The sequence below is a fragment of the Rhamphochromis longiceps genome, linkage group LG3 (assembly GCF_057381845.1).
Source record: "Rhamphochromis longiceps isolate RC_006_pf linkage group LG3, R_longiceps_female_GT1.1, whole genome shotgun sequence".
Classification (NCBI taxonomy): Eukaryota; Metazoa; Chordata; class Actinopteri; order Cichliformes; family Cichlidae; genus Rhamphochromis; species Rhamphochromis longiceps.
In genome coordinates, this window is record NC_140559.1 from 20,595,005 (window position 1) to 20,667,093 (window position 72,089).

Genomic DNA, 72,089 nt, shown 5'->3' on the forward strand with positions numbered 1-72,089 from the left:
CCGTAACACTGCTCTTTTATTGAGGTTACATGAATATGCATGGATTCATTAACATACGACGTCTACATACACACAAAGAGTACCTTGCCTGTGTGTGTGTGTGTGTGTGTGTGTGTGTGTGTGTGTGTGTGTGTGTGTGTGTGGTGTGATTTGTGTGAGGTCAAGATGTGACCCTGTGAAGACTCCCCAAAGCTGGTTCCAGGAGTCTAGCGGGTCCATCTGAATAAAAGGCTCTTATACTTAAAGAGATATACGTGTGTTTGCTATACCATATTTCAATAAAGAGAAGATAGGATCTCTCTTATATTCCTAGGCTGTGGGTGTGCATTCTAGTGTGGAATACACACCAAGCCTTTGTGTCCTGCTAAAGATCACAGTCCTATCACTACACAATTAATTATACACCTCTAAGCATATATGGTTAAATATTTCTAAGCATAAATGACAATCAACAATACAAAACCTAACATTAACACTGCTGGAATACACTTTAATTTAGCCTGGAAAAGATTCCCTTTTAAGGTTCAATGACAGGACTCAATGTCCAGAACAGCTTTGAAACACCATCATAAAGCTTGCAGAGCACTTAAGAAAAGAAAGACAGGGTGAAAGTCTGACCTCTCTTATGCAAAATAATGAGAAATTATGGGTTGATCAAAACTGTTCCACAATACAAGAGTTTAGAGAATTCAAAAGCATAAATCCAAATAAGTTGCAACCAAACAGATCAAAAGGAAGGACATGCTCATAATTCAAGCAGAGGTCTGAAGAAGTAACACCCAGCAAACAACAGTCTAAATGAAAAATTTAGTTCTACCAGTCTCAGAAATAAACTCTACATGTGGTTTTGGATCTATAAGGAAGCTTGTGTGCACTAACATTATTTTTCTGTATTTGTTTTTCTTTTAAATTGCATCTAGTTGTTAGATTAGATTGAAATGGATGAATGAAGAACTTTTCACTGGAAAGTTTTGGTGATTTGTATTGTAAAATGGCTGAATGATCAAGCTGACTGTAAAATTTCATTTTATTTATTTTCAATTTGAGTGGCTGTAACTGTAACCTATTAAAGTTAAATTAAAAAGTGTGTGATTATTACTGGAAAACAACTGTGATAGTTTCTACATAATACGCAAGAAAAAGTCATGCAAAACACAAAACTGCCTGTTTCTATTTAACAGCATGTCAATAACCATGTTAAAAACCTTTTAAAACAAATGTAAATAATAGTGATGACTACCAGGAAACACCCGTGTGTGGGGCCCAAAACATCAGCCCTGTGCCACCTTCATCACTGATTGACCTCTAACCATCCAAAGATCCAGCCTCTCCCTCATCAAGTATCACCAGGCCATCTGCTTACATACAGAATAAATTAGAAGCAAGCATGATGTGTGGCAGGTCCTTGAGCTACAATTTCACCAATGTGGCATGTCCTATTAAAAGAAAAAAAGCACCATTATTGTATTAAAATTATTATTATGTACCATTGTGTATAGAGTAAAATAATTAGTTAATCTTTTTTCCTTTTCTGCCCAGAATAATATATTGTAACACAGTAGAATACTTGATGTTTATCATTAGATATAAACCAATACAAACTTCACGGGGGGTGGATAGCTATATTCTTAGTACACCAAAATCTTCAATGTTATGACAACACAATCCTTGGAACAGTTCAGGGATGTCCCAGGGACATTCCTGGTGCAAACACTTTTATTCTGGGGTAATGTGAAAAAAAAAGAAAACACAGATTTATGAGGTTGTATTTTATCCACTATAGCACAACACAATCCTTGGGAAAAAGGGTCATGCAGGTGCTGTGCTCTTTCCAACTTCCCACACGCATGCAAAAAGACAGCAAGGACTGCATGATAATTCGATATGCAGGCCCAATCAGGTAAAGATTTATTTATTTGAATCAATTTATATGAATCTTTTCCAAATATTCAATTGCGCTATATTGCCAAAAGTATTCACTTTTATGCATAGGATCTTAAGTGACATTACATTCCTAATCTACAGAGTTTATGGGATGTTTTTGTTGATTCTTCCAAAAGCACATTTGTGAGATCAGATATTGATCTCAGATGAGATGGGCTGGCTTACAACCTCCACAGTTAATCCCAAAGGTGTTCTATCAGATTGAGGTCAAGACTATGTGCAGGCCACTCAGTTCTTCCATGCCAAACTCACCCATCCATGTGTTTATGAACCATGCTTTATGCACCGGAGTGTAATCATGTTTGAACAGGAAGGGGCCATGTTCTTAAGAAATTGGGGCCCTTAAAATGTTCAAAATTGTCCAGTATGCTGAAGCATTAGGAGTTCCTGTGAAGAATCAAGAAAATCAATCTTCCTTTTATTGTTGGAAAATTTAGTAGTGAGGAAATTTCATGAATTTTTGCACAGGTGGCATCCTATCATGGTGCCATCCTGGAATTCACTAAGCTACCTGAGAACAGCCAATTCAATTGTTTATAGAAGCAGTCTGCATGCATAGATGATTGTTTTATACACCTGTGTTCATGGAGGTGATTGGAAGGGTGATGGGTGAGTGAATACTTTTGGCAGTATAGTATATTTCTTCTGTACAAATATTTAATATAATCATTTGGGGGGAAAAAAAGGAAAATTACAAATGTTATTCTTTTCTAAATGTTTGTTTTTCTTTTTCCATGGGATCTTGTAGACCATCAAATGAACTGGACAAAGAAGACAAAAACTATGAAGAAAGGTTAGTTTTACCAGCATTTTAGAATTATCGTTGAAAAATGATGTTTCATTACTGATGAAAATCTCACAGTTTAAGAAGGCTAACCTGCCACTTTTCATATCCTCCCTGGTGAATTTGATGTGTTGGTCCACCGAGTTAATGTGATCCGTGAATTGTACTGAGATTTGATTTTTACGCATGTGTCATCCACATACCTCAACCAATGACTTGGTGGTGTTCCAGGGTAGGATAACAAAGCACTCTTTTCCACTTCTTCCATGTACAAATTGGCCAAAGTGGGAGAAACTTGGGAACCCATGTCTGATGGACTGGATGCCTTGCCAGATCCTCCATCAGTTGGCATTAGTACTGAAGTCCTGCTTAGTTCTCACTTTAGTAATTTTTTGCATGTTTGACTTGTTTCTTTTTCAATGCAAAGGGCCAACACAGTGTAGAGCAGCTACCTGAAAGCTACTTCCATAGACGTTGATTATCTTGTTAATGATTTTGCTTTAACAAGACTCCCTGGTATAACTCCCAAATGCACACTTTAAAGAAGATAAACTGGATAGGAAATGTCTTGCTAATTTGGACAATCATTTAGCCTGGAAAAATTGTTTGTTGCTCTATAACAAAGCCCTCTGTAAAGCTAGAGCATCTTACTATTCATCACTGATTGAAGAAAATAAGAACTACCCTAGGTTTCTCTTCAGCACTGCCAGGCTGACAAAAATCAGAGCTCAGTTAAGCCAAGCATTCCTTTAAACTTAATGGCTTAATAGTAATGACTTCATTAAATTTAATCATTAAAGAAAAAAATCTACTTTTAACACCATTGATATTTATTTAGACTATTTTTTTCCAATTGATCTTTTTTTTAATTGTTTTTTTTTTTTGGTTCTTTAGCCATCAGAATTGTTGTCTGTAGTCTAAGAAAGATGCCCACGAATTTACTTTACCAAGTGGACCATCACGGCCTTACCGTGTTGGTCCATTTGATTGACCTTTGTTATTATTATTTTTTTCTTTTAAATTATTTCTTTTTTATTTTCAGTTGTTACAGACGAGACAGACATGACCCGGGGATAGGAAAGGGAGAAAGAAAGAAAAAGAGGAAGTGAAAGAAAAACAGCGGGGTAGAAATAAAAAAAATAATTAAAAAAATCACCTGGTGAGAGAAGAGAGAAAAAAAGAAAACAAGCAGAAAAGACAGCAACATAATAAGCACCGCATCATCAAAAATAATCTAGCTAAGTGTAAACAACAGTAAATACTAAATATTGAATGCTATTGCAGGACCGACAGCACACAATGTGCTTTGAAGTGGCAGCCAAGAAAGGTGAATTTTGTGTCTGTGAACACCCATGTGTAACGCAGAAGACTTTGATCTTTCTGCGTTAACTTCATTAATTACTTCCTCCAAACCATCAAATTCAAATTCAAATTCAAATTTTATTTGTCACGTACACAGTCATACACAGTACGATATGTAGTGAAATGCTTGGACAACTGCTCGTGACCTAAAGAAAACAAAAAAGGAAAGGCTATGAATAAGATAGGAAATAAATATGAAAAATTAAAAAGGGTAAATTTAACTAGGAAGGAATAAAATATAAATTAAGGTTAAAAATGAAATAACTGTACAACACAAATTAGAATGAAGGGTAAATTTAACTGGGAAGAATAAGATAAAATATATAAATTAAAGTTGAAAATAAAATAACTGTACAACAAAATACACAATATAGAACTATATAAGAATGTATGAAGAAATCTAAATATAAATAAATATATACACAATAACAGCAGCTGTACAAGTATTAACTGGAAATGAAGAATATAGTGACCAGTGTTGTGCAAAAACAATGTCCAGAAAGTCCAGTGTGTGTGTAAGAACCATATGTGTGGGTCAGTACTGTGTGGTGGTGTGATTGAGAGACCGTATCGCCTGCGGGAAGAAGCTCCTCCTCAGTCTCTCTGTGTTGGTCTTCAGGGAGCGGAATCGCTTTCCTGACCTCAACAGAGAGAACAGTCTGTTGTTGGGATGGCTGAGGTCCTTCACGATCTTCCTGGCCTTGGTCCAGCACCGCCTGCTGTAGATTGAGTGCAGGTCAGGGAGCTCGGAGCGGATGGTGCGCTCAGCTGACCGCACAACCCTCTGTAGAGCTCGTCTGTCCTGCATGGTGCTGTTCCCGAACCAGGTTAAGATGTTTCCCGCCAGGATGCTCTCTATGGTGCACGAGTAAAAGTTCCTGAGCACCTTATAGGCCCCCTTCTTATAAGACTTGCCAAAGAAGTCCTACAATTAATTAACTCTTCAGTCTTCAATACCATCAACCTGTCTCTAATAATGTTTTGTACCACAGGCCTTCAAGCTGGTAGTAGTAAACTTTTACTTAAAAAGCCATCTCTTGATGACCCTAACCCTACCCTTCTTCAAAAGAGTAGTTGTAAAAAAAAAGCTAACTGATTATCTGCAGAGAAATGGCTTATTTGAAGAGCTATAGAGCTCATCACAGAACAGAAATGGCCCTAGTAATGGTTGCAAATCTTCGTGTGGCGTATGACAGTGGACTCGCTGTGTTTGTCTTGCTAGAACTCAGTGCAGCATGCACACCCCCACTCCCCTCCAGAATTCCCAGGTAACAACCTAATTTACATATGAATGACTAGCCAATTTAGCTTCCACTTGGCTGAAGCTAAAGCCTAGCTAAAAGCCTACCAGCCATTTGGCTGGAAGGCGGGTTTTTAAAGGTAGAAAGGTAGAAGCCTGGCCGGTTGGTGTTAAATACATTTCTGGTGGTTGATTTGACGCTGTTGAGAGAGATTGTCTGATTGCTCAAGGTGGGTTATGACCTGTAAGCATCCCTGATGTTGGTGTAAACATGACCTAAGGCAGAGACCTAAGGCACTTTACAAGAAAGTCCCCCCCCCCCCCCTCCCCCCGCGCGCACAAACACAAACACACACACCCATTTTTTTTGTTTTTGCATTGCAGTTTATTTCACACCTTTTTGGGAACCTCTGACCTAAGGTATTTTTCCCTCTGGTTTTCATCACCAGATGAAACAGTCGACAAGTACAAGTGCCAAATACTCCAACTCCGATGAGCCATTTTTCAATCAGTAGTGGTTGTATTAATGTACCATGCTTTCTTTATCTAAACACAGAAAGCCTCAGTTGTTGGTCCAGTGTAGCGTGCAGCCTGCTATCTGATAAGCATAAACTTAGCCAGAATTTGTGAATAACAAAACAGAGCAGTCACTTAACTCTTCATGTCACAGTGTACAGTCTGACCTCATGTATTTTGTTAGTGAGTGACCTTGTATTTGTGAGAAAAGCACTTGGGCGAGATGTCTTGTGAGGTGGTACCTTTAGCTGAGTTAGCGTGCCTGCTTGTACTGCTTAATGCTAAAGTTATATTAGCGGTATAATTTGGTTATTTCTGTCCTGTGTCACGGTCGGTGTGTGGAGAGAGAGAAGAGTGGACCAGAGTGCAAAAATGAATCAGTCCTGGTGGGTGGCTGCATGGCCAGTGGCTAAGACTGGTTGCTGGTTGCCCGGTTCGGCACAGCCCTCTGGCGGAGATGAGGCAGGGCCAGGAGGTACAGAAACCTCTGGCTTAGGCAAGGCAAGGCAGGGCCAGTAGGTGCAGAACCCTCTGGCTGAAGCAAAGCAGAACATGGCTCTGGATGCTGTGGCTCAGGTTGAGAACTGGGCCGCCTGTGCCTTGGCACCAAAATGGTTGGAGGAATTGGTCAGATCCTAGCCGACCCTACACAAGGAACAGGTACAGGTGCAGGGACGGGTTGGGTCCTGGCCGCCCTTACCCTAGGCGCAGGGACAGGTGCAGGAGCTAGCTGGACACCAGTAACCCCGATTCATTCCAGAGTGGAATGGGTCACAGCTGTCTTTACCCTTGGAGCAGGCACAGGAACGGGTGACTGCTGTACATCACCTGCCCTGACCCAAGTAACTGGCAAGACTGTGGGGACATGCTGAGCCCTAGCCACCTGAGAAACTGATACAGGGACCAGCTGGTGTCCAAACCACCATGGGGGCAGGAACCGGAGCCGGGACCAGCTGTGCCCTAGACACCCTCACCCAGGAAACTGGAACAGATGTAGGGAAGGCAGGATCCAAGCTCGGAGCAGAAGTAGGCTGACATACAGGTGTTGAGATAAATTTAGGAGGAGAGAAATGATCAGTTTTAGAAACAGAATAGTCTGTGATGAGAGTCTCAAAGGGCAAAACTTTTTTTTACAGAGGCAGGTTGATAATAACAAGCCATTGTCTCTTTAGCAGAGTAAACAGACGTGTTATAGCTCATGAAAAAGAGGGGGAAAAGTCAGTATCACTCACCACCGGGCACTGCTCTGAATGAGAAGAACGGCGGTGATGGTGGAGGCCTGGCCTCCTCTTGGCAGAAGCAGCAAAAAAACTGACCAACGGAGCCTCCGTCAAGCCGCGATGGGAGGCAGAGGCGCTGTGCCACAGCGAGGTGTGAATGTGGGTGAGTGAGGTGGCAAGCAGACGAGTTAGGAGTGAAGAGGCGAGAGAGTGAGCAGCCGAAGATGCCCACTCTCCGCTATGAAGGCTTGCATGCAGGCGACGCAGCAGGTGGAGGTGATAGCGGGATGAACAGAACATGAGATGACTGACTGGCTGGCAGAACTGAAAACAGACGCGGGACTGATGATAAAAAGACAAGAAACACCCTGGCGGACCGATCCCCGGCTACCAAGACTGGCAATTGGGACAATGAAAGTCACCTCTCTGGTGGGGAAGGAGCCTGAGTTAGTGCATGAGGTTGAGAGGTAACGGTTAGATATAGTCGGGCTCAACTAAACGCATGGCTCTTGCTCTGGAACCACTCTCCTGGAGAGGGACTGGACTCTGTCTCAGTCTGGAGTTGCCCATGTTGAGAGGCGGGGGGCTTGGGTGGGTATTCTAATATCCCCTCGGCTTGCTGCCGGTGCTCCACCTGTAGACTCTGTTGTCCTACTGGGAGACATCAACGCTCAGGTGGGTGACAACAGTGAGACCTGGAGGGGCGTGAGCGTGAGTTGGTCGATGATCGATTTTGTAATCCTATCACCAGACTTGCGGCCATTTGTTCTGGACACTCGGGTAAAGAGAGGGGCTGAGCTGTCAACTGATCACCACCTGGTGGTGAGTTGTATCAGGTGGCGGGGGAGGACACTGGACAGACCCGGTGCACCTAAACGTATAGTGAGGGTGCACTGGAAATGCCTAGCAGAGACCCCAGTCTGCGAGATCTTCAACGCACACCTCCGGCAGAGCTTCAACAGTATTCCAAGGGAGACTGGGGACATTGAGTCAAAATGGACCATGTTCAGCATCTCCATTGCCGAAGCTGCTGCACTGAGCTGCGGCTGCAAGGTAGTTGGTGCCTGTCGTGGTGGTAACCCCCAAACCAAATGGTGGACACCAGAGGTGAAGGGAGCCACCAGGCTGAAGGAGTCTTATGAGACTTGGTCAGCCTGTGGGACTTCGGAATCAGCTGCAAGGTACCGACAGTCCAAGCGGAATGCGGCTCGGGCAGTGGCCGAAGCAAAAACTTGGGTGTGGGAGGAGTTCGGAGAGGCTGTGGAAAAAGACTTTCAGACTTCCTTGAAGAAATTCTGGCAAACCATCAGGTAACTCAGGAGGGGAAAGCAGTGCTCTACCTGTACTGTGTATAGTGCTTGTGGAGCGTTGCTGACTTCGGCTGAGAAAATTGTCAGGCTGCGGAAGGAATACATTGAGGATCTCCTTTAATCCCACTCACACGTCTTCCGAGGAGGAAGCAGAGTCTGGGGATGAGGGGGATGACCCTCCAATTTCCTGGGGTGAGGTCACTGAGGCAGTTAAACAACTCCTTGGTGGCAGAGCCCCTTGGTGTGGATGAGGTCCGCCCCGAGTTCCTGAAGGCTCTGGATGTTGTAGGGCTTTCCTGGCTGACACACCTCTGTAATGTCACATGGAGATCAGGGGCGGTACCCCTGGACTGGCAGACCGGGGTGGTGGTTCCCATTTTTAAGAAGGGGGACCGGAGGGTGGATTCCAACTACAGGGGGATCACACTCCTCAGCCTCCCCAGGAAAGTCTTTGCCAGGGTGCTGGAAAGGAGAGTCCGTCCATTAGTCGAACCTCAGATACAGAAGGCACAATGCGGTTTTTGTCCTGGTTGCAGAACACGAGACCAGCTCTTTATCCTCCAGAGGATACTTGAGGCACCAGACACCAGTCTACGTGTGTTTTGTGGACTTGGAGAAGGCATTTGACTGTATCCCTCGGGGTGTCTTGTGGGAGGTGCTGCGGGAGTATGGGGTGTCTGGCCCATTGCTCAGGGCCATTTGATCCCTATACAACTGTTGCAAGTGGCGGAGGGCTTTCACTTAGGTGGCCTCAGAATCTCATCTCTGTTTTTTGCAGATAATGTGGTTCTGTTGGCTTCATCGGGTGATGGCCTCCAGCTCGCTCTGGAATGACTCGCAGCTGAGTGTGAAGCAGCGGGAATGAGGATCAGCACTTCCAAATCTGAGGCCATGGTTCTCAGCCGGAAAAGGCTGGAGTGCCCACTCCGGGTCGGGGATGAGTTCCTGCCCTAAGTGGAGGAGTTTAAGTATCTTGGGATCTTGTTCATGAGTGATGGGAGAAGGGAGCTGGAGATCGACAGATGAATTGGTGCTGCAGCTGCAGTGATGCGGTCACTGTACCGGTCCGTTGTGCTGAAGAGAGAGCTGAGCATAAAAGCAAAGCTCTCAATTTACTGGTCGATCTACGTCCCTACCCTCACCTATGGTCACGAGCTTTGGGTAGTGACCGAAAAGAACGAGATCGCGGATATAACCGCCGGAAATGACTCTCCAAAGGGTGGCTGGCCTCTCCCTTAAAGATAGGGTGAGATGTTTAGCCATCCGGGAGGGGCTCAGGGTAGAGTCGCTGCTCCTCCACATCGAAAGGAGCCAGTTGAGGTGGTTCGGGCATCTGACAATGATGCCTCCTGGGCGAGGTGTTCCGGGCATGTCCCATCGGGAGAAGGCCCCGGGGCAGACCCAGGACACGCTGGAGAGATTATATCTCTCGGCTGGCCAGGGAACGCCTTGGTGTTCCCCCAGACAAGAAAGAGGAGGTGGCTGGGGAGAGTGAGGTCTGGGCTTCTCTGCTTAGGCTGCTGTCCCCGCGACCTGGCCCCAGTTAATCCTTTAAAGCCGGTCGGAGCGGGCACGCTCTGTTTTGTGTAACTATTTTTAAATCCCGGTAGAACTGCAACCACGTAAGCTAGCGCAATAATTTTTTTTGCATATGAAACTGGAGGAGTTGTACTTACATCTTATGCCATCAGCTTGTCCTAGGTCACAGTTTCCTTCCACATATAGCTTTGCAAAAACTGCATAAAAAGCGCTTGCAGCAACAAAAACATAATATTCCAGAAACATGCTTTGCTGATCCGATCAGCTGTTCGTAACACTTCCTACGTCCATCAGTGTGAACTATCGCATGTCCTCCATGTCCTGCCCGAAACCGGAAGTGACGTCATTTTGCGGAAATGTAGTTTTTTTTACCATCAAGGCCTTTTGAGCCTATACTGGTGTTTTAAGTTATGTTTGACTTTATGACATTCTGTGTCGTTTCTGGGATGCTTATGACTCATATTGCACTGCTGGAAATAGTTTATTTTGATGCATATGCTGTTTTTTTGCAAATTTGCATTACAATATTTATTTTCGCTTTTCCTGCAGTATATAAAAATTGGTGTATTTCAAAAATAAAACTATGAAGACACTTGTTGGGAAACTTTTTTGTATTTACAGTTTTGAGGGATAAGCCTCTTAAATTTCTCTAACTAGAAATATATGTTAAAAAAACAAAAACGATTTTAATTTATTTTTAGTTTATTGCACTTTTTTGCAATTTATGTAATTACTATGCACTTAATGCAGACATATTATTAAAATTTGGGCTATAATGGTTGTATTGATGTATATCAACTTGAAATGCTCCCAAAAATGGAACTACAACATCCATCCATCCATTTGCTTCCGTTTATCCTTTTTCAGGGTCGCGGGGGGCGCTGGAGCCTATCCCAGCTGTCATAGGGCGAGAGGCGGGGTACACTCTGGACAGGTCGCCAGTCTGTCGCAGGGCCAACATGTAAAAATATAATATAAGCTCTTGCGGACTTGGTTCTATGGTAGGTCTTAAAGGGTTAAGTGGAAGAAGATGGATGGATGTTTTTCTCTATCCACCTGGTTTGGAGGTAACTGAAGAACTTGTGTATGACAACAAAATATTTGGGATTTGTAATGTAGTAACTGAATTTAGTACAGTAATGTGTAACATTACTGCATAACGCCCAACACTTCTTCATAGTGACAACTATTGGCCCATTTTGGCTATTGTCCTATATTGTTAATGCTGCTGTGTAAGCCTTGGGAAACAAAACTCCAAACAAAACTCATTTTGGATGTGTTTAGTTAACTTTTAAGCTACTGGAAGTAAGTGTAAGGTTTGTTCTACATACTATCAAACAACAGGTAGCTAGAAGCTGCTGTGCTGTTTGCATGGGCCTAAGGTGCCACAGCCCACCCCCTTCAAAAATAGTTGCATCCTGAGAAGTATTTCCTCATGTTTTATTTTCAGTTATTCAAAACAAATATTTAATTCAACAAGACTAAATGTGCTTTCCTTCTAAAAAAAAAAAAAAAAAAATACTTAGTTTTTGTAGGTGAATTGTGAGCAAATGCAACAGGGTTTTTTTCATTATTATTATTTTTTATGTACATGTGTACTCACTTGTAATAAACAGAAGCCACACTATTAAAAATACTGATTACAAGGCCCTGTCCAAATCATCCAAAGAGGAATCCTGGTATCTCACTTTCCTAGAAGCAGCACCTAAGCCACCTTTCAAAACCAAAAATCACTGAATCAGACTTTAATCATACCTGTCTTTTCATGTTTCTAACAGTATGTCTGCTAAAATCAACGATCTTGAAGAGGAACTTCAACAGGCAAAGTAATTTCTTTTTTTCTTTTTTTAAGTTTGTGTTTAAAAAAATAACAGACAGAAAACAGTTTTTCATTCTTCAATGAGTGGTCGTATATGTTCCCAGTTGAACATTTTTACATTCTGATACAGTCTTTATTACCATTGGCGTGCAAGGAACAATAGACATTTGTGTGGAATTAGAAGTATTTTTCTGTCTCTTTTTTTGTTGTTGTTTTTAGTTACAGATTACAAGTTACAGGTTTCTATTTTATTGTCATTTTCCCATCATTTTAATGTTTTACAGGGAACCAAGATTAATCCTTAAGTATTTCTGTACAAAATATTTGAAATGTTGCACATCTCCAAACCAAATGTTTCTTCATATTGAGGTTGAGACAGAAGTATGGAATTGGAAAATGATTTTAAAAAGTGACAGCATTGTGACAGAGTCACAAGTTAATTGATATTAAGATGATCCCAAAAGATGATTCCAGAATATTGCATATGCATTCTTCACCTAAATTTTAAATAATTCACATAATTACATGCTCGATTAACGCGTTATCACCGTACAGGCCACGTAACAGAGATATGCCGCGTTACCGCGGGTTTAGCGTTAACGTCCTTTCAACAAGATCAATATATATATATATATATATATCCATATATATATCCTTCTGACAAGAAGGATTGTCTAAATAATGGATAAAAGCATAAATAATTTAAAAAAGCAGAATTACTAACAATAGAAAATTTTAAAATATCTCTGAAAGATAAAGGAAACAATGCTACAAAATGTACAATGTATAAAATGGGAATGGTTGGTGATATTAAAGTCCTGGCAGGACTTCATATCACCAACCATTTCCATTTCATTACGCTGTATCCATATAAATGGCCCACCCTGTAGGTATAAAAACAGCCAATAGAGCCATTAAAATAAGTATTCGTGTGTAAAATAGTATTTCTTGGTGATTGTGTGGTGCTAATTCAACCATTTAGGTTTTAGAAAAAAAAAATTAATACACTTTAATATGTAACATATTTTCCCAAAATAGATCTGTATTTTTTTTTTATCCATGCAATCTTAGATTTGGATAAGGATATGTGAAAAAAATACTTTCATAAAGACATTATTTTCTGATTTAGTATCTATGTATATACTATAATAGTTGTTTTTTTCTGTTTAATATTCATGAGAAAATTAGTGCAAGGCAATATTTTACAGCAACATATTTTATTTCCACAGATTTGAACTAAAATCAAAAGAGAAAGAACTGAAATTATTCAAAGACAGGTACTGTAGATGAAGTTTGTTGAGTTGGGTTCAATTCTTATGTCAAATGAACAAAGATCTTAAAAAAAATGTTTTCACGTTTTTTTACAGGCTAGCAAATGATATTGCTCTTCCAATCAAGAAAACACAGAACATGAACAACACAGTTAACCAAACCAGACTAAAAGTGATGTATGAAGAGACGATCATACAGTGGCAAAAAATCAAAAAGCATCTTAAGTTAAATATTGAAGACGTTACCTTTGTTGAAAATGATATTAAGGTACAGTATTGTTAGTGTGGTAACTCCGTAGAACATTTGTACTTACAAGTACTTATTCCCCATGTTGGACTAAGTACTAAATGTCTCTTTTGCTTATTTGGATAAACTGTAAAATCATTATTATAGAAACATTTTAAAGATGCAACGGACCAAATGAAGCAAAAGAAGAAACAAATAGATGAACTGTTTGGACTGAGCGAGCAAAGCAGTGAAACAGTAACTAAAAAGGTAATGGACTTTGAAACAGTTTTCCAAGACTGGAGGATTACTTTGTTAAATTCTTGTAAAAGCAACATTTCTGTTTCAGGTGCAAGATTACAGACAGTCAACAATACAAAATCTTCAGTTGGCTCTCTTCCACAAAGCAGCTGGTTTGAAGGTTTGTTACACATTACACATATTTTAGGACAATCAATACACATGGAGAAACTGTATAAATGCAGTATAACATTACTAAAGATTTTAAATGTTTGAAAATGTAAAGTTGAATATTCTTTAAAAAAAACAGGATTGTTCCTCTGAAGATGAAAGTGAAAACCCTGAGAATGTGATGGGGGATTTCTTATCTCACTGCCACTGGTTGGGCTGCTTGATGGCACTAAACAATCCCCCTCTTGAGCCTGATTGGGACGATCAGAAGCCTAGGATGGACTGTTAGTTACATTTCTCATATTATGTGTCAAGTTCTTGTGTTGTGGGTATTATTAGTTAAGATTTGGTTGATTTTTATTCTAGTTTAGGTTTCCAACTATGTCCCCTTGTGTGAATCTGGTTTTGTCTTCTGTGTCAGAATGTCATGTGTTTCTTGTCTGCATGTTCCATGTTGTCAAGCCTGTGTTCAATTCAATTCAATTCAATTCAATTTCTTTATTGTCCCACAAGGGGAAATTAGTTTAGCAGCAGGATATAAATAAACAGAACAATACTATAAAATAATAAGGACAATGATAGTGATAGAAAGTCCAAGGACAGTTATTTGCCATTGAGGAGACAAGATGCAGTGGGGATAAAAGAGACCTGGAGTCTTAGTCTTCCTCACAGGTACTCTAAAATGGCGGCCGGAAGGCAACAACTCAAACTCACTGTGAAGTGGATGGTTCACACAATTAATAATAGAATGAGCCTTTCTAAGCACATTTCTATTGTAAATGGCCAAAAGTCCATCTTGCCAGCGCCCTGAAAATTTTCTAGCAGTTTTTACCAGGAGTCCCAACCGATTCTTATTCTTCACCGTCAGGTTACCAAACCAGGCAGCGATACAAAAAGACATCACAGATTCGATAAAACTTCTATAAAACAAAGACAACATCTCAGATGAGACATTAAAAGATCTCATTTTCCTTAAGAAGAACAGTCTTTGTTAAACTTTTTTAGTAGTGGCATCAGCATGAGATTCAAAACACAGTTTATGGTCAAGTACCACACCTAGATATTTATAATTTTCAACTATACCAATATCAGTGGTTTTAATGATAGTGGGTGATGAGCTATAAGAGGACTTCCTAAAATCAATAATAATGTCTTTAATTTTTGACACATTAAGTGAAAGGAAGGACTCATCACACCAATTCACAAAATCATCTACAACCTGTCCATGGCCTGACTCGTCCCCCACTAGAAGACTGACGATCACTGTGTCGTCAGCAAACTTCAGGATATGTCTGTTCATGAAATTGCTGCGACACTCATTTGTGTACAGAATGAACAGAAGGGGAGAGAGGCAACAACCCTGGGGTGATCCAGTAGAGGAGGAGAGCACATCAGAAAATACATGATTCACCCTCACACATTGTGACCTATTAGTCAGAAATTCTGTCACCCAGCCGACCAGACTAGTGTCAAGCTTGAAATGATTGTAAAGCCTGTCAGTAAGAGGGGTTGAATTTTATTGAATGCCGATGAAAAGTCAGCAAATAATAATCTTGCATGGTTGTGGGGGGCCTCAAGATGCTTATACAAGAGATGCAGGAGTGTGAAAACAGCATCCTCCACAAATGACTTCATCACTAAAGAAGTCAGAGCCACAGGCCTAAAATCATTCAGTACCTTAGGAGAACTGCCCTTAGCAACAGGAACAATAATAGCATGTTTCCAAATCTTAGGTATTGTCTGTAGCTCTAAAGAAAGTGAGAAGATATGGTGAAAAATCCCACTCAGCTGATCAGCACAAGTTCTCAGTACCTGTCCACAGATGTTTTCAGGTCCAGGACTCTTGCTTTTAGTGTGTCTAAAACGATTAGCTACCCCCCTCTCATCAATACAAATTGATGGGGGAGTGATAGTCTTTTCCCTCAGTGTGCTGGTCTGCCCAGAACAGTCAAAGTTCTAAAAACGAAGGTAAAAACTGTTAAGACTGTCTGCCAGATGTTTGTCAGAGGTAAACCCCTCTAAGGTAATGCTACTTTTACCTTTCGTCTGTAGCCCTGCCATTGTTTTCATACCAAGCCAAGCTCTTTTGAGGTTGTTACTGCTGAGTTCTGCCTCAATCTTATTTCTATACCTCATCTTGGTGATCTTTATTGCAGCCCTCACCTCCTTCCTCAATATTCTCATAGTGGGAACGTCTCCCTCGTTAAAAGCAATTTTCCTTTTAAGAATCAGATCCTTAATATCTTTAGAGAGCCACGGTTTGTTATTAGGGAAAGTCTTAAATTCTCTGACTGGAACCACAGAGTCTTTGCAAAAAGAGATGTAGCTACACACCACATCGGTGAGTTCATCCAAATCACAAGTGCTCTCTTGAAACAAGGACCAGTCAGTGCAATCAAAACACCCCTGAAGGGCAACACAACTGTCTTTTGTCCAGACATTAGTCTGCTTCACACAGGCCTTCTCCCTCCTAATCACAGATCTGTAAGCAGGGAGGAGGTGAATAACATTGTGATCCGAAGAACCTAGCGCAGGTCCGGCCACAGACTTATATGCCCCCTTAATTGGTCCATAACACAAATCCAGCGTTTTGTTATGCCTTGTAGGACAAGTGACATATTGAAAGAAATTGTTCAGTGATTTCTTAAGATTATAATTGTTAAAACCAAGAATAAAATTAGGAGCATCCGGTGAGAGAGTCTGCAGATTGTGTACCACTTTAAAAATGGCATCAGCAGCAACTTTAACGTCAGCCCTAGGATGAATGTAAACAACAGTGACAAAAATTTGAGGGAACTCCCTCGGTAAGTAAAAAGGCCCGACAGATACTGAAAGGAGCTCGATGTCAGGAAGACACAACTGCTCCCACACAGTAAAGTTATTACACCAGCCCTGGTTGATATACAAACATACCCCTCCTCCGTGGGATTTGCGTGTTACTCCACAGTTCCGATCCAATCTGACAGGGGTCCCAAAGCCGCTGATTTGCAGTGAAGTGTCACTGTCCATATCGGTCAGTCACATCTCGGTACGCGCCATCAGACAAGCCTCCCTGTATTCCCGTAGATGAAGCACATTTCCTTGTAATTCATCCGTTTTGTTCCTAAGAGATTGGACATTGGCCAGAATCATAGTAGGCAGAGGAATACGATTCTTCCTCCGAAGTTTTCTTACACGCTGACGCACGCCGCCTTTCTTTCCACGTTTTCTCAAGCGGCGGGGCTTTCCAAAATTAGTCTTTGACCGGGCAAATAAATCCTCACCAAGAATCACATCTGTCCGAGCATTAGAAGAGTCGTACATAGACAAACAGGACCACCGTAATCCAAGCAGTTCCTCGCGTGTATAAGTGATTGTCAGTGAGAATGAATGACTCCAGGTGAATATCGCCAACAACAATAAAACTAAGGTGTAGAAGATCTCCATCTCGGCAAAAAAAAAAATTTAATTAAAAGTTAAAACCACGGTTAAGAACAAGAGTTAAAACAAAGTTAAAAAGAAAAAGAAAAAGAAAACGCCAGTAAACACCTGCTGCAGGTCGCCATAAGAGCAGCGCCCCATGTGTTGTCATGTCACTTCCTGTTTTATTTAGAAAGTCTTGTGTTTCTTTGTTCAATTTGTTTAGTTTTACTCTTCCCCTGTGATTTCGTCATGTTCATTTGTGTCAGCTACTTCCCAAAGTGTTGTTTGTGGTACTTTCACGATGTTATATCAAGCCAAGGTATCTCATGATTTAGCTCAGGTCATGTTCACGTTTTTCCTTCATAGTTTCTCGCATGTGCCTATCCTGAATCATGTTCATGTTTTTTGTCATAGTTCAGTTTCTTCCAGTTTAGGTCTTAGTTTAGTTTTCATTCCTGTTCACTTTACCTGTTTTTTGTACTCTTGTGATCACCCATGATAAAAGGCTCACTTTTTGTTTAACCTTAGTTACGTCTCCTTCCCCGTTTGCAGTTGGGTCCTCCTTTTCACGCTACACACAGAACAACACTTTCCCACAAAATGTTATACCTGTCAGAAGATAAAATATTGTCATATTCCAGGGTCTATATTCCATTTTGATTTTTAGTTTATCCTATTGCTCTCCTTAGTCTTTAATTCTTGATAGCAGTTACTGTTCATTAAATAAGCTCATTAATTCTCTCAGTTTATCTTTCTGTTTTCCTTTAGTGTCTTTTCGTCATGTTAAGTTTAAGTTTGTGTCTGACATTTAGGTTGATGTTGATGAACACATCTACACAGCACTTAAATCCTACATCAGATTTTCTTGGAGTAAAAGATCTGTTTTCCCATATTGGACTAAAAAATAAACTGTATCCCTGAGTTACCTTTTCACTTGATTCCACACACTGATCATTTTTGAACCACAGGATTCCCTGTCTGTGGTTAAGAAGTCCCAGTCTTCTTAAGTTTGTTTTTTTATTTGTTCTTCTTTGTCTCATTATTCTCAAAAGTTTCACCTGTTTCTCCAACTGTTCCCTATTCCCCTAGCCCCAGCATGTCACTTAGTTTACATTTTTACCTCTGTATTTTTTTTTTTATTTTGTTCTTATAGCTAGATGAAAGATTGTAAAGTATAGTGTTTTGGTATTTATATAATTCTCCATTACAGGATATACTCATCAATAATTGAGGTATTCTTTGCAGGGTCTTTTTGATTGCATTCGATGAGCATGTCAATAAATAACTGGTTCCTATAAATGACTGTATGCTTATTATTCTGTGTCACAAACCATGCACACTGCTGCTGTACTCCTTTTTTAGCCCTTTGCAAAGACAAATAATAATTTTACAAAGACAACTTGTTTATTTAGATTGACATATTTCAGCTTTCCTTAACAAATTAGTAGCAGATAAGTGGAGTCCCTTCTGGATTTAAAATGATGGGTGGTGACACAGGTCCAAGGCAGTCTTCATCTTGTTTCGTTTGCTCTTAGCTTTTGCTGTCATCTATGTTGTTGTTGAACTGCATGTTAAAACATGGCATTGAACTCTGCCCTCTGTGATTTTTGTTTAAGTGTTTCGGATTTAATTTTGCTCCAAAGGCCTGAATCTACATCTTTCCAGCCTTTTGACCATATTAAAATCTTCTTCTGCCCCACACTGTGAAATGTAATTCTGGATGTTTGTTATTGTAACATATTATTCCATATCAGTATGACAATAGATTACTGAAGTTGTTGTTATAGCGACAACAAACAAGTTACAAACATCCCAATTACACCAAAAAAGCTAACTTGAAAACTCACGTCCAGCTAAATAAGCGACTCATGTGAATTTGAAAATGTATTGAAGTTGAGCACAGGAGGGTTCAAAACTGCTTGACGTGACTGCTATCAAGTTGTATCATGGGGAATTGGCAGTTAAAGAAATTTTCCCATTAGTTGGACGTATTCTAATCATCTTCACTGGAGTCTGCTTTCAAGGTGAGTAACATTGGTTATAACTATAACTAAAGAGGGCCACAAAAGTTGGAACAAGTTTTGAATTTATGGCATGATGTGTGTTTTTCTCTTTTACCAAAAAACTTTACTGAAAACTTTATATAATTTACTCCCCTTATCTTGGCCCAAATAATCTATGCATATTTTTTACAATCTGACAGCCTCTGAACTTAAGCTTTGAACGCTGAGATGAGACACACCATGGTGGTATCATCTGCAAACTTGATGACTGTGTTGTCTGGGTGGGAACTAACACAGTCATGTGTGTATTAGAAGTTGACCTTAGTATCTTGATCCCTTGTGGGTGTGTGTCTGTGTTCTTGTTAATTCACTTATGAACTGTGTTTGTTTCAAGAGTCAGAGCATAAGAGTATCTGTATATACTATAGACTACACAGTTCAGAGCTTGCATGGTAGAGTTTTACGAGATGACGTAGTGATAAACAGTCTCATAAGGGGCCACGTGTCTATAAGAAACTGGTGTATTTCTTGTAAGTCAAGCGACTCACTGGGTTGAAACAAAATAAAAGTAGTTTAGGATGTGCTATTCCACTTTCCTGTTAGACAATAAATGAACATTTCAGAGAAGGCAGCACTGGAAACTTAAATAAATATAAAAAGTTAAAAAGAATTATAAAAAAGGAAAGAAGTTTAACAAACCAATTAAGAATGAAGAACCCAATTTCAACCAGTTATTTAAAGTGATAGCTGAATGTAAGGTATTGATCCTTTGACTTCTGCAAGTAAAATGGATGAGGGTAAATGCTGGAACACAGGGAAAATCTGAGCAGACTGTTTGCGGCTCTAATCTGTGTTCTAATGACAGTTTGAAGCTCTGATAGAAACCAGAAGTAGTACATAAAATGTATTGAAAAGGGTGCTGCAGCAGCAAATCAGCAGCGTTTCAAAAATACTTTTTAGACTGCAACAGCATTTTGCTCCAGCTGTAGGCATGAGACTGAGGCCTGGCTAATTTCAATCAGCAAACAATTACTATAATCCAGACGAGAGGTGATAAATGCATGGATCAGAGTCTCTAGGTGGCATGTAGACAGGATGGGTTTAATTTTTGAAAGCCGCCTCAACTGAAAGAAGAACTCATCTCCAGTATTGATATGGGAGTTAAGTTTTAGGCTGGGATCCATTTTCACACCTAAATTAGTGATGCTAGATTTTTCATGCAGGGCCAAATAAGAAAAGTCAAATGCAGGGACTTTTTTTTTTTTCATTAAAATTAAGAAAGTTTAGTGCCATCTACCCCCTGATCTCATTGAGACAATCAAGGAGAGGCTGAACAGAACCGCTATGCTTTAAAGAGAAATAGACTTGACAGTCATCAGCATTTAAATGAAACAGAACGCCATGCTTTCTAAAAACAGTACCAAGTGGCAGCAAATACAGAGAGAACAGTAGAGGACCAAGAATGGAATCCTGAGCTAACCCCCAGGGGAGAGCATCAGAAGGTACACAAGGCCTTTGTGATCTGTCTACATGATAAAGGGGTGCTCTGTCTCTTCTAGCCACTGTCTCCACTCTTCGACGGCGAGTTTAATGGCCAGAAGCTTCCGAACGCCCACGTCATACTTCTGTTGTGCAGAGGAGAAACAATGAGGAAAAAATAGCACATGGGAGCAGTTTACCTTCAATCTGTTGTGACGAAACCACCCACGTGGAAACTTTCTACTTGACCATTTTACTTACAAACTGAAGTCTCCTTGCATCATTTAGCAAATTTATCAAATTGGATAACTAGTGGTGCCACGAGTGATTTTCAGCATGCATTTGCCTGACCACTGAAACTCCTGTGAGTTCATGAAATGAAATGTTCCAAGAACTTGTCTAGCAAGTTTCACAAGCAAACAAACAAGATTGCTCTGTGCACTGCATTCACCTGTCCTTTTGTCTCACGCTATAGATGCACAGAGCCTATTTTTCAGGAGATAAAATAGCTACTTTTGAATTCCTCAAATAACTTTAAGATGACTCTGTTGAAAAGATTGACATCTAACAGGCACTAAAAAGTCTTCAGTGTGATCACCATTCTTGTCTTAGACGGTTTTAGCTTGCAGAGAAAAGCCTGCCATGCAAAGTTATGTAGGGCGGAGGGTGGTATGCGTTAAAAAAAAAAAGAAAAAAACTAACAACAACAAGGTGCATTATACAGTACTTCTTCCTTCAATGACTGGATCTCTCTGTGTCTGTGTGGGTTCTTTGGGTACTCGGGCCTCCTCAAAAACATTCATGCTAGGTTAACTGGTGACTCTAAATTGCTTGTAAGTGTGAATTGTTGTTGTCTGTCTGTGTTAGCCCTGTGAAAGATTGGCAACCAGTCCAGGTGTGCCCTGCCCTCAACTCTATGACAGCAGCAATAGGTCCTAGATAAGATGCTGTCGGTCAAGATGACATGTGACCGACAGCTGTATTGATGGTAAACAGTTTACAGAACAAACAGTTCACCTCTATCAAGGCCTATGCTTAAAATGTATCACAGGAGCCACTTTGTCTGCACTTTCCACAGTTTAGTGCCTCATCCTCTTTTAATTAGTTTTCTTCTCAAACCAAGACAACATCAGTTCCAGGAGAAGGTAGGGACAGCCATGTATCAGGATTGGAAAGTCATCCCAAAGACTGCCATCTAATGCTGCCTAGCTACATTCTCATTGAACCATGTGTTGCATTTAGTTTCTGTGTAAATAGCATTTGTGGATCTGATGTCTGTTTAGGTGTGCTCAAAAAGGGTGCGAAAAAGCACCAGCATGGCTGCAGGTCCAGGCGGTCCACAGTAAGTCAGATAAGGACACTCGAACTTTCGTTGGCCTGGACCTACAATCTCACAAAACTGCACACTCGTGTACACAATTGGTTAGGCTCCCAAATACCGATGATTGGAAACATCTGGTTTCAAGTCTGGGAAAGTGTTGTTGTTTTGAGAAGATGAGTTCTTGGAATCGTCCTGACGTCATAATGGCTATAAAGCTTTCTGTAACGGGTAGAGAGACGAAGACCGGCTTCCCACACTGTAACTGTGTGTGTTTAATAAATTACATTTTTGGACACCTCCTAGGACTCTGTCTGCGCTTATTTTTCCTTCCAAATCAAAAGAACCTTACATTTTGGTGCCGAAACCCGGTTTGGAGGGAAAGAAGAACGCGCTGCGGTGAGCGGAGTTCCCGGGGGTGCCAAAAGGACGGGGGAATCCAGGAGAGCGACCAACTGAGTGACAAAAACCGCGACATAAAAGGTCAGTACCACCTGTTGAATAATTTTTATCCAAAGGTACTAAATTGGAAGTTAAAACTAAATTACAGTGGGGCAAAAAAGTATTTAGTCAGCCACCGATTGTGCAAGTTCCCCCACTTAAAATGATGACAGAGGTCAGTAATTTGCACCAGAGGTACACTTCAACTGTGAGAGACAGAATGTGAAAAAAAATCCATGAATCCACATGGTAGGATTTGTAAAGAATTTATTCGTAAATCAGGGTGGAAAATAAGTATTTGGTCAATAACAAAAATATAACTCAATACTTTGTAACATAACCTTTGTTGCCAATAACAGAGGTCAAACGTTTACTATAGGTCTTTACCAGGTTTGCACACACAGTAGCTGGTATTTTGGCCCATTCCTCCATGCAGATCTTCTCGAGAGCAGTGATGTTTTGGGGCAGTCGCCGAGCAACACGGACTTTCAACTCCCGCCACAGATTTTCTATGGGGTTGAGGTCTGGAGACTGGCTAGGCCACTCCAGGACTTTCAAATGCTTCTTACGAAGCCACTCCTTTGTTGCCCGGGCGGTGTGTTTTGGATCATTGTCATGTTGGAAGACCCAGCCTCGTTTCATTTTCAAAGTTCTCACTGATGGAAGGAGGTTTTGGCTCAAAATCTCACGATACATGGCCCCATTCATTCTGTCCTTAACACGGATCAGTCGTCCTGTCCCCTTGGCAGAAAAACAGCCCCATAGCATGATGTTTCCACCCCCATGCTTCACAGTAGGTATGGTGTTCTTGGGATGCAACTCAGTATTCTTCTTCCTCCAAACACGACGAGTTGAGTTTATACCAAAAAGTTCTACTTTGGTTTCATCTGACCACATGACATTCTCCCAATCCTCTGCTGTATCATCCATGTGCTCTCTGGCAAACTTCAGACGGGCCTGGACATGCACTGGCTTCAGCAGCGGAACACGTCTGGCACTGCGGGATTTGATTCCCTGCCGTTGTAGTGTGTTACTGATGGTGACCTTTGTTACTTTGGTCCCAGCTCTCTGCAGGTCATTCACCAGGTCCCCCCGTGTGGTTCTGGGATCTTTGCTCACCGTTCTCATGATCATTTTGACCCCACGGGATGAGATCTTGCGTGGAGCCCCAGATCGAGGGAGATTATCAGTGGTCTTGTATGTCTTCCATTTTCTGATGATTGCTCCCACAGTTGATTTTTTCACACCAAGCTGCTTGCCTATTGTAGATTCACTCTTCCCAGTCTGGTGCAGGTCTACAATACTTTTCCTGGTGTCCTTCAAAAGCTCTTTGGTCTTGGCCATGGCGGAGTTTGGAGTCTGACTGTTTGAGGCTGTGGACAGGTGTCTTTTATACAGATGATGAGTTCAAACAGGTGCCATTCATACAGGTAACGAGTGGGGGACAGAAAAGCTTCTTACAGAAGACGTTACAGGTCTGTGAGAGCCAGAGATTTTGCTTGTTTGAGGTGACCAAATACTTATTTTCCACCCTAATTTACGAATAAATTCTTTACAAATCCTACCATGTGAATTCATGGATTTTTTTTTTCACATTCTGTCTCTCACAGTTGAAGTGTACCTCTGGTGCAAATTACTGACCTCTGTCATCATTTTAAGTGGGGGAACTTGCACAATCGGTGGCTGACTAAATACTTTTTTGCCCCACTGTAAATGTTCGCTCTGTGGGGGCCTTCTGCTGGGTTCTGTCCGTAGAGATTTTATTTAATTAGGATAATTAGTGGTAAAAGTTTGATAAAATTCTCGCAAAAGTTATTGCTGTTTATTTTAGGGGGGTTTTCTGTGTTTTGTGTTGTGTTTTGTGGTGTTAACCAAGCCTCTTAGCTTGGTTTATGTGCCTTATGTGTCATGGTGAAATGGGATTAAAGGACTCAGGTGCGAGACTCCTTGCAGAATGACAGTGAATTTATTCACAGTGAAAAGGTGAGTCAATAGTTTGAGTCTGTAATCCAGAAAGAGCAGTGCAGTAATACGATGACCTCTCCCCGCAGTGACAGTGCTGTAATAATCCAAAACCGCTCCTTGTGCCGGCTCCTCCTCCGATCTCTGAATCCTGGGGGCAGATGAGAAAAGCACACGCACTGTAACACAACCGTTCTCTCTTTCACCAGCTAAGTATACTAGCCACGATTACGCTACCCGGTTTAGTTCAACGTTCCAGCGTTGGTTGTGACTCCACTGCACCGTTAAATAGGGCTGCTTCAGATTAGCTGTAGCCGGCGAAGTAATTACGCACAGGTGCGACACTTCCAGCTCCGGACCCTCCCCTCGGGTCAGCTGCCGTGCCGTGCCACGGCTTCCGGAGGTACATGTTTCCGCAGCAAAACACATGCACAAGATGGAAAGGAGAACACGACACAGTACACACAAACACCCCCAAAAAGTGGCAAGGTGATCGGTGAGGACCACCTAACCGTGACATTATGTGAGATTGTGGAGTTAGATGCCAAGCAGTCTTTAAGGTTAGGGGAATTCAGACTCATTGGGTGGTAGAAACGCGGTTTCGGGCGTCAGGTAATTAAAAACTGAGGGGCTGAAAGTCCCCAGGGACGCTTTTAAACATAAACTAAAGTTCCGGAGCGTGGCTCCTAAGAGCGTGTGGCAGCGACCGGTAATCTGTGGACGCACGGTTACCTCTGGAGGCATCCAGGTAGCTCGGGTGGTCCCCGCGGGAGGTCAGGCACCCGGAAAGACTAAGTGGTCAAGGATCACTTTTTACTGCGCTGTTTGGGCGAATGGGTGCGACCCAGGCTGCACTTACCTGCAGTTATAAATTACTTTAGTGTTTAGAAATCTGACCGCGGCCGGCAAGGGCGTTCCCGACGCGGGGTTATTGATCATCAAGGCTGGTTCTGTGAACCAAGGTGGAGCCTGGGCTTAGAGCTTTCCAAATTAGTCAAAAAACTCAGGAATACCGGTATAAAAATAAAAAGAGAAATAAACAAGATAATGTTAATGATACTGTTCTGGCATGCGGCGTGTTTATGTCTATACGGGCCCGTGTATGTAAATAGAGTGTAAATTACCGGTGTAGAGAGCGCTTATATTGCTTAAAGGTTGCATGTATAGGCTTGGTTTCGTGTGTGTGGTGGAGAAAAAAGAAAAGCGTGTCTCTCTCTCTGTCTCAAGCAGCTGCAAAGAGGGGGGCTTGGTTAACCCCGCAGTGTGTGTGTGAGGAGTAAGAGAGAGAGAGAGAGAGAGAGGGGGGGGGGGGAGGGGGCAGCGCATGTGCCCATTTAGTATTAAAGGAAAATAGGGGAAAACTGTTTTTTCTATTTGTTTAACTGTTCAGCCGGTTGGGTGCGTTTGAGCCTGAGAAGGGAAATACGCCGAGCCTACTTCCGACGGAGGGGCTTAGCAGCGGCCATTTTGGTGAGGGCAAGGTTTGGAGGTGGAGCTAAGTAGTGGCCATTTTGGTGAAGGTAAGTGAGGTCAACAACAAAATGGCTGAAAATAAAATGACTGAGATCGGGAAGGCGACCCCTAGTGGGGAGAAGAATTATAAGCCACTCAAGGACCAGATAGCCCAACTCAAGAAGGCCCTCAAGGTCACCTATGAAGGAGCTTCCAAGGAGGTTGCTCGGCAATGTCAAGACATGGAGAAGGAGGTGAAGAAATTATGTGAGGATCAACAGATAACGATGGAGGACAAAATACCTTTGTATTCGGTTTTCCAGGTAGGAGCTGAGAAATGTGAAAAGAGGATCAAAGATCTTGAGGAGGAACTTGAGGGGGGTTTTAAGGGGAGAAAAGTGAAGGCAGAAAAGAAACTGATGATGGAGAAACAGAGTAAGTACTGCAAGTATGTGATTGTCTGCCGAGGTGTCTCCCCCTGGATGAAAGACGAGGTCAATGACCCCACGCCAGGGCTGGCAGAGGAAGCCCAGGCCGAGGGGAGGTTATATCCCAGCTTGAAGGGACTCCCCAGTGCACCGCCCCCTCCCTACATCTGTCCAGTGTTGACCCTGGAGGGTGGCACTCTTTGGGGACCGGAAGGGAAAACAGGAACAGTCAAAGGGGGAGTTGTGGATTTTCAGGAGGATCCTGCACCATCGACGCCTGTACGGGTCACCGAGGGGGTCAACACAGGAGTGTTGCAACCCCTGTCGGCGGCAGCTACACTGAAAGGGACTCAGCTCGAGCCAGCTGCTGGAACATTAGGTGGGGGCATAACTATACCAGGTGTGACCTTGCTCCCTCCCTCTCACTTCAGCCCAGAAGGAGCTGAAGAAGCTCAACCTGTGGCTTCCACAAGCGCAGATCAGGTGACACCGCAACAGCCTAGGCAGGGAAATGCATCCCAGGAGGTCTGGACTTCAGAGGAAGATACGCCGGCGTCGCAGCTGCAGGGGCCATCAAAGGCGAGCCATAAAGCCTGTCAGAAGCCAAGGGTTGGCGACCTAGAAGAAGGCTGGTGGCAGGGACAAGTAATAGGGAAAATATCTACTAACTGAGAAGCCGTAGTAAACTTAGAACAGACCTTGAGAGACTTGGAGGAGGAAGGCGTGCCAGCACCACGCCTATTATCACAAATGCTCGAAGCATTGGAGAAGGACCTCAATAGGTAAGTCACGGAAATCCCGAGAAGTGTCGAACCTGGAAACCGGAGGGTTTGCCCCAAGGCTTCAGGGTGACCCGGAGAGGAGAACGCTCCGCTCTGGAAGGGCCTTGAAGGACCTGAAAGACAAAAGACAGTCGATCTTTGAGAAGAACCGGAAGCAGAGTGTCGCATTGCAAACTGAGGAGGGGCAGGGGGACACTGAGGAGGAGTTGTCCCTCTCAATGCCTTTACTGAAGGGTTTAAAGGGCGAGCCAGTATACCAGCCTTATAACATCAGAGATTTGGAGGCTCTGGTGAAGCAACTGCCCCCTATTACAGAGGGAGGAGCTGCGTGGCTGAGGAAACTGTGGAGTCTTACTGAAGGAGAAGAACTTGCCCTGGGAGATTTTCGTGCCGTTGGTGGAAGGGCCTTCAGGGGCGGAGGCCTGGCAGATGTGGAAGAGATAGCAGCAACCACATGTCAACCAAATGATGTCCCCTATGCAAGGGTGCGAAATGCTCTCTCTGACGCAGTGCGTGAGAAGTATCCGACCCCTAATTCTGGCACCATGCCTTGAATATTGTGGAGCCCAGAGCAAGCTCCTAGAGAGTTTATAGAGCATGCAAAGGAACAGTGGATTGTGCAGACGGGAGAACATCCGGGACAAGAAGGAGAATATCGGGCGTGGTTCCGATGCGCGGTGTTAGCCGGTTTGCCAGAACGAGTGAGAGCAGACCTACAGAGGAATCCAGATTTTGCGGTGGCAGATTCGGTAAAATGGGAAAGGCACGTCATACATCGGCTGGAGCTGGAAAGTAAAGAAGGTGCTAAGAAAATGCTGGTGGCAGAGCCTCAGGGCGAGCCGGGGCCTGATTGGCCGGATTTGGACCCAGTCTGGTATCCTGATGACCGATGGCCCGCCAATGGACCAAGGCAAGGAAGACCCGCGGGGAATTGGGGGGCTAATAGGTCGTTGAGGGGGCGTGGTGGATCTCAAAGAGGAGGCGGACTAAGGGGTCGTGGTCTGGGGGGACCTATGCTGGACCCTGATCTGTGTAGAAGGTGTGGAGGACGAGGACACTGGGCTCGTAACTGTCCTACGCCATGGCTACCAGAAACAAGTTATCAACCACCACCCCAGGCACAGAGAGCGCCGCGAGGCAGGACACTCCAGACAAGGGGACTTCAAGCTCCCAACCCTGGCATGGCGCCATCTACAGCGGATATATACTGGGGTCGGTTGGTGGATGAAGGCATTTTGAGACTGTATCAGCTGTGGAAACCTTGGATTATGGCCTTGGCTGTCTATTCTCCTCCGCGAGACCCATACCACGTCACCCTCTATTATGATAAGAACGAGGACGAAATTTATAGGGACCAGTTCCAGACTGAACTTGAGAGTCAGACTTGGAACATACGCTCTCAGAACATTTATGTTGGTCCTGAAGGCGTCGCTGCAGGAGTAAATTTAACCGAAGAACAACGGCCTTGGTTCAAAATGGGGCCTGATTCAGTGCCTCACATCACATTGGCGGTCCATGAGGGTCATCAGGCCAGGGAGCTGGGGACAATGGTCAGGAGAGCTCTCGACGAACCTTGTTGCAGACCCACTCAGATTCCAGATGTCTGGTATTCGCCAAAATGCAAAATTTATTGCATCACTGGTCTGTCAGATGACGCAGTGGTATTGGGAGCATAAGCAAATCTCAAGAATCCATGGAAGAGAAAGAGTAGATCATGCTGACGCAGTGGCCGCACTTGCGACTCTTCCTGATACTGTGTGGTCAGCTGGGTCTACGGATGTGGGCCTGGCAACTTGCTCGCCTGTCTTGTTCCAGCTGAAGTCTGAGGTACCAATTTGGAAACCGCAGTACAGACAGAAAAGAGAAGCGGAGGAGGGAATTGCAGAGACAATAGAAGGGCTATTGAAAACGGGAGTCCTTGAGCCCTCACAATCTTACTGGAACATTTTGCCAGTAGAGAAGCATGGGACAGGAAAGTACAGGATGGCACATGACTTAAGAGCCATAAATGCCATTCTACGTGCTGACACTGGTCCTGTTCCAAATCCGTACACAGCATTGACGGCATTAACACCAGAACAAAAGTGGTTTACATGTATTGATCTAGCCAACGCATTTTTCTGTCTCCCCTTGCATGAGTCTCTTAGGGACATTTTTTCATTCACATACAGGGGGCAACAGTATAGATACACACGGTTGCCACAAGGGTTTGCCCTCTCCCCGGGCATTTTCAACCAAGTGCTGAAAGAAGCTCTTTCACAGTGTCAACTCCCAGAGGGGTGTACACTGGTTCAGTACGTGGATGACTTGCTCATGGCGGCTCCGTCGGCTTCGGCGTGTACGGAGGCCTCGCTTACCGTACTGAAGAGACTCGCTGAGTGCGGGTTCAAAGTGAGTAAAAGTTGCAGTTGGTCCGACCAGAAGTAACATTTCTGGGCCGTGTGATCGCGCACCAGTCAGTGGATTTACTGAACACCCACCTACTACTGCACATTCACCCAGTGTATATACTATATATATATATATATATATATAATGTTCTTCCTCTACACCACCCCCCCCCCCCCCCCCCCCCAAATTTTTGCACATGTCGAGGAGCGTGTCAGGCTACATTTCACTGTGTGTTATACTTGTATAACTATGCATGTGACAAATAACCTTGAACCTTGAACCTTGAGATCAGATTCTGACACATCCGAAACCACGCACAGTCCAGGAGTTGCTCTCCTTCTTAGGTTTAACAGGATACAGCCGTCAGTACATACCAAACTATGCAGGCAAAACAGCCCCTCTGAGGGATTTGGTAAAAACGGTAGGTGTCCGTAACCTTAAGGCTGAACTGCCATGGACATGGGCCACGGAGTCGGCGTTCATTGCATTGAAACAAGATCTCTCGAGATCTGCTGATCTTGCCATCCCTAATTATGACGAACCCTTCTATCTGGATGTTTCAGAAACAAATGGGACAGTGAATGGGGTTTTGTTTCAGAAAAAGGGAGGAGGGAGAGATGTACTCATGTACGTCAGCATCCGCCTGAATCACTTGGAGACAAGACACCCGGTATGCACGCAGCATGCCCTTGGGATGTCAAAGATCATACAAAAAACAGCACACATAGTGAGGGACCATCCATTGAAGGTGTTGACCACCCACAGTGTGGTGGCATATGTTAACTCACAAGCCTTCACCATGACACCATTGACAACACCATTGACAACAGAGAGTGAGTAAAGTCTTAGACGCTCCCAATCTGACATTCACACATGAAGGAATCAATATGGCAGACTTGATGGGGTCGGGTGATCCGCACGACTGTGCTAAAAGAGCTGAAGTGGACGAGAAAATAAGAGAAGACTTGAAAGCAGAACCTCTGACTGGAGCTGAAGATTGGTTCACGGATGGATGTTGCTACAGAGATGAGGAAGGCAGGCTACACTGTAGTTTGCAGAAATGGGACTGAATTTGAGGTAAAGGAGGCTGGGAGACTTGAAGGGCAGCAGTCGGCCCAGAGAGCAGAAGTAATTGCTCTAAGCAGAGCCCTGAGACTCGCGAAAGGAAGGCGAGTCAACATTTACACGGATTCAGCTTATGCCTTTGGAGCAGTGCATGTGGAGCTAGCCCAATGGCGGAGAGCAGGTTTCAGGACAGCAGACAATGCACCAATCTGCCACAAGAAGGAAATGGAGGAACTCGAACAGGCGTTGGGAGACCCAGAGGAGGTGAGTATCATAAAGTGTAAAGGTCACTCCTCGGGGACTGGCATGGTGGCCAGAGGAAATCAGGAAGCCGATCGAGCTGCGAAAGAGGCAGCAGGCTATAAAGCACTACAGCAGATGGTGCAAATAAGTGTGGAGGAATAGTAGGAGTCAACATGTTGGAGGAGGCCAGGAAGGCCCAAGAGGAGGGGGTCTGGAAGAGTCGAGGAGCATGGGAAGAAGGAGGTCTCTGGCGAGGACCTGACGGATGACCGGTGTTGACTGCCAACCTAGCGGAACAGAAGATTGCAGAAGCACATGGGCTTGGCCATGTGGGTGTGGCCCAGATGGAGAGACATCTGTGCCATTGGTGGCATCCCTTTTTGAGGGATATGATTAAGGAAAAAGCTAGGATGTGCCTGATCTGTGGGAGGCACAATCCAAAGCCAGTGATTAAACCAGAGGCAGGTAAGTTCCCCATTCCAGAAAGACCAGGGGAAGAGATTGTCATTGATTTCACTGACATGATCGACGTGGGACCGGGAGGAGTCCGGTATTTGCTGGTAAGTGTGGATGCTCTGACGGGGTGGCCCGAAGCGTGGCTAACAAAGAGGGAGGATGCAAAAAGTGTGATTAAGTGTTTAATCAATCATTACATCCCCCGGCATGGTTTTCCCAAAAGAATTAGGTCAGACAATGGAACTCATTTTAAAAATAAAGATTTGGCAGAAGTAGAACAGAAGCTGGGGTTGCAGCACTGATTTGGGACGGTGTATCATCCTCAGTCCCAGGGGAAGGTGGAAAGAATGAATCAAACCTGAAAAACAAAATAGCTAAAATTTCTGCTCAGACGGGGCTAAATTGGGTTGCAGCCCTGCCAATTGCATTGACGATAATAAGATGTTGTGTTAATCAATCCACAGGTTTCACACCATATGAGCTGTTGACAGGACGACAGTTTCCAGGTCCTTGGACAACAGTCCCGGCGGAAGAAAGTATAAAAAGTAACAGAAAGCATGCTGAGTGTTGGAAAGAATTAAAAGCTCTTGTGTTGTTTCACACAACAGGTTGGAGTGGGGGTGAATGCGGGGGACAGGTCCGTCCCCGACGCCAAGGCGGTGTGGTGGAAGGTCATTAAGCGAAAGTGGAGAGATCCGAGGTGGACGGGGCCATTCGAGGTGACGGCTCGTACCACCAGCGCGGTTCGGCTGAAGGGAAAGGGTGGGACCTGGTTCCATTGGTCTCAATGTGCAGTCGAGAGCTTACTCGAGATAAGCTCCACCCAAAGTAACACGGGGGGGAACATAGAGGCAGAATAATCCTCTCCCCCTGTGCAGTGGTTCTCCCCAGCAGTCTACCTGGGGAGACGAAGAAAGAAGAGGAGCGTCACGCGCCAAGCATCAATTCATTCCAGGCTCCTAATAGGCTAGGGCTCTAGTCTAAAGTAATTGATAGTTTAAAGGAAGCGTAATAGTTTTGTACGTTAATCGTATACTTTTATACTCATAACCTTATACTCTTATCACGAAGTTTAAAGTAAAAGTAAAAAGAGCCTGGGAACAGTGATCATGAAACTGTGGGAAAATTGGAAAATAACGGGGGTGTTGGGGTTGATAAGTGTTATAACGTGTTTGTTTGTTCATTGGCAGACAGGTGAATTGCCCAGACTCAGAGGTCTAGCCGCGCGATTCAAACGGGAGGTTGGCTCAGGTGGGAACGATGGGTGTCTCAAAGCCAGTGGGGGAGTCGAGTTTGGGTATGTTAATGGGTCCACGACGGCATTCACATTCGATTTGTGTGAGGTAATTAGATGCCCAGGAGACGGTAGCAGCTGGAGAACATATGATGTGTGGATTTGTTATCACCCTATGGTATGCTACCCTAAGTCGGTGTGGGGCCCATCAAAGGAAGGAGACATTTACAGTTATATAACAGATCAGTGGTGTTCTTGGCAGGATGTGCAGGATGTGGTTGCTTGGACAGGAGTAGGATGGCAGCCAACAGTGCCACAGGCCCTTGAAGGGATAGCCATTCAAAAAGATTATTCTGTTACACATAACCCTGTCACTCTTTCCCTAGGACCATGGAGCGAACTCCCTGAAGCGGGGTATGAAGGGGATGCGTTCTATCTAGTAATAGGGGTAGATAAAGCAGGGACAGATCCAGCAGGGGTAATTCGGGTGAACTTATTCAATCAAAGATCTAAACCGATAGGGAACGACACTGCAATGAATTTCACAGAGCAAATGGATCCCTTAGAGACAGTTACTTACAAGGACTCAGAAGAGAAATGGCTTGTTGCCACAGATTACACTAGATTAAAACCTCAAGAGTTAATAGAGCGTGCCACAGGTTTCGGTGATAGGAATCTTTGGTTAGATTGGGTGGCTCAAAATGCTAAGGAGCAGGAAGTGGTTGATTGTGTTGCTTGTGCTACAGCTAGACCTCGTCTGTTCACTGAACCCGCTCCTCTGTATCCAGAGGATGAGTGGGGTTATGATTGTATGCTGAGATTAACTAGAGAGGCGGTGAACACAGGTAACTGCACCACGTTGTCAGGTTTATATCCGCCAATTGATAAACGTACACAACCAGGTTCATTCACACCTAAACGAGATAATTATACATGTTTTGAGTTCTCTACAGACAGCGTGAAATATACGTCAGGAAGGATTGATCCAAGCTGGTGTCAGAGGACGATCCCAGGCAGGACTACCAATAATGTAAGTGACTCAAACACAATTATAGGCACCTGGGCAAGGGGTGGGCTATATTATTATTGTGGGCAGTACACCCTTTTGGTGCAGGTTCCCCTGGGGAGTGTGGGGACATGTGCTCTGGTGCGCCTAGGTGCACCTTTGATGCTTATAGGAAATAGAGTAGAAACAGTTCCACAGCAGGACACTGGTGTGTTGACAGCCAGACGTAGGAGAAGTACAAGGGGTATGCACAAATATGACCCAAGATGGGACTCGCCAACCTGGATTGACTCAATAGGAGTTCCCAGGGGAGTTCCAGATGAGTATAAGTTAGTTAATCAGATAGCGGCCGGCTTTGAAAGTGTGTTTCTATGGATAACTCCAAATAAAAATGTGGATCGCATTAACTATGTCCATTATAATGTGCTGAGACTCTCTAATCTCACTAGGGACGCGGTAGAAGGCCTTGCGGAACAATTAGGCCCGACGTCGTTAATGGGAGTCCAAAATCGAATGGCCCTGGACATGTTGTTGGCTGAGAAAGGTGGTGTGTGTGCCATGTTTGGGGACATGTGCTGTACTTTCATACCCAACAATACTGCCCCACACGGTACGGTTACTAGAGCACTTGAGAGTCTGAAAATGTTATCTAAAACCATGCAATGGAAGAGTGTTGTTATATTTGCCATGTTTTCTTTTGTTGTTTTTCTTGGTATATTAATGATCGGATGTTGTCTCATCCCTCTGGCCCGGCGAGTTTTAGTAAAGATGCTGGAGAGAGCCCTGGGCTCAGGCTCAGCTGGTTCAGCTGCGCCTGAGTCGATGATGCCCTTGAGGGAGGTTGCAGGCTGAACGGAGGAGTGAGACAAATCCTGATGGAGGTTGGCCTCGCAAGCGAGCCCAAGAGGAGGAGTTGTCAGGTCAAGGAATGTTATTTTACTGTCACTGTGTTATCATTAACATGCACTGTCATTATTTCATCATTACTTCATTAGTCTGCATCAGTTTATCATCAATATTATCATGTATCATTAATAATTTAGTAAATCTGCTACAATACAATTCTAGATATAATACTCTATCATGCGAAAAAGCACCAGCATGGCTGCAGGTCCAGGCGGTCCGCAGTAAGTCAGATAAGGACACTCGAACTTTCGTTGGCCTGGACCTATAATCTCACAAAACTGCACACTCGTGTACACAATTGGTTAGGCTCCCAAATACCGATGATTGGAAACATCTGGTTTCAAGTCTGGGAAAGTGTTGTTGTTCTGAGAAGATGAGTTCTGGGAATTGTCCTGACGTCATAATGGCTATAAAGCTTTCTGTAACGGGCAGAGAGACGAAGACCGGCTTCCCACACTGTAACTGTGTGTGTTTAATAAATCACATTTTTCGACACCTCCTAAAACTCTGTCTGCGCTTATTTTACCTTCCAAATCAAAAGAACCTTACACAGTTCAGAGCTTGCATGGTAGAGTTTTACGAGATGACGTAGTGATAAACAGTCTCATAAGGGGCAACGTGTCTATAAGAAACTGGTGTATTTCTTGTAAGTCAAGCGACTCACTGGGTTGAAACAAAATAAAAGTAGTTTAGGATGTGCTATTCCACTTTCCTGTTAGACAATAAATGAACATTTCAGAGAAGGCAGCACTGGAAACTTAAATAAATATAAAAAGTTAAAAAGAATTATAAAAAAGGAAAGAAGTTTAACAAACCAATTAAGAATGAAGAACCCAATTTCAACCAGTTATTTAAAGTGATAGCTGAATGTAAGGTATTGATCCTTTGACTTCTGCAAGTAAAATGGATGAGGGTAAATGCTGGAACACAGGGAAAATCTGAGCAGACTGTTTGTGGCTCTAATCTGTGTTCTAATGACAGTTTGAAGCTCTGATAGAAACCAGAAGTAGTACGTAAAATGTATTGAAAAGGGTGCTGCAGCAGCAAATCAGCAGCGTTTCAAACATACTTTTTAGACTGCAACAGCATTTTGCTCCAGCTGTAGGCATGAGACTGAGGCCTGGCTAATTTCAATCAGCAAACAATTACTATAATCCAGACGAGAGGTGATAAATGCATGGATCAGAGTCTCTAGGTGGCATGTAGACAGGATGGGTTTAATTTTTGAAAGCCGCCTCAACTGAAAGAAGAACTCATCCCCAGTATTGATATGGGAGTAAAGTTTTAGGCTGGGATCCATTTTCACACCTAAATTAGTGATGCTAGATTTTTCATGCAGGGCCAAATAAGAAAAGTCAAATGCAGGGACTTTTTTTTTTCATTAAAATTAGGAAAGTTTAGTGCCATCTACCCCCTGATCTCATTGAGACAATCAAGGAGAGGCTAAACAGAACCGCTATGCTTTAAAGAGAAATAGACTTGACAGTCATCAGCATTTAAATGAAACAGAACGCCATGCTTTCTAAAAACAGTACCAAGTGGCAGCAAATACAGAGAGAACAGTAGAGGACCAAGAATGGAATCCTGAGCTAACCCCCAGGTGAGCATCAGAAGGTACACAAGGCCTTTGTGATCTGTCTACATGATAAAGGGGTGCTCTGTCTCTTCTAGCCACTGTCTCCACTCTTCGACGGCGAGTTTAATGGCCAGAAGCTTCCGAACGCCCACGTCGTACTTCTGTTGTGCAGAGGAGAAACAATGAGGAAAAAATAGCACATGGGAGCAGTTTACCATCAATCTGTTGTGACGAAACCACCCACGTGGAAACTTTCTACTTGACCATTTTACTTACAAACTGAAGTCTCCTTGCATCATTTAGCAAATTTATCAAACTGGATAACTAGTGGTCCCACGAGTGATTTTCAGCATGCATTTGCCTGACCACTGAAACTCCTGTGAGTTCATGAAATGAAATGTTCCAAGAACTTGTCTAGCAAGTTTCACAAGCAAACAAACAAGATTGCTCTGTGCACTGCATTCACCTGTCCTTTTGTCTCACGCTATAGATGCACAGAGCCTATTTTTCAGGAGATAAAATAGCTACTTTTGAATTCCTCAAATAACTTTGAGAGGACTCTGTTGAAAAGATTGACATCTAACAGGCACTAAAAAGTCTTCAGTGTGATCACCATTCTTGTCTTAGACGGTTTTAGCTTGCAGAGAAAAGCCTGCCATGCAAAGTTATGTAGGGCGGAGGGTGGTGTGCGTTAAAAAAAAAGAAAAAGAAAAAGACTAACAACAACAAGGTGCATTATACAGTACTTCTTCCTTCAATGACTGGATCTCTCTGTGTCTGTGTGGGTTCTTTGGGTACTCGGGCCTCCTCAAAAACATTCATGCTAGGTTAACTGGTGACTCTAAATTGCTTGTAAGTGTGAATTGTTGTTGTCTGTCTGTGTTAGCCCTGTGAAAGATTGGCCACCAGTCCAGGTGTGCCCTGCCCTCAACTCTATGACAGCAGCAATAGGTCCTACATAAGATGCTGTCGGTCAAGATGACATGTGACCGACAGCTGTATTGATGGTAAACAGTTTACAGAACAAACATTTCACCTCTATCAAGGCCTATGCTTAAAATGTATCACAGGAGCCACTTTGTCTGCACTTTCCACAGTTTCGTGCCTCATCCTCTTTTAATTAGTTTTCTTCTCAAACCAAGACAACATCAGTTCCAGGAGAAGGTAGGGACAGCCATGTATCAGGATTGGAAAGTCATCCCAAAGCCTGCCATCTAATGCTGCCTAGCTACATTCTCATTGAACCATGTGTTGCATTTAGTTTCTGTGTAAATAGCATTTGTGGATCTGATGTCTGACATTGACCTTCATAAACATACCTCCATATGACACAGCATCTTTGTTTGTTATGTTTAGGTTTGCTCAGTGACTGTTTCTCCTGTTCACAAGGTGCTTAGAAATTTTTTTTTGCTGACAAATGATGAATTATGTACTCTGTGTTATTGTGTAAATATTGTGTGTTGGTTTGATGTTAGAAGTTGACCTTAGTATCTTGATCCCTTGTGGGTGTGTGTCTGTGTTCTTGTTAATTCACTTATGAACTGTGTGTGTTTCAAGAGTCAGAGCATAAGAGTATCTGTATATACTATAGACTACACAGTTCAGAGCTTGCATGGTAGAGTTTTACGAGATGACGTAGTGATAAACAGTCTCATAAGGGGCAACGTGTCTATAAGAAACTGGTGTATTTCTTGTAAGTCAAGCGACTCACTGGGTTGAAACAAAATAAAAGTAGTTTAGGATGTGCTATTCCACTTTCCTGTTAGACAATAAATGAACATTTCAGAGAAGGCAGCACTGGAAACTTAAATAAATATAAAAAGTTAAAAAGAATTATAAAAAAGGAAAGAAGTTTAACAAACCAATTAAGAATGAAGAACCCAATTTCAACCAGTTATTTAAAGTGATAGCTGAATGTAAGGTATTGATCCTTTGACTTCTGCAAGTAAAATGGATGAGGGTAAATGCTGGAACACAGGGAAAATCTGAGCAGATTGTTTGTGGCTCTAATCTGTGTTCTAATGACAGTTTGAAGCTCTGATAGAAACCAGAAGTAGTACGTAAAATGTATTGAAAAGGGTGCTGCAGCAGCAAATCAGCAGCGTTTCAAACATACTTTTTAGACTGCAACAGCATTTTGCTCCAGCTGTAGGCATGAGACTGAGGCCTGGCTAATTTCAATCAGCAAACAATTACTATAATCCAGACGAGAGGTGATAAATGCATGGATCAGAGTCTCTAGGTGGCATGTAGACAGGATGGGTTTAATTTTTGAAAGCCGCCTCAACTGAAAGAAGAACTCATCCCCAGTATTGATATGGGAGTAAAGTTTTAGGCTGGGATCCATTTTCACACCTAAATTAGTGATGCTAGATTTTTCATGCAGGGCCAAATAAGAAAAGTCAAATGCAGGGACTTTTTTTTTTCATTAAAATTAGGAAAGTTTAGTGCCATCTACCCCCTGATCTCATTGAGACAATCAAGGAGAGGCTAAACAGAACCGCTATGCTTTAAAGAGAAATAGACTTGACAGTCATCAGCATTTAAATGAAACAGAACGCCATGCTTTCTAAAAACAGTACCAAGTGGCAGCAAATACAGAGAGAACAGTAGAGGACCAAGAATGGAATCCTGAGCTAACCCCCAGGGGAGAGCATCAGAAGGTACACAAGGCCTTTGTGATCTGTCTACATGATAAAGGGGTGCTCTGTCTCTTCTAGCCACTGTCTCCACTCTTCGACGGCGAGTTTAATGGCCAGAAGCTTCCGAACGCCCACGTCGTACTTCTGTTGTGCAGAGGAGAAACAATGAGGAAAAAATAGCACATGGGAGCAGTTTACCATCAATCTGTTGTGACGAAACCACCCACGTGGAAACTTTCTACTTGACCATTTTACTTACAAACTGAAGTCTCCTTGCATCATTTAGCAAATTTATCAAACTGGATAACTAGTGGTCCCACGAGTGATTTTCAGCATGCATTTGCCTGACCACTGAAACTCCTGTGAGTTCATGAAATGAAATGTTCCAAGAACTTGTCTAGCAAGTTTCACAAGCAAACAAACAAAGATTGCTCTGTGCACTGCATTCACCTGTCCTTTTGTCTCACGCTATAGATGCACAGAGCCTATTTTTCAGGAGATAAAATAGCTACTTTTGAATTCCTCAAATAACTTTGAGAGGACTCTGTTGAAAAGATTGACATCTAACAGGCACTAAAAAGTCTTCAGTGTGATCACCATTCTTGTCTTAGACGGTTTTAGCTTGCAGAGAAAAGCCTGCCATGCAAAGTTATGTAGGGCGGAGGGTGGTGTGCGTTAAAAAAAAAGAAAAAGACTAACAACAACAAGGTGCATTATACAGTACTTCTTCCTTCAATGACTGGATCTCTCTGTGTCTGTGTGGGTTCTTTGGGTACTCGGGCCTCCTCAAAAACATTCATGCTAGGTTAACTGGTGACTCTAAATTGCTTGTAAGTGTGAATTGTTGTTGTCTGTCTGTGTTAGCCCTGTGAAAGATTGGCCACCAGTCCAGGTGTGCCCTGCCCTCAACTCTATGACAGCAGCAATAGGTCCTACATAAGATGCTGTCGGTCAAGATGACATGTGACCGACAGCTGTATTGATGGTAAACAGTTTACAGAACAAACATTTCACCTCTATCAAGGCCTATGCTTAAAATGTATCACAGGAGCCACTTTGTCTGCACTTTCCACAGTTTCGTGCCTCATCCTCTTTTAATTAGTTTTCTTCTCAAACCAAGACAACATCAGTTCCAGGAGAAGGTAGGGACAGCCATGTATCAGGATTGGAAAGTCATCCCAAAGACTGCCATCTAATGCTGCCTAGCTACATTCTCATTGAACCATGTGTTGCATTTAGTTTCTGTGTAAATAGCATTTGTGGATCTGATGTCTGACATTGACCTTCATAAACATACCTCCATATGACACAGCATCTTTGTTTGTTATGTTTAGGTGTGCTCAGTGACTGTTTCTCCTGTTCACAAGGTGCTTAGAGTTTTATTTTTGCTGACAAATGATGAATTATGTACTCTGTGTTATTGTGTAAATATTGTGTGTTGGTTTGATGTTAGAAGTTGACCTTAGTATCTTGATCCCTTGTGGGTGTGTGTCTGTGTTCTTGTTAATTCACTTATGAACTGTGTGTGTTTCAAGAGTCAGAGCATAAGAGTATCTGTATATACTATAGACTACACAGTTCAGAGCTTGCATGGTAGAGTTTTACGAGATGACGTAGTGATAAACAGTCTCATAAGGGGCAACGTGTCTATAAGAAACTGGTGTATTTCTTGTAAGTCAAGCGACTCACTGGGTTGAAACAAAATAAAAGTAGTTTAGGATGTGCTATTCCACTTTCCTGTTAGACAATAAATGAACATTTCAGAGAAGGCAGCACTGGAAACTTAAATAAATATAAAAAGTTAAAAAGAATTATAAAAAAGGAAAGAAGTTTAACAAACCAATTAAGAATGAAGAACCCAATTTCAACCAGTTATTTAAAGTGATAGCTGAATGTAAGGTATTGATCCTTTGACTTCTGCAAGTAAAATGGATGAGGGTAAATGCTGGAACACAGGGAAAATCTGAGCAGATTGTTTGTGGCTCTAATCTGTGTTCTAATGACAGTTTGAAGCTCTGATAGAAACCAGAAGTAGTACGTAAAATGTATTGAAAAGGGTGCTGCAGCAGCAAATCAGCAGCGTTTCAAACATACTTTTTAGACTGCAACAGCATTTTGCTCCAGCTGTAGGCATGAGACTGAGGCCTGGCTAATTTCAATCAGCAAACAATTACTATAATCCAGACGAGAGGTGATAAATGCATGGATCAGAGTCTCTAGGTGGCATGTAGACAGGATGGGTTTAATTTTTGAAAGCCGCCTCAACTGAAAGAAGAACTCATCTCCAGTATTGATATGGGAGTAAAGTTTTAGGCTGGGATCCATTTTCACACCTAAATTAGTGATGCTAGATTTTTCATGCAGGGCCAAATAAGAAAAGTCAAATGCAGGGACTTTTTTTTTTCATTAAAATTAGGAAAGTTTAGTGCCATCTACCCCCTGATCTCATTGAGACAATCAAGGAGAGGCTAAACAGAACCGCTATGCTTTAAAGAGAAATAGACTTGACAGTCATCAGCATTTAAATGAAACAGAACGCCATGCTTTCTAAAAACAGTACCAAGTGGCAGCAAATACAGAGAGAACAGTAGAGGACCAAGAATGGAATCCTGAGCTAACCCCCAGGTGAGCATCAGAAGGTACACAAGGCCTTTGTGATCTGTCTACATGATAAAGGGGTGCTCTGTCTCTTCTAGCCACTGTCTCCACTCTTCGACGGCGAGTTTAATGGCCAGAAGCTTCCGAACGCCCACGTCGTACTTCTGTTGTGCAGAGGAGAAACAATGAGGAAAAAATAGCACATGGGAGCAGTTTACCATCAATCTGTTGTGACGAAACCACCCACGTGGAAACTTTCTACTTGACCATTTTACTTACAAACTGAAGTCTCCTTGCATCATTTAGCAAATTTATCAAACTGGATAACTAGTGGTCCCACGAGTGATTTTCAGCATGCATTTGCCTGACCACTGAAACTCCTGTGAGTTCATGAAATGAAATGTTCCAAGAACTTGTCTAGCAAGTTTCACAAGCAAACAAACAAGATTGCTCTGTGCACTGCATTCACCTGTCCTTTTGTCTCACGCTATAGATGCACAGAGCCTATTTTTCAGGAGATAAAATAGCTACTTTTGAATTCCTCAAATAACTTTGAGAGGACTCTGTTGAAAAGATTGACATCTAACAGGCACTAAAAAGTCTTCAGTGTGATCACCATTCTTGTCTTAGACGGTTTTAGCTTGCAGAGAAAAGCCTGCCATGCAAAGTTATGTAGGGCGGAGGGTGGTGTGCGTTAAAAAAAAAGAAAAAGAAAAAGACTAACAACAACAAGGTGCATTATACAGTACTTCTTCCTTCAATGACTGGATCTCTCTGTGTCTGTGTGGGTTCTTTGGGTACTCGGGCCTCCTCAAAAACATTCATGCTAGGTTAACTGGTGACTCTAAATTGCTTGTAAGTGTGAATTGTTGTTGTCTGTCTGTGTTAGCCCTGTGAAAGATTGGCCACCAGTCCAGGTGTGCCCTGCCCTCAACTCTATGACAGCAGCAATAGGTCCTACATAAGATGCTGTCGGTCAAGATGACATGTGACCGACAGCTGTATTGATGGTAAACAGTTTACAGAACAAACATTTCACCTCTATCAAGGCCTATGCTTAAAATGTATCACAGGAGCCACTTTGTCTGCACTTTCCACAGTTTCGTGCCTCATCCTCTTTTAATTAGTTTTCTTCTCAAACCAAGACAACATCAGTTCCAGGAGAAGGTAGGGACAGCCATGTATCAGGATTGGAAAGTCATCCCAAAGACTGCCATCTAATGCTGCCTAGCTACATTCTCATTGAACCATGTGTTGCATTTAGTTTCTGTGTAAATAGCATTTGTGGATCTGATGTCTGACATTGACCTTCATAAACATACCTCCATATGACACAGCATCTTTGTTTGTTATGTTTAGGTGTGCTCAGTGACTGTTTCTCCTGTTCACAAGGTGCTTAGAGTTTTATTTTTGCTGACAAATGATGAATTATGTACTCTGTGTTATTGTGTAAATATTGTGTGTTGGTTTGATGTTAGAAGTTGACCTTAGTATCTTGATCCCTTGTGGGTGTGTGTCTGTGTTCTTGTTAATTCACTTATGAACTGTGTGTGTTTCAAGAGTCAGAGCATAAGAGTATCTGTATATACTATAGACTACACAGTTCAGAGCTTGCATGGTAGAGTTTTACGAGATGACGTAGTGATAAACAGTCTCATAAGGGGCAACGTGTCTATAAGAAACTGGTGTATTTCTTGTAAGTCAAGCGACTCACTGGGTTGAAACAAAATAAAAGTAGTTTAGGATGTGCTATTCCACTTTCCTGTTAGACAATAAATGAACATTTCAGAGAAGGCAGCACTGGAAACTTAAATAAATATAAAAAGTTAAAAAGAATTATAAAAAAGGAAAGAAGTTTAACAAACCAATTAAGAATGAAGAACCCAATTTCAACCAGTTATTTAAAGTGATAGCTGAATGTAAGGTATTGATCCTTTGACTTCTGCAAGTAAAATGGATGAGGGTAAATGCTGGAACACAGGGAAAATCTGAGCAGACTGTTTGCGGCTCTAATCTGTGTTCTAATGACAGTTTGAAGCTCTGATAGAAACCAGAAGTAGTACATAAAATGTATTGAAAAGGGTGCTGCAGCAGCAAATCAGCAGCGTTTCTAAAATACTTTTTAGACTGTGTTACAGGAAGGACCAAGGAAATGTTGGGGGAAAGCTCTGCAAAAACCCAGGAGAAATAAAGACACAATGAGACAAAGTTACTTTCTTTATCAAACGTGCGCACGGGTGAGCTGCGAACAACTCACGTCGTGAACAGAGGCTTGGCACTTTTTATAGGAGAGACAGTGAGAACAGGATAAGAAAATAATAAACAGATAAAGTAAACAAAGGGAAAATTACAGTAGAAATTATCTTTAGAGTATTTGAAATTAATAATAGCAAGGATAACAACCTGTAAAGTGATATTATCAATGAAACACAGTTGGCATGATGACCATGCCCACAATGTATAAAATGAATATAAAGCAAATAATTCACACGAAAATATTTTAATAAAATAAATAAGGTATATTAAGACTGTGTCACTGTTCAGCCAAGGACAGTGTGTGAAAAGGTAACTGTCTCCACCTTGGGAAAAGGATGATACTGCAGGTCATCTGAAGCCCTTGATGGATACAAAATAAAATATAAATAATACATTATAATAGACCTGCCTGGTCCGCCATGCAACAGAGAGAACAAATGTGACCGCAGATTGGATGAATTCTAAATTATCTGTTTGCTGAATAAGATGATCCTAACTAACAAATTGGCTCAGTAGCAGTATAGTGGTACACACTAATAAAATTTTATAATATGCTATTGCTGTTATATAAGACAAAGAGGATAATATTAACAATGACATAATATTAATATAAAGAGCCACCTTAGTCGGTTATGATGTGAGGTGGATAATTGTTAAACAGTAGTCTGCATCAAGCTTAAGGTTTGCTGAAACTCAGTGTAATGACATGTGAGATGAAGACAATACAGAGAATAACTAAACTAATGAAGTGCATAGAGGCACTTGACCAGCTTGAAACCTATCATCCTAGAATGACACATTGCTGAGATATAGAGCACACCTATAATAACAACCAATAAGCAAAACCCTGTAGACAACAGCTAAAACTACAGGATTGAGAAGCTGAATTAAATATGTAGACACTGCTAAGCTGATGAGCATGTTACACATTTTCTTTTCTTTTTATTTACTTGTTTCTTTTAGAGCAGAAGCTGCATGCTATTAAAAGCCAACATATGCAGACTTCTGCCTTGTTCGGGTGGCAGCATTTTTTCTTTTACTTTTGTGTCCTGACACGTTTATGTTTTTTATTTTTTGTTTGATTATTTTGTTGGTTTTGGAAAGAAATTTAAACGAACTTGTGACAATACTTGAGAATCACAGTGACACATAGTGATTAGGCATATGATTGAAAAATGCCTAGGTTTAGAGCTGTGAGCTATGAGCTGTGAGCAATGCAAAGTTTAAATATATATATGTATAAATGGGAAACAACCCTAACTTCAAAGTTTGAAATGTGTGAGATGCATGAATTGTTTGAAAAACTAGAAATTATCTAAAAATGCCTTAAGTGAAAATGTAGTGTTGCATCTATTCTCCCAAACCAAGACAAAAAAAAGAAGAAGCATTCTGTAACTTAAAAATAAGGCTGACGTGTTGACAATAGACTAAAACACTCATTCGCAGGTGGCTATCAGGAACAGAGAGGCGAGCAAAGTCACAAACACCAAGGCTGCAGACAGCCACGCAGAAACAGCAGATAACATAGAGACAACGCCTGCTAGAACCGTGGAGAGGAAGGTCACTTCACACGAGATTGCAGGAGTAGGCCACAGAGAAATAATGCAAAACACTTTTGAGGCAGCCACTTAAGAACTTACAGTTTTCAAAGGACAAATTAGTTGTAAAGTCAGCTTCAGGCCACACAACTGTACAACAATTAACTGCCCCTTTAGAACTAGTACATACAGCAAGTGGCCGCAGGTGCTTTATTAAAATGCACATATGACCCGCCACATCCACTTTCCAGAAACCGACCGAGTATCACAACACTCTGAGATTTAAACAAACTCCAGGCCCAGATCAACCTTAAGATCAGCAAGTGTGGAAGCTGGGAGAACAGCATTTGACCTTACAGCACAGGCCGAAATTGTGTAGGTTACGCAGTAACCACAGATAGTAAAATAACAGAAGCAAAACCACTTTCTTCTTCATATTCTGCACAGAGCGCTGAGCTGATAGCTGTGATTCGTTTATTTGTTTCTTTTAGAGCAGAAGCTGCATGCTATTAAAAGCCAACATATGCAGACTTCTGCCTTGACATACATACAGACAGCCAGTATGTTTTCTCTGCTGTGCATCATTTTGCAAAAAAAAAAAAAATTGGCAAAACAGAGGAATGATTACATCAACCGGAAAACCGGTTCAGCATGCCAACCTCTTACAACGCCTACTGGCTCTTTCATTACAACAGGCAACAATTTTGCTGACAGAGCATCAAAACAGGCGGCACAAATGATTACATCACATTGATGGCAGTAAACACACATCAGATTGCACTGGATGTGTTGAAAAATGAACAAAAAGCAGCAAGCACAGCCGAGCAGGCAAAATGGCTAAAACACGGTGCAGTTCTGACAAACGACTTAATGGTGTTATGGCAAGCCAGTGTTGCCAAAATCCCTCCACAAAACAGCTGAAACCTCAGCAAAACAATTTGTCAGAACGTGCATGACGTGTCAAAAATATAATGCTCAGGAAAACCTGAGACCAAAAAGAGGCCGTTTTCCCACACCACCTTATCTTTTTCACACAATCCATATGGACTTTATTGAGCTAACTGAATGCCAAGGGTAGAAATACGCCCTAGTGGTTATAGATGTATTCTCAAAGTGGCCAGAAATCTACCCAGTGAAAAAGGCAGATGCAATTTCAGTAGCAAAATGTATGTCTAAGTTGTAGGAAAATAAAGAGATGATTGTAAATAACGAAGAATGTAATGATGTCTATCAAGTGTCTTGCAGATTACAGCCCGGTGACTGGGTTCTGATCAAAGTGCTCCAAAGGAAAAACTGGAGCGCACCCAGGTGGGAGGGACCACCTGTTGTCATGAGGTGGTGGCTCCTAATAACTGCAGCGGCCCTGACCCTGGCCGGGCTCCTCATCTTTGCTTCCGTGAGGGACAACAAGTCACACCATATGAAGAAAAGGCAGACACTGTATGACAAAGACGTCTGGCCTGTGGCCGTACAGCATACCTGAAGATCGCAGTTGGTGCCTGTTGGGCCTGGCAACACATCCAGGCTACGGTACTCTTTGGTCCAAGGCCAACTACAGCATCCCGGCAAAAGCAACCTGGAGGTCATCGTCACTCACGAATGTGCACTGTTCCGGACAGACCTACCTACTGACCTGGCCCCAAGTCTCAGACCCACTGCCTGATGTAATTCTACTGAACAAACTGAATGCAGCACAACTGCCAGTATGTGTGATGAACAACGGATCGCGGGCAGTGGGGGAGCTGCCTACTCACCTATGTAAATGCATATACACTTTCTGCCCACCGAGGAACGGGAGGAAGTGTATGGCCTGTTCAATCAACGAAACCTGTGCCAGTAACACGACGCTGATGAGCCTCAACTGTCGCTCCAACTACAGCTACCGAATGCCACTACAAACAAAGACTCAGTACCAGACAGGATGTGCACGGACGGCACCCAGCAGTAGAGGAACCAGAGTTTTGGCTGACTGGTACTTCCTATGTGGCAATAAGGCTTATCTGTAACTCCCTGAAGGTTGGGGGGGTCTGTGCGCCCTGGTGCAGTTATCAGATCACGTCTTCTTCATGCAAAGTGTTGCACATCATCCAAGCAGCCGACAGAGACGTGACGTGGACATCGCCTCACCCAATTCTTTCGGCATTACAGTGGACACTGGAGTGCCGGGAGAGTTTCGCATCTGGGGAGGAGGAGTGAAATTCTTACAGAGCTTGATCCCCGGCATTGGAGTTGCCGAGGTGCGGGATCACGTGGAAATCAACCGATATGCTCTGCTACGACATATCAACTTAACTACGACCCTGGGAACGGCCTTAGCAGGAGAACAGAAGGCCATCAGAACGATGGTGCTGCAGAACAGACTGACTCTAGACCTGCTAACAGCATCACAAGGAGGAGTTTGCAAGCTGATCGGGGAGACATGTTGCATGTTTATCCCTGATGGATACGAAGCTGGAGGAGACATTTATGAAGCTTTGCAGAATTTGACCGTTCTGCAAAAATATGTCACTGACCACACACCTGGAGCAGCTACAGCACAAGGCTGGTTGGACTGGCTGTTCGGCGGTTCGTGGCTGGCTGCTGTAGCAAAGCCGTTTGTCCTTCTAGGTCTCATCATGATAGCACTGCTCATATTAGTGTTGTGTGTGTTGCCATGTCTAAGAGTAATGATTTCAAAGATGATAACAACTACAATGACTGCTTATGTTGCCGTGCCTCAAGAAGAACAGCATCCCGTTGCAATTCTGTTAGAGGAGAACTTGTAATAGCTGCTAATAAATGACGTGGTGATTAAAAATGACTTGTCAAGTGATCATGCACTGATTAACACATTGGTAGTTTATGCAGGTACAATGTAAGGTTTTTATCCTTTTATTTTTTGTAGTTTTAGTTTTATTGTTTTCTCTTGATTATTCCTTTTGTTATTTCATTTACTATACTTTTCTTTGTTCTTTTATTATTATTTTTTATTATTTTTTTTATTCTTTAGACCACATGATTTACATTTCTGATATTTTGAAAATTAGAGAATTGCTAAGCGTAACTAATCAGTAACCTTTTCAGACAACTGTTTTTCACATTTAAAATAAGTTAAAACAGGAGGGAATGTTACAGGAAAAATGGTTCTATGTTTCTTTACCTTCTTTTAAATGTACAAAGATGCCTTTTGTCTGCCCTTTGTCTATGGTTAGATTAGTTTAGAATTATCCTTTTAGATTTTCTCAGCAAAGACATATTGTTTTGGGACATATTGTTTTTGATTGTTTTATCTCTCACAGCTTTCTCCCAGCTCTCTGCTGACGAGACTAGCGCCACATATGGAGTTGTTTACTTTATCTGTTTATTATTTTCTTATCCTATTCTCACTGTCTCTCCTATAAAAAGTGCCAAGCCTCTGTTCACGACGTGAGTTGTTCGCAGCTCACCCGTGCGCACGTTTTGATAAAGAAAGTAACTTTGTCTCATTGTGTCTTTATTTCTCCTGGGTCTTTTGCAGAGTTTTCCCCCAACAGACTGCAACAGCATTTTGCTCCAGCTGTAGGCATGAGACTGAGGCCTGGCTAATTTCAATCAGCAAACAATTACTATAATCCAGACGAGAGGTGATAAATGCATGGATCAGAGTCTCTAGGTGGCATGTAGACAGGATGGGTTTAATTTTTGAAAGCCGCCTCAACTGAAAGAAGAACTCATCCCCAGTATTGATATGGGAGTAAAGTTTTAGGCTGGGATCCATTTTCACACCTAAATTAGTGATGCTAGATTTTTCATGCAGGGCCAAATAAGAAAAGTCAAATGCAGGGACTTTTTTTTTTCATTAAAATTAAGAAAGTTTAGTGCCATCTACCCCCTGATCTCATTGAGACAATCAAGGAGAGGCTAAACAGAACCGCTATGCTTTAAAGAGAAATAGACTTGACAGTCATCAGCATTTAAATGAAACAGAACGCCATGCTTTCTAAAAACAGTACCAAGTGGCAGCAAATACAGAGAGAACAGTAGAGGACCAAGAATGGAATCCTGAGCTAACCCCCAGGTGAGCATCAGAAGGTACACAAGGCCTTTGTGATCTGTCTACATGATAAAGGGGTGCTCTGTCTCTTCTAGCCACTGTCTCCACTCTTCGACGGCGAGTTTAATGGCCAGAAGCTTCCGAACGCCCACGTCGTACTTCTGTTGTGCAGAGGAGAAACAATGAGGAAAAAATAGCACATGGGAGCAGTTTACCATCAATCTGTTGTGACGAAACCACCCACGTGGAAACTTTCTACTTGACCATTTTACTTACAAACTGAAGTCTCCTTGCATCATTTAGCAAATTTATCAAATTGGATAACTAGTGGTGCCACGAGTGATTTTCAGCATGCATTTGCCTGACCACTGAAACTCCTGTGAGTTCATGAAATGAAATGTTCCAAGAACTTGTCTAGCAAGTTTCACAAGCAAACAAACAAAGATTGCTCTGTGCACTGCATTCACCTGTCCTTTTGTCTCACGCTATAGATGCACAGAGCCTATTTTTCAGGAGATAAAATAGCTACTTTTGAATTCCTCAAATAACTTTGAGAGGACTCTGTTGAAAAGATTGACATCTAACAGGCACTAAAAAGTCTTCAGTGTGATCACCATTCTTGTCTTAGACGGTTTTAGCTTGCAGAGAAAAGCCTGCCATGCAAAGTTATGTAGGGCGGAGGGTGGTGTGCGTTAAAAAAAAAAAAAAGAAAAAAACTAACAACAACAAGGTGCATTATACAGTACTTCTTCCTTCAATGACTGGATCTCTCTGTGTCTGTGTGGGTTCTTTGGGTACTCGGGCCTCCTCAAAAACATTCATGCTAGGTTAACTGGTGACTCTAAATTGCTTGTAAGTGTGAATTGTTGTTGTCTGTCTGTGTTAGCCCTGTGAAAGATTGGCCACCAGTCCAGGTGTGCCCTGCCCTCAACTCTATGACAGCAGCAATAGGTCCTACATAAGATGCTGTCGGTCAAGATGACATGTGACCGACAGCTGTATTGATGGTAAACAGTTTACAGAACAAACATTTCACCTCTATCAAGGCCTATGCTTAAAATGTATCACAGGAGCCACTTTGTCTGCACTTTCCACAGTTTCGTGCCTCATCCTCTTTTAATTAGTTTTCTTCTCAAACCAAGACAACATCAGTTCCAGGAGAAGGTAGGGACAGCCATGTATCAGGATTGGAAAGTCATCCCAAAGACTGCCATCTAATGCTGCCTAGCTACATTCTCATTGAACCATGTGTTGCATTTAGTTTCTGTGTAAATAGCATTTGTGGATCTGATGTCTGACATTGACCTTCAAGGTTCAAGGTTCAAGGTTCTTTATTTGTCACATGCATAGTTATACAAGTATAACACACAGTGAAATGTAGCCTGACACGCTCCTCGACATGTGCAAAAATTGGGGGGGGGGGGTGTAGAGGAAGAACATTATATATATATATATATATATATATATATATATATATATATATATATATATATATATATACACTGGGTGAAGTAGTAGCAGCAAGCAGGTGAATTCTGTACATTAATATGAATAGACATCTGAGTATTTTACAGGATAGACAATATAAACATATTTAAAATTAAAGGAATTTGGAATGTACATTGTGCCTTGGTTTAGAGTGTCTGGAAGAGAGTCCTGTCTCAGTCAGTTATAGATGATTTTAGAGGGCGGGTGTGTGTGTTTAGGGCACGGATGGCTTGGGGATAGAAGCTCCTCTTGAGTCTCTCTGTCCTTGCCCGGATGATGCGGAACCTTCTACCAGATTGCAGAAGTTGGAACAGTTTGTTGCCAGGATGGGACGGGTCCTTCAGTATCTGCGCTGCTCTAGTCCGGCATCTCCTGGTGTAGGTGTCCTGAAGCGGGGGGAGAGGAATCCTGCAGCAGCGTTCTGCTGTACGGATCACTCTCTGGAGAGTTTTTTGGTCCTTCACACAGCTGTTCCCGAACCACGATGTCATGTTCTGTGTGAGGATGCTCTCCACAGCGCCTGTATAGAAAATCCTGAGGATCTTTGGAGAGACCCTGAACTTCCTCAGTTGTCGTAGGTGATACAGGCGCTGCCTAGCCTTTTTGGTCTGGACCTGAATGTGGGCAGCCCATGTCAGGTCTGAGGAGATGTGGACACCAAGATACTTGAAGGACTGCACCCTCTCCACTGGAGCTCCATTGATGATAATGGGCTTGTAGTCTCTGTGCTGACCCCTTCTGAAGTCCACCACCAGCTCCTTGGTCTTGCAGACGTTCAGCTGGAGGTGGTTGTCCTGGCACCACGATGCCAGATTCTTCACTTCATCCATGTAGGCCTCCTCATCGTTGTTGGAGATGGCACCCAACACCACTGTGTCGTCAGCAAACTTCACAATGGTGTTGGAGCCATGGGTGGCCACACAGTCTGAAGTGTAGAGGGAGTAGAGCAGTGGCGAGAGGACACATCCCTGAGGTGCTCCTGTGTTGATGGTGATGCTGTTGGAGAAGCACCTGCCCACCCTCACCACCTGAGTTCTGCCAGTGAGGAAGTCCAACACCCATGCACACAGACGGCTGTTAAGTCCCAGATCCCTCAGCTTTGTGAACAGTCTGCAGGGCACTATTGTGTTAAACGCTGAACTGTAATCAACAAACAGCATTCGCACATAGTTACCCTGTTTCTTGTCCACGTGGCTGAGAGTCGTGTGTAGGACGTGGGAGATTGCATCCTCTGTGGATCTGTTGGATCTGTAGGCGTACTGCAGCGGATCTGTGGTGTCTGGGATGGAGGAGGAGATGATGTTCTTCAGCAGCCTCTCAAACACCTTCATTACTACCGAGGTCAGTGCAACTGGCCGGTAATCGTTCAGGGATGAGGGTTTGCTGTTCTTGGGCACAGGGATGATGGTGGATCTTTTGAAGCATGTGGGGACCACAGACTGCGCCAGGGACTCGTTGAAGATGTAAGTGAACACACCTGCTAGCTGGTCAGCACAGCAGCGCAGCAGACGGCCGGTGATGCCGTCTGGCCCCGCCGCTTTCCTTGTGTTCACTCTCCTCAGTGCCGCTCGGACGTCATGCTCCGCGATGCTGGTCACCGGTCTCTCGCTGATGACGTCACTGTCCTCGGTAGTCAGGCGGTAGATAGCATTAGCCGCCTGGCTAACCTCGAAACGGGCGTAGAACCGATTCAGCTCGTTGGTGAATGCAGAGTCGGCGTTGATCGGCGCAGTGTCCCTGGCTTTGTAGTCCGTAATGGTGCGTAGTCCGTGCCACATACTCCGTGTGTCGCCCTGGTGGAAGCGGGACTCCACACGTACCCGGTACCGGCGTTTGGCATCTCTCACCGCGCGCCGCACGCCGTATGAGGCCGCTTTGTAGGCGCTCATATCGCCAGTGGCGAGACCCGCGTTGTAGGAGGCGGTCCTGGCGTTTACGGCAGTGCGGATCGATCTGTCCATCCACGGTTTCTGGTTTGGGAATGTGGTGACTCTCGCAGTGGGGATAATCTCCTCCGCTAGCATATTGACGAAGCATACTGCTACTTCCGTAAACTCGTTGATGTCGACTGCGCATGCTCTGAACATGTCCCAGTCGACGTCGTTGAGTGCGTCCTGTAGCGTAGCTTCTGATTGGGCAGTCCACCGTTTTACCTCCCTCGTGGTCACGTCTTCCCTCCGTATGCTTTGTTTATACTGGGGAATGAGGAAGATGGCGTTGTGGTCAGACTTCCCAAAAGCCGGGTGTGAGACAGCTTTGTAGCCCTGCTTGTATGGCGTGTAGCAGTGATCCAAAATCCGATCCCCTCTCGTTGGACACGAGACATGCTGGTAAAAGTTTGGCATGACTTGTCTGAGGTTCGCTTTGTTAAAGTCTCCTGCTACAATGAGGGCTGCGCCCGGGTCCTTGTTTTGAAGTGAGCTCAGCACATCATGTAATTCGGACAAAGCCATACCTGTGTCCGCTTGGGGTGGGATGTAGACCACCGTGGCGATGACTGAGGTGAACTCACGGGGCAGATAGAAAGGGCGGCACTTAATGCTCAGGAACTCCAGATGTGGCGAGCAGCCGCTGGAGAGAGTAGAAATGCTCCTGGCGTCACACCACTTTCTGTTTACCATGAAACACACTCCTCCACCTTTCATAAACATACCTCCATATCGTTAGCTTCATAGCATAATTGCCTAAGTCATTTGACTAAGTCAATGACTTAGGCACTTATGCTATGAAGCTAACGATATGACACAGCATCTTTGTTTGTTATGTTTAGGTGTGCTCAGTGACTGTTTCTCCTGTTCACAAGGTGCTTAGAGTTTTATTTTTGCTGACAAATGATGAATTATGTACTCTGTGTTATTGTGTAAATATTGTGTGTTGGTTTGATGTTAGAAGTTGACCTTAGTATCTTGATCCCTTGTGGGTGTGTGTCTGTGTTCTTGTTAATTCACTTATGAACTGTGTGTGTTTCAAGAGTCAGAGCATAAGAGTATCTGTATATACTATAGACTACACAGTTCAGAGCTTGCATGGTAGAGTTTTACGAGATGACGTAGTAATAAACAGCAAAGTTATGTAGGGCGGAAGGTGGTGTGCTTTAAAAAAACAAAACAAAAAACAAAAAAAAACAACAATAACAAAGTGCATTATACAGTACTTCTTCCTTTAATGAGTGGATCTCTGTGTGTGTGAGAGAGTTCTTCGGGTACTCAGGCTTCCTCAAAAACATTCATTCCACGTTAACAGATGACTATATTACTTGTAAATGTGACTTGTTGTTGTCTGTCTGTGTTAGCCCTGTGAAAGATTGGTAACCAGTCCAGGTATGTGTAACCCTGGAGAGTTACTAAGGGTTTTAGTGTGTTATGAGTGATGTTAGTATTTTGAGTTCACTGTTAAGTTTTATTAAGTTAAATTATTTTGTTGAAAATTAATAAAATAGCAGATGTCTATAATGTCCTGATGGTCCTTGAAGTATACAGGGGGAAGTACCGCCTCCTGCCGTTCATTGCGTAGCAGCTAGCGATATGAGGAAAGAGGGAGAGAAAGAAAAGTCCGTTTTTCCCAAGTGGAAAGCGTGGTTGCTTTTATTCAGTCTGATTGTACGGTGGAAATAAACTATCTGGAAATTGTTGTTAACCAGAAAGGAGTTTGTTACTGCTCGGATTCTTCTGGGTGAGTTAATTTGTCGTGAACAAGAATATTGTGAGTTTAAGCCACTAACGATGACATGCTAGCGGCTATCGCTATTAGCCATGTGGCTGTACATGTGTGATTGTAAGGATTAAACTGTATGTTAGAGTTTGTTAGCTTCTTATGACGATGCATGTAAAGATTGTAAGTTATATGTATGCTGTAGATCTTGATATGTTCCTATATCAATCCTTAGTTGTGTTCATTGTGAGGTGAATACCGTTTAAAGAAAATGGGGTTATGTTTCTTTGTAGTTGTGCTACAACGCTTCACCATCGCCATTTTGAAGCTCCAGGAGAGCCCATTTTGGTAAGAAGTTATCATATTCTATGTTTTGGAATATTGTGTCGTTCTTTCTGTATACTGGAAAGGTAAAATGCAAATTTGTTAGTATGTATGAACGACACATAAGAAAGGATATATAAATGACTAAATATAGATTTTTTGAATGTTATTCTGACTGTGTTATACAGGTCAGGTTTTTTACTTGGAGTACAGTTCAGTGATGATCCAGTCCAAAGATGGCGAGCCACCCCTCCAGGATCCTTGAGATGATTGTTTTAAGAAGAGAACTAAATTCTTTGGACGAACCGTGAACTGTACAAACTCTACTTAAGTGGTAGGACAGATTTGCACTTCATTCCTCCTTTGCACATCCTGCAAGGAGAATCCTCATTGCTGGACTCACACTTAAGGGTGTCGGCTGACACGAGAGAGAGACTGAGTCAAATCCCCCGGGGTTGTGTGTGTTTTGTTTATTGTTTTCCGTGACTTGGGCCCAATGTTTCCTTTCATGTACTGTTATTATAACACAAGAGATATATGGAATGTATTAAACAGAATAATCAAAAATGAATCAAGGAATAATGATTACCCTGGGTACTTTATAGAAGGGACAAGAAGTATTAATAACATGGAAGAGATAGTAAATGGCTTTAATGAATTCTTCGTAAACATAGGGCCAAAACTGGCAGAAGAAATAAAGGTTGATGGAATAGAAAGGGACACTGGTGAAAATATTGAAAGGAATAGTAGCTCAATGTTTTTAAGAGCAGTGGAAGAGAAAGAGATTTATGACATAGTTAGAGGACTTAAGAACAAAACCAGTACAGACTGGAATGATATTGATATGGTAACGGTAAAGACAGTTATTGATGGTATTGTAAAACCATTAAAATATATATTCAACTTGTCGTTTCAAAAAGGAGTTTTTCCACAAAAAATGAAAGTTGCTAAAGTTATTCCCATTTACAAAACCGGTGAAAGACATCATTTTACAAACTATAGACCAGTGTCAATACTCTCCCAGTTCTCTAAGATACTGGAAAAACTCGTCATAAAAATATTTGACAGTTTTGTGGAAAAATATGAATTAATGACAGATAGTCAGTATGGGTTCAGAAACAACAGATCAACAGCTTTGGCACTGATAGATTTAATGGAAAAGATAACGGAATGTATGGATAATAAGAGGTATGCGCTCGGAGTTTTCTTAGATCTAAAGAAGGCGTTTGATATTGTTAATCATGAAATTCTATTAAAAAAACTGGAAAAGTACGGGTTTAGGGGAGTGGTTTTGGAATGGTTAAAAAGCTATGTAGGGAATAGGCAACAATATGTACAAATAAATGAATATAAATCTAATTTGATGGATATACATGTAGCTTGTGGAGTACCTCAAGGTTCAGTACTGGGTCCAAAAATGTTTATTATGTACTTAAATGATATCTGCAGAGTATCGGAGATTTTAAAGTTTGTAATATTTGCAGATGACACAAATATACTGTGTTCAGGTGGGGAATTGCCACAGGTTTTGGAAATGATCACACAGGAATTAACGATATTAAAGAAGTGGTTTGATATAAATAAATTATCATTGAATCTAGATAAAACCAAATTTATGTTGTTTTGAAACCAAAAGAAAAACATCGAAGTAGAATTATGTGTTGACAATGTATATTTAGAAAGAGTAAATGAAATAAAATTTCTTGGGGTGATCATTGACCACAAGCTCTGTTGGAAGCCACACATTACTTATGTTCGGGGGAAATTGGCACGGGGCCTTGCCGTCCTGGGGAAAGCAAAGCATATGTTGGATCAGAAAGCACTGCACATTTTATACTGTGCTTTACTACTGCCATATATGAGCTACTGTGTAGAGGTCTGGGGAAACACATACAAAAGTAACACACAAACAATAACTATAATACAGAAAAGGGCCATTAGATTAATAAATAATGTAGGGTACAGGGACCATACAAATGCACTCTTTGTCAAAATGCAAGCTATTAAATTCCAAGACTTGGTGAAGCTTAAAACAGCGCGAATAATGTATAAAGTAAGAAATAAATTGCTTCCCAAAGAAATCTGTAAATTGTTCATAGAAAGAGAAGGTGGGTATAACTTAAGAGGGAAATGGAATTTAAAAATACAAAGTGCTAGAACAACTTTAAGAACTATGTCAATCTCAATTGCAGGAGTTAAATTATGGAACAGTCTAACAGAAGAAATTAAAGACAGTCAAAACATAAAACAGTTTAAAGTAAAATATAAAAACCTAATTTTAAATAAGTACAAGAATGAAGAAAACGGGGTTAACCCAGGACGGTAATGTTGCTGGTAATGGTGTTGCGGTTCTTTTTTTGTTTTTTTTGTTTTGGTTTGTTTGTTTTTTCCATAACTTGTGTATCTGCAAATATACACATTCTGTATTTTTCATATGAAAGAAACTATACTGTGGTGGGGCTTGCTAATTTCTTGTTTTTGATTTATGTATGTTTTGTTTTGTTTTACTTCATATGTTTCATATGTTGTTTGTTTAATTTAAGACAAAAAAAAATTAAATGAATGAAAGGTAAAACTTGAGGGGGTAGGGACAAATAAGTAAATACTTCAGCCTACTCCTTTTCAAACAAATAATGGAATGATATTTTGCAATGATTGTGAAGGTACATGTTTGAAATGTTTGAAATAAAAATGAACTGAACTGAACTGAATGTATGTATGTGAGATTCTTTAATTGTGAATACAAATTGATCAAACCCAAGTTCTCTGAACGTTTCATTAGTCATCCACTCTGCTCCAGTAGTCGAACCTCAGCTATTGGCCCAACACACCAGTAACCATTTAAATCTCTATTCCAAGTGTTGAAAGGGGTGTTACATATGCCCTGCTCTCAGCTCTATGACGGCAGCGATAGGTCCTTCATAAGATACACGTGACATCTAGGGCTACGTGATATGCCAAAATATATTGGATGACGAAATCAAAACATCTATTGTTTCATATTATACTGTATTGTTTGTTTCATAGTGTTGCAAAATACACTTTTTATGGCAATATTTTTTTTTTCTTTTCTACCATATACACAAGAATGACGTGAAAGAGTATGGAGAGAGTTTATGGATGAGAAGGAATAGATATGTCAGGTGCTCAAAATAAACCTCAGACTAAAACGCTAGAACATGTTTTTTCCTGCATCACGCCATGTAATAAATTCTCAGAAAGAAAATGGCGGCCATTAAAACGTATCTAAAATTATCTAGTTTCATACACTGAAACATCAAAACACTCGACTCCAGGTACATGAAGCCCAGCTTAAAACACTTAGCACAAGTCAAGTTGCCCGACATTCATAGAATTTACAGAAAATGCATTTTGTGATATATATCATTATTGGGATGAGAAATGTCTTATATCGGGATATGAGATTTTGGTCATATCGTACAGCCCTATTGACATCTCTATTGCTGGTCAACATTTTACAGAACAAACAGTTCACCTTTACCGAGGTCTATGCTTGACATGTATCAAACAACTTAAACATAAAAAATCACAACGAAACAACAATATAGTATCATCAAAAGCACCAAAGAGTAAAACAGTAAAATGTGGATTATTAAATATTAGGTCTCTCTCTTCCAAGTCTCTGTTAGCATGAGTTAATAATTGATCAACAAATCCATTTACTCTGCCTTACAGAAACCCGGTTACAGAATGATTATGTTAGTTCAAATGAATCAACACCCCCGAGTCATTCTAACTATTAGAAACCTCGAAGCACAGGCCGAGGAGGCGGTGTGGCAGCAATTTTCATACCAGCCTATCAACCAACCAAAGACCAAGACAGACTTTTAATTCATTTGAAAACCTGATGCTTAGCCTCATCCACCCTAGCTGCAAACTCAAAAAACAGTCTTATTTGTGATCATCTATTATCCACCTGGGCGTCACAGAGTTTCTGTCTGATTTCTCCTTTTTTATAAAAATAGACTCATCATATTTAGTGGTCAGCTCAGATAAAATAATTATTGTGGATTATTTTAACATCCACGTAGACTTAGTATCTACATGGATGCTGACTTGCAAAAATTCAGAACACTGTTGAGTCAATCATTCCTTTAATGTTAACTAGCAATGACTTCATGAACTTCTTCACAAATAAAATTTTAAACATTTGAGAAAAAAATTACTCTTAATCACACATGTAACATTATCTACTGCTACCTTTAGTACCATTGATATTTATTTAGTAATTTTCTCCAATTGATCTTCCTGAGTTAACTTCAATAATTACTTCCTCCATACCATCAACGTGTCTTTTAGTCCCCATTCCTACCATTAATTAATACTTCAATTTCTAATAATGTACCACAGGCCTTCAAGCTGGCAGTAGTTAAAAGGTTACTTAAAAAGCCATCTCTAGATCCTGCGGTCTTAGCTAATTATAGGCCAATCTCTAACCTTTCTTTCATATCAAAAATTCTTGAAAGAGTAGTTGTCAAATAGTTATAAGATAATCTGTAGAGGAATGGCTTATTTGAAAAATTTCAGTCAGGTTACAAAGCCCATCACAGTACAGAAACAGCTTTAATAAATGTTACAAATGATCTTCTTAAGGCCTCTGACAGTGGACATCTCTACGCTTGTCCTGCTACACCTCAGTCCAGCGTTCAATACCGTTGACCATTTTCACTGCTATGCTGATGACACCCAACTTCATCTATCTATGAAGCCAGATAACAAATACAAACTAGTTAAACTGCAGGAATGTACTAAAAATATAAAGACCTGGATGACCTCTAATTTTCTGCTCCTAACTTAGCCATCCACAAAGCTTACCGTGACAAAAGCAGAAGTTGCTCTAGTGTCTCGGAAGGAATTAACAATAAAAGGTTCTGTTTGTTCAGTTTTTAACAAAGATACACACAGTTTTTCAAACTCAGCAAATATCAAAGCATTATGTTGTATTTCTGAGTCAGCTGTGACATTCTGTTTCCATGACTCCTAATTTTGTTACAGTTTATGGTGAATTTGGTGAACAATAAATCTTGCTTTCTATTTAAACCTTCTGTCATTTGTCAGCACTTGGGTTCGCCGCCACTACATAAACTGACACTATTGTCCACATGAAATCTATTTATCTGATTTAATGCTCATGTCAGATAAAATTATTATTTTAGGTACTAAAACTGACAGCCTCAGCATGGCATTTAATCTCAATTGGCTTTTTTCCAGGTTCCATTCTGTTTAGATTATATGTCATGTACTGTGTATGACAGGCAGGAATGGAGGTTCCAGTGTGCAGAGGAGGAGGAGGCGAAAAGTGCACTCAAAACAGTTTTATTGTTAAACACCAAACTACAACTAAACTGAAAATGGACTAATGTGGCGACGGTACAAAAGTCCATAGGCGAGTAGCTCAGGGGGTCGACCCAGAGATCGACAGCACCATAGTCCAAAACAGAGCAGTCTGGAGGCCAACCATGCTGAAAGCGGTGGTGCTGACACAGTTCAGAAGCATACACTGTAAAAAAAAAAAAAAAAAAAAAAAACATTGCGAAAACTTAAAAACTCAAGGCAACCCACTGCATTTATGTTTTTAGGTTCTGATGCATAACTTATAATTTCAAGTTTACGAGAAAAGTTGCTTCAGCTAATGTTTTTGTGTTCACAAAATGAATAATTGTGCTTTTTCTTAACTCAAGTTTACACAAGGTATTAGTTTTAGTCTTGGCAACGTATTTCCTAAAGTTTACACAACATTTTTTTTTTTTGTTTAGCCAATCAATTTCCTAAAGTTTAGAAAAAGTATCTTTTATAGTTTTCATGAGGTGCTCCCTGTTGTACCAATGAATGTTTACATAGTTCATTTTCAAATAACTTTATTGTGTTCAAACAACTGTACCACTGACAATGTTGACTTTTGAGATCAGCCATTTTTAACATACTGACAACATTCAGCCACAAATAAAGTCCTTCCAAAAACACAAAAAAGTCAAATTTTTGTAACAAATGTTACTCATCCAATTTTAAAGGTGTGGTATTGTCAGACAGAATATCAAGCCTATCTTGATAGATAGTCACTAACAAACAGATTCAAAACATCAGATGGCAGGATGTGAACAACTTCTATCTGGTTTCTGTTGCGAAATCAGTTTTACCCCGGTTCTTTTATTCGTCGAGGCATCCAGAGACGGCACCAGAACTCAGTAGTTATTTCACAAAACCTTTATTCATCTTCATTTAAGCATGCACTTCTAGAAGGGAAGACGAGGCCGGTGTGTCCCTCTGCAAAATCTTCACTCCTTTGTCTGTGAAACACAGTTTTGTAGGGGCGACCCTATCATAAAACCCCCTACGGTGTGCTGAAAACTCTGTCTGTGTCTATGTGCACGAGCACATGAATGCCTACATGTGTCTATGTGAGTGCTCGTGTGTGACTGTGTACGCATACCTGTGTGATGTGTGAGTGCACATGAGTGAGTGTGCGTGTGGATGTGTGTGCGTGACAGTTAAAATACTGTGGGTGTAGGTGACTCCCTAGAGGTCATAAAACCCATCTCCCTTCCAGACCACAGTTATCCAGTTACAAATGTTGAGACCCCCACCCAAACATTCTCTGGGGAATTTCCACTCAGCATTAACTCCTCTCTGTTTTACTTTCACAATTCAACTAGGGAGGGTCTCCTATACTCTACTCCTAACTTAATGACACAATCAGGCCTTTATTACATTGAGGGCAGTGTCAGTGTCTCTACAATAATTCTAGATTCTATGTTAACACATTTCTAAACTCTAAAATAAGCTAAACATTCCTACAAGTTCCCCTTTTTATCTGCCCTAAGGCAGATAAAACTACACTAAATCTTTCACCATAATGTTTTCATACTGTGACTCCCTATTTCCCAAAAGTGGCATCATGGTGTATGCCTTTGTATCAGACTCTCCCACAGCACGATTGATGAGTCTTACGAACAAGGCTCTGATACAAGGCACACAACAACACCCACATGTAGGGATGGGTATCGAAAACCGGTTCTTGTTGAGAACCGGTTCCCACTGTTTCAATTCCTTGGAATTGTTTGCCATTTTTGCAAACGATTCCCTTATCGATTCCAGTCGCCCTGAATGACGTCACCACGTTGCGGAGCGTAATTTACCTGGCAGGAAATACTACGAATATGCAAAAGCATTTGCTCACAAAACACGTGATAACCTTAAATGAATGTCGTGTTTTTAATTCCGCTCCGGACTCGTGAATCTCAACCCAGTAGCAGCGGTAACGTTTGCACGTCCTCTCCCGTTAATGTGGCAGGTAAATAATCAACTAACAGTGCATATTATGTTAGCGCGATCTGCCTTATCTGCCATTACTGTGCGTTTAGGTGACCATGATGAGAGACACAGACAGAGTCTGGCTGGCGCTCGCTGGCAGTTCTCGCTGCAGTCTACCGGTAGCGTCTCCTTTCAAGTCAGGATAGACTAATGTTACCTAGCAGTGACTAAGTTTGTGGTCAAAGGCTTGCACCCATTTGCCACAGCAGATGCCCCCAATTTTCGGTAAGTGAATGTGTTTAATTGTAGGCAGGGACATTACTGGATATTCTTGTGTAATTGCTACAGAATAATTTATGTTATACTTTGTTATTGCTACAGAAGAATATTTATTTTATTATTTTACATTTACAATTTTTTTCCCCGGGGTTCCTGTGACACCACATTGAAGAGCCGTAGGCTGGATCTCTTAAGATCTCACTGCTGGGTTTGTAAGGCCATGTTACTCCTAAATTTCTATCTTGTTCAAAGAGAAGATATAAAACAAAGTTCTAAGCTAATCAACCTTAGTGTTCTCCTTTTTTAAAAAGAATCGATAAGAGAATCGATAAAGAATCGAATCGTTTAACAGAATCGAAAATGGAATCGGAATCGTGAAAATCTTATCAATACCCATCCCTACCCACATGTCACTAATACTGCAATAAAAACAGACAAAGAAACCATAATTGACATAATTATACCTTTCCATTGCCCAAAGACAGAGGTCATCCACGCTTCCAGCGGGTCATCTAATCCCAAATGCTCATACATTGTGGTGGACAACGTCTTTAGGCCTTCCAGAACTCGGGTCACAGAGCCGTCGGTAACTGTGTTATTTGGAATAAAAGTACAATACATATCCCCAAACATCGCACAAATGCCCCCTTTTTCTCCCAAAAACAAATCTAACGCCATCCGATTTTGTACTGCCATTAAAGATGTTGGACTCAACTGTTCAGCAAGCCCTTGCATTTAATGACAGCACAAAGATCAAATGTATACGAGATTACCTTTAACGTAGTCCAACTCTATACCGCCATAATAATCAAAACACTCATCTGATTTACCTGTTTCACTACGTTTGGTTTGCTTCACCGTGGCCTGTCATGGTGGAGTCACTGGAATGGATTCAGGTCTGTCTCTGGGCAATTCACTTATAAGAAAAATCACAGTTACTATAACCACAGTCAGACCTAACACTACCGTTTCTCTCCAATTCCCCCTCAACCAGCCTAAAGAAGTTGACATGATTTAAATTTAGATAAAAGGCTCGTCTGTTTACAGCTCTCCCTCGCAGAAGGCTTCTCTGCAGAGCATCAAATCTGCATGGCAAAGTGACACACTTTAGGTGATCTTCATCCTTGGGAAAAGTGGTATCAACTATTTCCCAGTCTCCTAGTATTTGTGCCTCACACAGAATCACAATTCCATCACTGGACTTCCTCTGCGCAGTCACTTTTGGAGCTTGGCACGCTCTCTCCATCCCTCGAGTTCTCACGTCCAACGCTGCTGAAGATTTAAGGCAGAGCATGTCGTACACCTTAGTTGTCTTCCTCAGCGTCAACATTGAATCTCTCATTTTATTTAAAATCTTGCTGTGGGAAGTCTCCTCTTGATCTCCTGGAAGCCCAGTAGCACAGCCCTCTGTGCTATGTCTGCTGTGCTGAAGATGATCTCTGATCCTCCTGAAGCCTCTCTCCTGGCCCCAGCTTCAAATTCAAATTCAAATTTTTATTTGTCACGTACACAATCATACACAGTACGATATGCAGTGAAATGCTTAGACAACTGCTCGTGACCTAAAGAGGAGGAAAAAAAAAAAAAAAAAAAAAAGGGGCTATGAATAAGATAGGAAATAAATATGAAAAATTAAAGTGTAAATTTAACTAGGAAGGAATAAAATATAAAAAATTAAGGTTAAAAATGAAATAACTGTACAACACAAATTAGAATGAAGGGTAAATTTAACTGGGAAAGAATAAGATAAAATATATAAATTAAAGTTGAAAATAAAATAACTGTACAACAAAATACACATATAGAACTATATAAGAATGTATGAGAAATATAAATAAATAAATAAATATATACACAATAACAGCAGCTGTACAAGTATTAACTGGAAATGAAGAATATAGTGACCAGTGTTGTGCAATCCACATTATGTCTTGTGCAGTGCAAATATGCTTAAGGTGATTTAAGTGATGAAGTAAAAACAATGTCCAGAATGTCCAGTGTGTGTGTAAGAACTATATGTGTGAGTCAGTACTGTGTGGTGGTGTGATTGAGAGACCGTATTGCCTGCGGGAAGAAGCTCCTCCTCAGTCTCTCTGTGTTGGTCTTCAGAGAGCGGAATCGCTTTCCTGACCTCAGCAGAGAGAACAGTCCGTTGTTGGGATGGCTGAGGTCCTTCACGATCTTCCTGGCCTTGGTCCAGCACCGCCTGCTGTAGATTGAGTGCAGGTCAGGGAGCTCGGAGCGGATGGTGCGCTCAGCTGACCGCACAACCCTCTGTAGAGCTCGTCTGTCCTGCATGGTGCTGTTCCCGAACCAGGTTAAGATGTTTCCCGTCAGGATGCTCTCTATGGTGCACGAGTAAAAGTTCCTGAGCACCTTGGAGGGCAGTTGGAAGTCTCTCAAGCGTCTGAGGTGGTAGAGACGCTGACGGGCCTTTTTCACCACGGTGTTGATGTGACAGGACCATGACAGGTCCTGCGTGATGTGAATTCCGAGGTATTTGAAGCTGTCCACTCTCTCCACTGGGCACTCGTTGATGACAGGGGTCTGGTAGTTCCTCTCCTGCTTAGTGCTGAAGTCCACTATCAGCTCCTTTGTCTTACTGACGTTTAGAAGGAGGTTGTTCCTCTGGCACCAGTTCTCCAGATTCCTAATCTCCTTCAGGTAGGCCGTCTCGTTGTTATCAGAGATCAGGCCCACCACGATGGTGTCGTCAGCAAACTTGATGATGGTGTTGGAGCTGGTAGTGGCCACGCAGTCATATGTGTACAGAGAGTACAGCAGGGGGCTCAGAACACACCCCTGGGGGGGCTCCAGTGCTGAGAGTGGTGGAGGCTGAGACATGTCCGCCCATCCTTACTGCCTGTGGTCTGCCAGTTAGGAAGTTGGAGATCCACTGACACATAGATGAGCTGAGTCCCAGATGCTCCAGCTTGGTGGTGAGTGTGGAGGGAATTATGGTATTAAATGCAGAGCTGTAGTCTATGAAGAGCATTTTAACATAATTCCCCCTTCTAGTGTCCAAGTGAGTGAGTGATGTGTGGAGGAGATGAGAGATGGCATCGTCTGTGGAACGATTTGGACGGTAAGCGAACTGTAGTGGGTCCAGTGTGTCTGGTAGTGAAGAAATGATGAAGTCTCTGACCAGGCGTTCAAAGCACTTCATCACTACTGAGGTGAGGGCTACAGGGCGATAGTCATTGAGAGAAGCAGGGTGGGGTTTCTTTGGGACAGGAACAATGATGGACTCTTTGAAGCATGTGGGGATCACTGACTGAGATAAAGAGATGTTGAATATCTCAGTGAACACAGGAGCTAGCTGGTATGCGCAGTCTCTGAGGATACGACCTGGGATGCCGTCTGGTCCTGCTGCTTTCCTGGTGTTCACTCTCTTGAAGGCTCTCCTAACTTCATGCTCGGAGATGACGAGCACGTTTCCGGTGCTGGCAGTATCTTCCTGTCTGCAGCCGTTAGCGCCGCTAGCACTAGCATTGTTGGAGTCCTTAGCTGCAGTCTCGAAGCGAGCATAGAAAGTGTTCAGCTCATCTGCCAGAGTCACGGCCGCGTTCGTCATACCGGTCGTTGGTGCTTTATAGTCCGTTATTGTCCTTAGTCCCCGCCATAGGCTCCTAGAGTCACTCTGTTGGAGTTGTGACTCTAGTTTCCTCCCGTAGCGCTGCTTCGCGTCTTTCACCGCCCTCCGCACGTTATATGACGCGGCTTTGTACGGGTCCATGTCCCCCGTCGTGAGTCCCGTGTTGTAGGCAGCGGTGCGGGATCTCAGAGCGTCGCGGATGGTTTTATCCACCCACGGCTTCTGGTTGGGAAACGTTGTGATAGTCTTTGTCTCCACGGTATCATCCGCTAGTTTCCCGATGAATCCCACAACCGCTTCCGTAAACACGTTGACATCATCATCGGAGCTGTTTCTCAACATGCCCCAGTCTGTGTCATCGAGTGCGTCCTTTAACGCGGCCACCGATTGATCAGTCCAGCGCGCGATCTTCCTCTGAACCGGAACTTCCTGTTTTAGCCTTTGTTTGTATTTCGGCATGAGGAAGATGGCGGCGTGATCGGATTTGCCAAAAGGAGGGCGGGATTGTGCCTTGTAGCCGTCCTTGACCGTAGTGTAGCAGTGGTCCAGTGTCCTTTCACCTCTGGTGGGGCAGGTGATGTGTTGATAAAAGTTCGGCGCTGCGCGTTTGAGGTTGGCACTATTGAAGTCCCCTGTCACAATAAACGCAGCGTCCCAGTGTTGTGTCTGGTGCTGTGTGAGTGCCTCATGCAGCTCGCATAAGGCGGTGACCGTGTCCGCTTGTGGTGGAATATAAACGGCACTTACAATGACCGATGTAAATTCCCGAGGTAGATAAAAAGGACGACACATGATGGACAGTAGTTCCAGATTTGGTGTGCAGGAGCATGTGAGAGGAACAACGTTCGCACTGTTGCACCAGTTGTTGTTCACCATTAAACACACGCCGCCTCCCCTTGACTTCCCCGAGTCCCGTGTCCTGTCCATGCGGTGAACCGTGAAGAACTCGGCCGGCTGGATGGCGTGGTCCGGCACCGCTGGGTTCAGCCATGTCTCGGTGAAGCAGAGGAGATTGCAGTCCCGAATGTCTCTCTGGAACCTTATCCTGGCCCTGAGGTCATCAAGCTTGTTCTCCAGTGACTGGACGTTGGCGAGCAGGATGCTAGGCAGAGGTGTGCGGTGTGCACGAGCTCTCAGCCTGTTCCTGACGCCGGCTCGCTTCCCTCTAGGCCGCCGCCGCTTCCCTCGGATCCGGAGTTAAAAACTTCGAATTGTGAGTACATTGTATACCAATAGAAACAAGAGTGTCACTGTCATACCTAATGTACCCAATGGTGATGATTTTGCCGATTTAGAAACGCTGAAAACTAACTTAAAAAACAAAGACAAAGAAAAAGTGGTCGGAGCAGTCGTGACGGCAGCCGACCTCACCGGCGCCATCTTGTGGACGATCCTCTCAGCCACTCCTTCTCGTCATGGCACCTCACGACATCTACAGATTAAAAATAACACTCATCTTGCCACATGGCTTTCACCATGTGTCAACTCCCCAATGAGACATGTACAAGAATGTTGCACATTCTCTCTAAAACAATCTCCAGGGTTTCCCACTTGGAGCAGCCACACTCCAACCTGTAACCCTGTGTAAAAACATTAATCAGCAGTTACATGTTAAGCTTGTTTAACTCCCAGCTCCACCTGGAGCCTGTATCCTGGAAGACAAATCTGTTAAATCAAACTTCACATTTGCACCCAACTGTAGATCATAAGAGTGATAAAGTATTCAGCATAAAAGACAAGTATCATGTCCAGGTTTTCTCCAATCACTAAATCACTGTTATTACCATAATTTGTCCCAAATCATGAATCATCCCAATTTGCTCCACAATTTAATCTGTGACTTTCCTTAAACAATGTCACTCCACCCATTTTATCACTATGAGCTCAATAGTGGCCAGCTAATGAACCCATATTCAACTATTCCATAAACACTGCATCTCTTATTTGTTTTCTCGTGTCACTTGTCTGTTTTCTGCTGAATCCTCTACATGCACTCTTAAAGAAAACAAACATTTGGAGCACACATGGATTATCCTGGTGGGCAGGCGTCGGCCATCCACATTCCAAAGGTGCCGTAAAAGGCCATAAAATTAAGCCTGCTGCAAAAGGAATGAGACTGGTTTCAACACAGGAAATTTCTCACGTTATTCACATCGTCAAAGTACCCTTCAACATTTTCCCAACAACACAGTGTAACAGCATCACCAACTCATAACCTGTAGTAGAGAAACAAAAATCAACCAATTGTTCTGTTATAAATCACATCGTCAAATCACATGAAGAACTGTAATGCTGTAGAGAAGAAAATGCAAATGTTAGCGCTGCGCAGGTGTGTACACACTTTCTCACAGTAACTTCTGTGAGCAACACACCACACAAGTCCATGAATAACACAACCCTGGTAGATTCACAAACATAGAAAGTGGCATTTAAAAGGTTAAATCATCACGCAACCTCAAATGTTGCTGTCATCTTTCTACTCCTGTAAAAAGAAACACATAAATTCATCCACCCTTTTGTCCTGTCTAGGTGGAGGTTAACCTTGAGTCGTGGTCAAGTCTTGTCAGCTTTTACTAGTCAGTCAGTTTGTTTTTTATTTCCATTTCATTCATTCATCCATTTTTTCTTTCTTCGCTGATAGTGGAAACTATCGCCGCATTTGATTTCCACCCTCAGCAAAATGACGTCATTTCAAAAAGAAAAAGAAGAACTTTAGATCGGATTACCTCGCTGAATCCTTCTTAGGCAGGGTGTCATGGTCTGCGGTGGGTGGCTGGAATTTCCATAAGGCTCCTGAACTGACCTGGGATCCGCCCCTGGGCAGGGCCAACTCCAGCTCCTGCACACCTGGAGCCTATTGCAGGCAATCAAGCCAGAGGGATTTAAACCACACGTTGATGTTCATTCACTGCCAGTTCGTCATCAACACATGTTGGTAACAGGCCTTATACTTCAAGTTCTTGCTGTGATCTATCTTGTTTGTTAACAAGATAGATCACAGCAAGAACTCTCTGCAGCACTCTCTGCAGCACTCTCTGCAGCACAAGAGAGTCTTGTTAGACTCTCTTGTGCTGCAGTTGCTGTATTCACCTTGGCCCACGCTCCACCTCCGGACTCAGAATACCAAGTAATCATTTTGAAAATCTCTCTGTGCCTCACCTGCCTGCCCTCCTGCCATCACACTCCATCTGAAGCCCCGGATCTCAGGCCAGCCTTTCCACGCCACTCAGCCTTCCCTGGATTCTCATCACCCCCCTCTCAACACTCCATGTCCCCTACTGCAAGTAAGAATTGCTACTCTTACAACTGGCCACTTCAGAGCTGCCTCCACTACCTCCCTAACTCCTATCTTCTCTCTTCAGTGTGACTGTTCCCTGCTCAGCTCCACTCCGCATCTCAGGCCTCATCCCCTCGCCCTAGCCACGTTCCCCAGGCCACGCCTCGTCAAACTCCACGTCTTATTGTTTTTTTGTCTTTGCTACGTTTTCTTTTTTTGCACTTAAGCCTAATAAATTGTTGCATCATCTGCTGTCTCTGCTCTGGGTTTCTGCACCTGAGTCCTGTTCAGTACAGGCCACTCGGCCCCATGACACAGAGACTCTCATTTTCTATTTGTACCAGTTAAGTGAGTGAGTCCGGAGCCCATTTTAATGTGGAGAAACTCACTTACAAGTAACGCGTTACTGCCCATCTCTGGTCTTAACCGCAAACACAAAAATCTTCTTGATGTTGTTGTTAATTATTTTCATCCACAACACTGCAAATTATGTTTTCTTTTGTATCCAGCAGGGGAAGAAGGTGACCTGTAGCATCACTGCTTCCCCCAGTTGGAGACAATTTCCCACTCACACTTCCACACTTTTTATTTTCTTTGTTTTCATGATTTTCTTTCTCTTTTTTTTTTTATTACCCCATTGTTTTACACCCACACATTAACCTGTTAACTCACTCCTCCAAACTCATTTTCCTTTCACCCCAACAGCTCTCATACAGTCAGCAATCAAATTCTCCATTCATCCTTGAGTACTTGGTCACCTTTAAATGTCACTGTTAATTTTATCAATTTATTTATCATTACTTTTTATTTTATTTACTTTAGTTCATTTTCTCCTATTTGATCACTACGATTTCTTGACTATTTATTATTTCACAGAAAATCAACTAATGTACTTTGTCTCCCTATTTGTCATCAAGGAATTCACACACACTCACAGGGTGGTCACTCGCCCCCACCTTTTCTTTCTCTCTCACACACACGCACATTTTACTCTTCGTTCGTTCCACCTGTGAACCCGCAGTCCCATTCAAACTTTCTGCGAAACACTTCTGCTGATTCAGGACAACGCCCTAATCAGCACACAGAGCGGGTGCCGTCTGCTCTTATACACCTCAACCTAACTAGGACAATTAGGCTCACGATCTTCAGATCGCGCCACATTTGCCTCACGAATTATTCAAACTGCGCCACGGACTGGATACCGGAGTTTCTCTTCCCCATAAAAAATAAAACCAAATTAAACCCCCCAATTAACTTCACAGTTTGCAACAATTCGTGACACGGCCTCCTGCCGCAATTTCTGCACACCACAAACACACACTTTTAGACACAAATTGTTTTTGTTATGTAGCGCCTCTACTCAGGACCAGTACACTCTCACTTCAAATAGAGACCCTAGACATCTTACTAGGTTCAGAAGGTTTTGTTTTGGAGACTCACAAAAGGAGTTGGCTTGGAAGTGAATAACTGGGACCTTTATTGCCTCAGTACCATTTATATACATATACAACACAATAACCCAAATTGCACACTAATAGTGCATTTTAAAGGTGAATACAGGTACAACAAAACAAAATAAAGACATTTAAATGGAAGATTTATACTAAACAGTATCAGAGCCCTTTGGAATGAATGAAACAGATTAAAGTGTTCCCGTTGTGAAGTTTGAATTGTCCAGTCTGAATTGTCCTTTAAAGTCGTTGAAAACCCAAACAGGTGTACTGTAGGGAAAATGTCAGTGTGCAAACCCTATTATCCGGGTAGGAAATGTAGTGCATAGGGCTTATCTGAAATCCTGGGTTGCTTGAATCAGTTTCTCAGGCAAATCCCACAATCCGATCGCATGGCTGGCCACTCCATTTCACGATCATCCAGGATCTCATTTGGGCTGTTCTCGCCGTCAGTGGTTCTCCAGAATCCTTCTAGTAGTTCAAAAAAAAAACAATCTACACAAACAGTGCAGAACAATCAATTTCTTTTCCCATTTTGTGTTCTTAACATGAGCTCATTAACTTCTTTTCCAAATGTATTAATCACAAATGGCATTCCCTTTAGCTTTACCAAGTTACAAGAGTTACAGTAACTTGTTTGTACCAGTATCAAGAATTTTATCAAAATTATATCACAACAAAGAACATCAGCAGCTTAACCAGTAATGTAAACAGTCATAGCAATGAAAGTGACATTCATCCTTAAGGCTTACAAGCAAATGTAACTTAATTCAGTGCAAATACTATTAAACTTGAAATATGCTCATATCTATTAAGACATAACCATTCTAATATAAACAGAGCTATTGCTTCTACTTGAATACCTCCCCGATCGGAATATGGCTTCGGTGGGGTGGGGTGGCTAACAGCTATTAGCAGCTAGCATCGCATCTAGCATCGGCATCGTTTAGCTCAAAGCATACAACACTTATAACACACTGTAAAAAACAACAGGAGAAGTAAAACAACATGCCAGATTCTCATAGCTCCCGATTGGTTTTTGTTCAAAGATTTCTGAGCTGAATCGGCTAGTGAAATACATTATCTAACTTAACAGGTAGCTAACGAAAGCACGTGACTCACCGGGATTTTGAGACACAAATAACTTGACAGACGTTATTCCCTTTGTGATCAGAGTTCGGGGCCTAATAAAAGAGTACCTTATTAGCATTTATACATAAAACAATCTGGTCGCATTAATCGGGTTGCAGTATTGCATACCAAGATACTTTTTCCATGCGCTCCGACACGTACTTGACCGCCATCAGAGGGAAGATCTCACAGGAAGAGACAGGTAATACTTCCTGCGCACTAGACGCAAGGTCGTCAGAACACAAGACTGCATCACAACACCCCCTTGTGGCAATAACAGGCTATAGCCTTAGATTACAAAAAGGGATTTTGCAGCTCTGTATTTCACATGGGTTACAGTTACTTTAATTGACTCCCGTACTTCAGACGAGACGCTGACTCTAACGGCGCTTTCACACACACTACACCCTCCTCCTTCTGCATCAGGCACTGGTTCAACTCAGCTCGGAATCTAACCGGCGAAAGCAACTGATCCTGCTTTTATGCATACTTCAGACTGTGACAGGGACCTCTCCCCGACTTAGTTATTTACGGAGCCACGAATCCCCAGGTCACCACCCTGGATCTCCTGCCCTCACAAGTCCTAGCCCAGCGTCCGAGACTAGGTGGGGTAACCAAACCCGTGACACACACAGCCCTCAGCTGGCGACGAGGCCTTAAACCCCGCTTTCTAACTAATAGTAACACTCGTTTCCTGCTTTAACGCACGGGGACGGATCACACACCGCCACTTTTTTCCTAATAACCAAGACGAATCACACACTGCCACGGATGAAACACCGATGCTAT

The 72,089-nt window shown here is 42.5% G+C and overlaps 1 protein-coding gene and 1 pseudogene across 1 annotated transcript; both read left to right on the forward strand.

Moving 5' to 3' along the window:
• Nucleotides 1-30,308: 30,308 nt before the first annotated feature.
• LOC146673358 (ribonuclease H1-like) lies at nt 30,309-30,770 on the forward strand. The gene has a single exon (XM_085400944.1). It carries the CDS (start codon nt 30,309-30,311, stop codon nt 30,768-30,770), a length of 462 nt encoding a protein of 153 aa, XP_085257070.1.
• Nucleotides 30,771-46,150: 15,380 nt separating this feature from the next.
• Nucleotides 46,151-47,746, forward strand: LOC146673359 (uncharacterized; annotated as a pseudogene).
• Nucleotides 47,747-72,089: the final 24,343 nt, after the last annotated feature.

Coding starts and splice junctions, on each gene's coding strand:
- LOC146673358 (XM_085400944.1), top strand. CDS start 30,309: ATGGATGTTGCTACAGAGATGAGGAAGGCAGGCTACACTGTAGTTTGC.